The sequence below is a fragment of the Lineus longissimus genome, chromosome 8 (assembly GCF_910592395.1).
Source record: "Lineus longissimus chromosome 8, tnLinLong1.2, whole genome shotgun sequence".
In the NCBI taxonomy this organism is placed as follows: domain Eukaryota; kingdom Metazoa; phylum Nemertea; class Pilidiophora; order Heteronemertea; family Lineidae; genus Lineus; species Lineus longissimus.
This window is the reverse complement of record NC_088315.1, coordinates 8764625-8825572: the sequence shown is the minus strand read 5'-3', so window position 1 is coordinate 8825572 and position 60948 is coordinate 8764625. Positions and strand designations below refer to the sequence as shown.

General features: G+C 42.1%; 4 protein-coding genes across 11 annotated transcripts; 2 read left to right on the top strand and 2 right to left on the bottom strand.

Moving 5' to 3' along the window:
* Positions 1-481: 481 nt before the first annotated feature.
* LOC135492925 (CD151 antigen-like) lies at positions 482-19067 on the bottom strand. Of its 6 annotated transcripts, none has more exons than XM_064779664.1 (8): positions 18953-19067; positions 8783-8941; positions 8067-8258; positions 7443-7517; positions 5070-5174; positions 4211-4372; positions 3930-4013; positions 482-3290 (listed from the first exon to the last, which is right to left on the bottom strand). In XM_064779664.1, exons 2-8 carry the CDS (start codon positions 8888-8890, stop codon positions 3138-3140), a joined length of 879 nt encoding a protein of 292 aa, XP_064635734.1. In that variant the 5' UTR covers positions 8891-8941; positions 18953-19067; the 3' UTR covers positions 482-3137. The 6 variants fall into 6 exon arrangements, with proteins under 6 accessions (XP_064635734.1, XP_064635739.1, XP_064635738.1 ...); XM_064779669.1 differs by lacking the exon at positions 18953-19067 and adding an exon at positions 16429-16610; XM_064779668.1 differs by lacking the exon at positions 18953-19067 and adding an exon at positions 15152-15234.
* A 70-nt stretch (positions 19068-19137) lies between these two features.
* On the top strand, positions 19138-28842 carry LOC135492923 (protein arginine N-methyltransferase 1-like). 2 transcript variants are annotated; one of them, XM_064779661.1, is made up of 9 exons: positions 19138-19171; positions 20792-20914; positions 21484-21639; positions 22231-22294; positions 22514-22662; positions 23132-23335; positions 24091-24241; positions 25266-25387; positions 26019-28842. In XM_064779661.1, exons 1-9 carry the CDS (start codon positions 19154-19156, stop codon positions 26100-26102), a joined length of 1071 nt encoding a protein of 356 aa, XP_064635731.1. In that variant the 5' UTR covers positions 19138-19153; the 3' UTR covers positions 26103-28842. The 2 variants fall into 2 exon arrangements, with proteins under 2 accessions (XP_064635731.1, XP_064635732.1); XM_064779662.1 differs by lacking the exon at positions 25266-25387 and adding an exon at positions 24851-24972.
* Positions 28843-30162: 1320 nt separating this feature from the next.
* LOC135492144 (MAM and LDL-receptor class A domain-containing protein 2-like) lies at positions 30163-55296 on the bottom strand. 2 transcript variants are annotated; one of them, XM_064778353.1, is made up of 23 exons: positions 55158-55296; positions 52970-54361; positions 51718-51870; positions 50763-51244; positions 49750-50019; positions 49053-49235; positions 48611-48704; positions 43012-43167; positions 42481-42591; positions 41757-42092; positions 41392-41520; positions 39804-39935; positions 38600-38799; positions 37934-38132; positions 37511-37678; positions 36457-36642; positions 36167-36280; positions 35562-35643; positions 32635-35098; positions 32240-32387; positions 31582-31675; positions 31415-31481; positions 30163-30970 (listed from the first exon to the last, which is right to left on the bottom strand). In XM_064778353.1, exons 1-23 carry the CDS (start codon positions 55264-55266, stop codon positions 30866-30868), a joined length of 7374 nt encoding a protein of 2457 aa, XP_064634423.1. In that variant the 5' UTR covers positions 55267-55296; the 3' UTR covers positions 30163-30865. The 2 variants fall into 2 exon arrangements, with proteins under 2 accessions (XP_064634423.1, XP_064634424.1); XM_064778354.1 differs by having other exon boundaries at positions 38600-38778.
* Positions 55297-56920: 1624 nt separating this feature from the next.
* On the top strand, positions 56921-59841 carry LOC135492362 (uncharacterized). Its single transcript, XM_064778792.1, has one exon. The coding sequence runs from the start codon at positions 57068-57070 to the stop codon at positions 58457-58459; it is 1392 nt and encodes a 463-aa protein (XP_064634862.1). The 5' UTR covers positions 56921-57067; the 3' UTR covers positions 58460-59841.
* The last annotated feature ends 1107 nt before the right edge of the window (positions 59842-60948 follow it).

Sequence of the window (60948 nt, the reverse complement as noted above, 5' to 3'; positions counted from 1 at the left end):
GATTCAAGGCCTAAGGCACCATGTTGAAATTCCTTCTGCAGGGTTCAGGTTTGATTAATTCCTTAGAAATTGTGGATTACTCAAGATTTCTTCCTCTCCTTTTTCCCAGAGAACCTCTACGATACTTCCAAAAAGCTGGCCTTTAACGGATTCAAGGCCTTAGGCACCATGTTGAAATTCCTTCTGCAGGGGTTCAGGTTTGATTAATTCCTTAGAAATTGTGGATTACTCAAGATTTCTTATCTCCTTTTTCCCCAGCGCTTGCTCTGCACTTTGTGGTGTTATTCTTTAGGGGTATTTGTCCACCAAGACGGACGGGATGAGCTTTTTTACGTGCCACTACAGTTAGGCACCAATTGGGTTTATTGACCTCTGATTTGGTCTTTGGCCAGGATTACACAAGATGAGACAGTTTGTACCCATCAGGCAAATTTTCTGAGTCGAATCTTTTGTCCGTGAGATCACAATAAACACAAAAAAATTCTGTCTGTTACGTCTCTTTTATTACAAAATCTATATATACAAAACGTGGATTACAACTTGCATTATCAAGTGTCCCTAGAAAACCGCTACGATGAATAAAATGTGGAAGCCTAGTCGTCAACCACACAATAAATAAAACTACATGTTTTGGTCGTTAATTGTCAACTGACGAAAACTCTACGTCAGTTTGATCAACAAGCTATCAGTTAGGCAACTTCTGCTCCCGAGAGATTCAAACTATCTTCTGGTAGAGAGATCAGGTGAATGTTAAATCTTTTTCACGGGATGATCATAAAATTGATTACATACACCACCTGGGGTCGGGAAAACACACCATCTTTACAAGATGTGTTCATGGTGACAAGGGCTCCAGAGGCAATGTCCCCGTCTAAGACAGTGAGGCCTATTGTAAAGATAGTTCATTTTCTCAACCCCATGTGGTGTAGGCATATCAGGAAAATTGGGTATTTTATATCATCAATCACTTTACGACATCAACAATTTGAAAATGTATCAAAATTTGAATGATTTAAAAAAATTACATTACAATGTTTAAGTACAGACACAACACTGTGCTCTATCTATTGGAAGAATGAAAAATCGTCTCTCAAAAACCTGATTGTCAGAAATTTTGTATAGATGTGGCCAGCTTTAGGTGCGTGATGTATACAGAGGTGGATTCCTTTATAAAAAGTCATGGGAATTTTAAACGATTTTGCCAAGAAGGGGAAGCCCCAGCCCCTCCTCTCTGGCTAGGCCCACCGCTAATGTATAAAGGTCAGTCCTGAAGTCTTCAACCACGAGGAAAAGTAGTTTGATAGATGTCCTCTGCTGTATTTTGCCACAATAGTGATCACGGTTTGGAAACCAAGGAACTTTTCAATACTAAGCATCTCTAAGAAGATTTCACATTTCATTTTAACTTTTCGGAGAAATTATTTACAGACTATAATAGCTCATTAAGTGAAAGACGCTGTCTAGAGAAAAAGCAGCAGGCGCTAAATGCATATTAAAATTGGACGAATTTAAGCTTAGAATAACTTAGTTAGGCAATTAAGAAATATTTGTGACCAATGCAAATGAAAAAACTTTCATAGTATTCCTAAACTGCGCTAAGAGAGGTTTCACTGGATATGATCAAGTTACCACTTTTGTTGACAAGTTACAATGAATAACTGGAAGAGCTTGGATTAAAAGTATACATCGTATGATGCCGTCTCGGTAGTTGAATTCCTTAATAGTGATTGTGTTTTCTTGGTGTAAAGAATGGACATTTGGCGTACTTCTAAAGCAGAATTCATACTCCGATGGAAAAGCACGATCGTCGTCAAAATGTCAACACCGATGCAAGGCACAAGGTTTGCATCTGACACTTCTCATTTGGTGAAATATTCTAAGTGGTTAAACAATTACGGTCTTTTTTCTAAATGTTAATCAAAGCTGACCATATTATGCATGTTCTGGGCCCATCCATGAAATCGACAGAACAATCAGGTCTCACAATGAGGACTTAAGGAAAGGAGCATCCCGGTTAACCCCTTTGCTGTGGATGACGTACATACTACGTCACGTCACATCTCTTCATCACGTGCGGTTGACGTACATAGTACGTCATAACCAACTATAATTTTAATCCATCATCGATTGGGCGCAGCCTCTCCAATCATACCATACAACACTCTGAAAACATCAGTTTGATTTAAACACTATAGATTGCAACACTTTTGAATGATATTTGCCTGTTCAGATAAAAGTTAGCGCCATTCAACATAGCTATCCACTGAAAAATGGCTGCCGCAGTAAAAGGTTTAACAGTATTTGATGGTTCTTTTATGCTCTAACTGGATGGTCCCATACCGGTGTGACAGCGGATATAGTCCCCCTGGAGTCATAGTCCGGTAGCATTGTATTTGACCAATTAAGCAGCATGATCTATTGTACCAAAACATTTAGCAATGTGGGCTATTGTTACACGGACCATCAGCCCTAGGACTACTATCCCCGCCACACCGGGTTTAGTTTATGAATACATAGTATTTGTTATTCTTACAAAGCATCCTGCATCCATTATAAAAAGTGTACCGTGAGCCCAATTCCAATCTTTTCAAACTTGTGCATACTTGGAAACAATTAAAATTAACAAAATAAAATTGATTTCTTCTTGAAATGTCATCCTGACAACTTTTCCTCAACTTGAGTTGGCCCACATACATGTGAATAATTGGTTCTAAATAGAATACCAGAGTGGTACACACCACTGACTGTCTAGAGTGAACACAATAACAAGATAAAAGTCACAACTACAGTTTTAGTAGTAACTATAGTTTTAGTCACATGTGAAGGTTGAGTCATAACTTCTATTTAGTCACAGCTAGTTTTAGTCACAACTATAGTTTTAGTCACATAAGAAGTTTAAGTCACGACTACAATTCAAGTCATAACTATAGTTTAAGTCACAACTTATTTTTTAGTCACAACTATAGTTTTAGTCACAACTATAGTTTTAGTCACAGCTATAGTTTTAGTCACAACTATAGTTTTAGTAATAACTATAGTTCCAGGCACAACAGACTATAGTTTAAGTCACATGTGAAGTTCAACTCACAACTTTAGTCACAGCTATAGTTTTGTCACAGGTAAAGTTTTCGTCAGAACTAATTATAATTCGAATTTGAATTCCTGAATTCGTATTGATATTTGTAAACGTTCCTGTACGGCTGATTCGCTGGATCATCCTTTGCGCATTTTTTATATTCCCAGATCTTGAGCTGCCGAGCCAGGCAACACGCGAAGATGATACCAATTATCTGAAAGTGGACAGAACAGAAATGAACAAGATGAAGCCACGTTAAGAGAGTTATGTTAAAGAGTAAGTCAATTACACCTGCACTCAAGAACTCCTCTTCATTAATGTAACCACAGTCAGCATAAATGACCCAGAAACTTCTAAGCAGATGTCAGGTCGCATGTGGCTACTATGGACCTATATTTGGCTGCCCATTTCTGCCCAGGTTCAATGCTGAAATTCAAATTTTGCAAGCATTTACGCAATTCGAAATTTAAAAATTCAAGTTTTTTCAAACGAACGACGTAGGCCTTTGAAAATTGACTAATGGCAATGGACTTACTCATAGGAGCATTTCTAGAAGGCCACCATGTAAACAGACTTACAAATGGACCTTGGCCCGCTATCATAAAACTTGTGAAATGTCAATGCCACTTTATTAGTTATAACTTCCTTTTCTACTCTACTTTAATAATCACACAGGAAATGAACACTATCCTGGATTGGGCTTTTCCTGGTGGGGAGATTCATATTTCAACACAAGACCTTTTAGTCCGAAGTCCTGCATTCTAATCAGTACACCACCATGCTTTCCAATTTAATGGAACTAACTAAAATTTTAAGAAAATGCGACTTAAGCCATATGCACTTTATTTCTTACCTGTAAACAGCACATGCCTAATCCAATGCACCCAATGAGGAAGAGATGGTCCTTAATGTGACCTTCTAATTTGTCGATGCAGCCCTGAAATCAACACAGAAATCTGAATATTGGGATCTGAATACGTTTAACACCTTGGGTGCCCAGGGGTTTTTGGTAAATATCTCCAAGGTGACATTGACACCACGTCAAAATGGTACAACAGGCAAGTGAACTCCTACAGAGGAGTAAAGGAACGGTCATCATTTCCACGAAGCAGAAACAAAATTTCAAATTCTTACCTCGTATTGTATATTCGAAGGATGGGTCCTCACCGCACAGCGATCTGACGGCGTTTTACAACAGGAGTCGGGAACCTTCCGACCAAACTTATTAAGAGATTCATCTTTCATCCATTTACTTCCCCGCCAGTCCCTAAAGGAGGTCGTGCCACAACATTTAAACTGAAACACAGAAGAGATTTTGTTGGTTCAGGGTGTGGAGGGTTAAGAATTAAAGCTGGACAGGTCAAATATACATTCCCCAGTAAAGCCCAGCACTCAGGAATGTTGGGTACATGTATGTGAATTTGGGTCTTCTGCTGAATCTATCCATTACCCCCCCCCCCCCGTGAACAACTCAAATGTGAGGCATTCGCTGGCAATGGCACCATAGGGTACACTCTGAGTGAAAGTGTCCATAGATCAGTATATAAAATGTCCCGATGGTAACGCCCAAACAAGACTCAATTACCGTCCTACTCACTGTGTTTCTAAGGTTTTCATCTAAAACATGCAGGGAGTGGCGAGGTCTGGTGATTTAGGCCACGTACTCATAATCCGAAGATCGTGGGTTCCATTCCCAGCCAAGACTGCTCGCTTTGGATTTTGAGAAAATCCATCCGCCCTACTTTCCTCACCTCACCCAGGTGTGATGGGTACCAGTTTAACCAGGGGGGGGGGGGGAATCTGCGATGGACTTACATCCCATCCAGGGGGAGTTATACTCGTAAGTCGCTTAGTGCTATAGAAACGGGGATAAGCTCCAGCTCCAGTAATTGGCTCGGGCCTGTTGGCCCAGCAGACTTAACCATCTAAAACATGATAGTGAAACAAGTCATGCCCGGTAGGCCTACATGCGTCCGAACAGTGAGACACTTACCTCTGTTTGTAATGAGTCGACTGAGTTGGTGATGACTCCAGTAGGGTCCATGTTATAATTAGTAAGAATCGTGTTGTTATATGTCCGGATGATCTCCCCGTGAAGCTGCAATTAAAGGGTAACTCGTGTCAAATTTCACCATATAATGTTTTAGCTGTTTTTGACAAATGACTACGTAACTTTTTCATAAATCGGTAAGGTTTTCGAATCGAAATGCACATTTTCTAGAAATTGATGGTTTAATCCCGCCCGGACGGCTCGCTTCGATGCCGTTTTCTTTGATGACGTCACAACATGAACATTTTTGCAGTCGCGGTGGTTTACATTCAGCGATTTTATAATAAATCTAATCAAAAATGGAAAATTTGAGCTTTACATTTGTGATCAACAATCAAAAACGGACGTATTTCTGCAAAGTTGTAAATCACATCATAGTATCACTTTAAATAGATGATAACATTAACAATCAAAGTATGAATTTAAGTCTATATGATGACAACCACTTTCCACTGCAAAGTACTTCATTATTTAAAAGGCATTGGAGTTTCAACTCAATCTTTGTCGACATTATCATTATCATTATAAAACATTTCTATAGCGCCCTATTCATAAAAGCAATGCTCTAAGGCGCTTTACATTCAAAACATTCATTCATCACAGACATGACATACGAAATATAAAAACACAGCTCCGAAAGTTAAGAAATACAATAATGTTGTCTAAAAAGATGTGTCTTTAAACGACCCTTAAAAGATTGAACAGTTGGTGACCCTCTGATCGTTGCCGGCAGTGCATTCCACAGACCAGGAGCAACTTGTCCCAATGACCTCGAGCCGTATCTTTTAGTGCGAGTCCTTGGCACAGACAAGAGGCCCTGGCCCGCGGAACGCAACTGCAGGTTTGGCACATGCTTTACAATAAGATCATCGAAATACTCTGGTGCTAAGATTGAAGTCAACATGAAGCTAAATTTGGAGAGATACCGCTATTCAAGATTCTGAGCAAATCTCAGCAGCCATCATCTCATCTGAGTTTTTGAATGCCACAAAATTCCCAGCATAAGCTTGGAAGACTCAAGTGCGCCATCCACGCAAAACAGGTTAAGCTAAAAATCGCCTGAACGTTTAACATACAGGTATGGTTCCTGACGTCTCAATCTCGGGAGATATACCGTTAATCAAGATTCCATTCAAGTCTAAACAACCATCATCTTACATTCAGGTAAAGATACGATAAGAGAGAGCAGTTATACGAGTTTAATTCCACAGGTGGAAAACATTGCAAGATTTAAAGCGGTTTTCCTTTTTGCTTCTGTGCAACCAATCTGTGCCAAATAACGTACAAGTCAGATTTTAACCAGCACGGTATTCAATTCGACTCCTGTGCAACCAGATATTTACCACATAACATGACTAGATTTAAAGCAGCATTGCACTCAATTTGAGTTCAGTGCAACCAGATTTTTACACTTAAGAGACAGCATGTGGTAATTGTTACCCTTGTGCAATTGATTTTCATTACTAAATGATATTTTAAGTATTTTCTCTAGTTGCGGTGTGAATGCTAGGCAATTGTTTTTAAACATCCTAACTTGCATATAACCTTTATTTTCATATTTGACATGCACTGCCGTTAAAAGGAAAACACGTAAATTCAGCAAGGGTAAGGTGCATGTAAGCAGCTTTAAACTGCTCATTTGTGATAAGGATTCTTCAACATTACCAACTTTCAAACCTTAGAACTTTTAGAGTTGGGATGAAAAGAAATCTAAATTCTGCAAGTAAATCTAAAGATGGAATTTAAACTTTAAACAAGGTGCTCTCTCATTTGAAAAACTGGTAAAGTTTAAAACTAGACAGTCACAGGTGGAATACATCATGAAATTCCAACACTATACACTGTATACCAAAACTAATTTAACTCGATGGATGTCAGACAGAATGGTTCACGTAGACATAGGGAGAGAATTTATTGAAATTGGGTGCATGAAAGAAACCAAACGTATAATTTACAGGTTGAAGCTATATTTTGAAATTCAGGTGAGTCTGAACACCGAAGTATCTTGAAGATGACGAGTTTCAGTTTAGAAGAAGTAGGCGTATTTTAAAGGTTAGAGGTGATATTTTAGACTAGTTGCAGTGCGCTGAAGATCATTGAGCCTATTCTCTGAGATTTGATACCAAACTACAACAAAAGCCTTAAAGGCCAACAGCGTGCGTGAGATGTTGTTGCTCTGCGATTGAAGGGGGGCCCACACCTCATGTGCCACTCTCCAAAATCTGCTTTGTGGGCTAGTGACTCTATCTCTGGCCTTGGAGGAGGCCACTGCCTAGCCTTCACAACTAGACCACACCATCTTGTAGACTTACTTACTGTTGCTGAGTATATGAAAGCGAGCGTTCCGGCGACGGCCTCGAGTAGGAAGATTATCATGAGGAAGAACGCATACTGAAAGAGAAACAGACAGAATATGCAAATTATACGAGAACAGGTAAAATGTGTCATTTATAATAATAATAATAATAATAATAATACGAGTCTTATATATAGCGCATTATCCAACCATTTACTGGCCGCTCAAAGCGCTTGATAGGCCTCTTTAAAAAGCAAATGTTTGAGTTGTCCCTTGAAAGATAACAGAGAGCTGCAGTTCCTAACAGTTGAAGGAAGTTTGTTCCACAGCTGAGGGGCTCCAATTGAAAATGCTCTACCACCGACTGACATGACATTGGCCTTTGGGCTAGACAGAAGAACGGCCGATGAAGAGCGCAGAGTTCGAGAAACGGTATGAACGGTGAGAAGTTCTGAAAGGTATTGGGGAGCGATCACAAGTCATTTCGAAAGAGGAGGCTACATATGATTCACGATATCACTTCTCTCCTTCATGTCACGCCATGACATGTTCCGAAGCTTCGAACTTGCTTCTGACGATGAGAATCAAGTCTATTGCTTTGGTACAGATGTCTCTCTATCACTACTTTGAACTGGTATACTTACAACCATGAGTAAAACTCTCTTCTCCTTCAAAGCACCGACAAACCCAATAATTCCTAAGACGAACACGGCACATCCCGTCCCGATGAGCACGTAGGTCGTAGCTGTGAATGTGGCAGTGGCGAGGAGACCGACGTAATGACTCTTGGCCAGTAGAGTCCATATTCCTACACCTAATAGTGCCGCTCCGGAGAGCTGGAAAAACGATTGACATAGGGAATGAGAAATGATGCTGAATGAAATGAAGAGAGTCGGACGTAGATTTATCTTTATTAGTTTTACCAGGGACATGCTATGGAGACAAATGGAAACAATGCCCCAAGTCCCCTTGCTTATAGCTAAGGGACTGGTGTGACTTGTGAGGCTAAGAATTACCCCGCTACGCAATTGCTTTGGGTCAGCACGATTAAGGATTTAACTTGCACTGACCAAGACAGAGTCGCTAATATATCCAAAAGTGGTGCCAAACTGCAGTGGCACACAACAAGAGTTCAATAGACCTACCATAGCACAGAAGAACCTCCCTATTAAGTAAACCCTAGGGGCTAAGAATTGCTGTTCTAATGAAGGAGTTTCCTCATTACAGAGGTCAAATTAGATGTAACTGATCATTTTCTTGCTGAATGGAAATGATCAATTTGGGGCAATTTTCTATGTCTTTCTCCAGAGGGTGTCCTGCTAACTGAGGACCCCACAAAGGGAGGTGCCACCGTACTTACCAAGAAAATGACATTGAAGATAACGATGACGCTTTTTAGGAAGAAGATGCCACAGCATCCGTCGTCTCTCGTCTTCTCCTTCTCTTTAGGTTCGGTCGAATTCACCATTTTGTTTTCGTCATAAACTGCGCATCTAATCTGTGGGTGTGGAAATCAAATCTGAAAACAGAAACCGAGGAGAGATGAGAGAATGTGGCAGTGTAAAAGACAGGACAGACTAGAGTATACTGGCTTACGGCGGGCTTGACTGAAAGACCGACCGTCTCTTTGCCCGACGTGGGTCACCTTTTGCCAACTGAAAAAAAACCAGTCGTACAATTTTCAGTACAAGGATGCTCCACACACATCGACAGGAGTAACCCCTCCGTACCAAGATCTGAATCATATCAAAACAACGACTACATCTAGGTCTATGGTCACAGTGAAGCTATCTGTTTGAATTCATGAACTGGTATGGTCTTTTCACAGAATTAGTGAAGGAATGCAGCTATTTAATCCATATCACCCATGTTAAGCATCCAGCATCAATCCAGCTACATGTGTTCCTACCATAAGCTACTAAATAGCTTATAGTACCTTTATATCCCGAAAGAGTTTGACAATATCAGTTTTGGAGACAGCCACACCTGCCCCCTAATACGACAGACTACTCATTGTATTTCAAAACGGGAAGTGGGGCAATCCCTGATAGGGGGCCAGGACATCCCAAGTTCTTTGAGGAAATTTTCCATCTGTGTCATTGTCATCATCAGCATGTCACTGCTGGCATCATTGATTGAACTGCCAAGGGGGGTATCCAGACAACTAGCCTGTAGCATGTATTAAAGGTACAGCCGTTCGAGTTCATTGTATTTACTCGTGGCTCAGGAAAATACACAATGCTGTAATATGGTTATTTCACATCCAAATTAGTTAAAAGTTGGAAGGTGCTTCTACTGAAAACTTCATGTACATTTACACATGGGCTTTCTGAAATAAAAGCATTTATTAGTCTTTATTTATATCATCAAAAACATATTTGAAGTAATATGTTTTTGTTATCAACCTTTGTGATGATATGAAGATAAAAACAAACCTCAAAACGACCTGCAAGTATCACTTCATGTCCCAACATAAACTTCCATCACAAAAGCTCCATAAAACTGTCTCACTATTTGTTTAACACGCATAATTAACCAGAACAAGGTCTTTACCTGTGTTTACCTTTGAAATTTGGCATGTAAGGTGTGTTAATGGAAGAAAGGCCCCTGCCACTCGACCCTTTGTAAGACCTGAAGGACCTGTCCTTATTTAGCCTACTCGTTTTGTATGATAAGTGGGCCAATGTGTGATTAAGACTTTTCCTTCAACGTCAAAGGAATGCTAGGAAAGGCAGCGAGTGAGGGGGTGGTTCCTGATGTCATACACCCAAAAATGGCCGATAAGTGACCCCTGCACTCTTACAAATAAAGCGGGTTTTTGAGCATCAGGGTTTTTCAGCCAATGAAATGAAATAACAAAACCCCTGAACCTTTTTGAGCTTGTAAAAAACCTTAAAGGGTTTTTTATTTGACCCCGTATTGGCAAAAATTATACCAAAATGTCCCTCACCCCTTGCTAGTTAGGCTAACCACTGTGATAATACAAATATTACCCATTTACACATTGCTTTAACCCATGTGTACCCAGGTTTATACCATACGAGAGTGAAGATTTTATCAACTAAACTTCAAGACGAGTTTTCCGTCCTTTACAATAATAAATAACTTAATACTGATAGAAAATTTAGGAGAAATAAATACATTACATAATGGGAGATGGAAGGAAAGCCTAAACTTACAAATTAGAGATGCAACGTCCTCTTTTGTATTATGTTTACCACTCCATTTTATTGCAAAGCATAAGGATCCCCTGAACTAAACTGTGAACAATATTGGAAGTACTAAAGTGTCCTATATACTTTTGCGCGATTGAATAAGCCTTTGTATAAACATAATGCATGTGTAAGGACACACAAAGCATGACTAAATAATATTTCACGCAAAGGCTAAACCTCTTAGATTCTTTGGTTGAAGGAACTTAAATGAGAAAAAAACCAAGAAACCTCTTTGTTCGGTCTAAATTTGAAGGACTACTCAAAAATTAAGGTACGATTAAGTGTATTGCTCAAGGACACTGAGACAAAATCAGAATGCATTTGCTTCTATAGTACTACATCGTAGATGTGGAAATGGTGTTCCCCTAAACTTCAAATTGAATGTCGGTTATTAGGCGTCCAACACTCAATCCAAGGATTATGGTCAAACCTCGCTTCGGTAACCATTTACAATCTGAACTCGAGCGAGTGCAGTGATAGTTTTAGCATCATGATACCCCAGAGTGCCTCAGCACCAACATAAAAAATGCCAGTCATTTTAAAGCGCTAATAGTGACCCTTGTCAGTGAAAAGTGCGATACAAGAGCTCCCATAATGCAGAATATATGAAAGCCCATAATGCAGAATATATGAAAGCCCATAATGCACAATATATGAAAGCCCATAATGCACGAGAAGACAAGTGACAAATTTATTTGTGACACCCAGTACATGCAGGCACGAACTCCAACAATGTTGTTAAATAACGTCATGCACTAATGAATCGCGATTATGATTTCGAGACGTGTAGGTTGACATTTCTAAACATGTTCACCGGAGGGGTGACGATTCAACAACGCATGACATCTTCATTGATATTCGAGTCACCTTCTCGGGTCTACACGACAAGAATCGTACTTGAGATTTCAAAATCACTTGAACATGAAACATGAATAACATCATCATGCTTTTGCCTGTAGGCCATACATGTCTGTTATGAATGGATTGGGGGTTAACCCCCTCTCCTGGTCCTGCCCGCATTATGGGTGATATAAATAGTAGAGCTGACACAAAATTTCCACTTCTTCAGAATAAAGCATTGATCTGTTGCGTGAATTTATGCACAAGATCATCGCAACCGTGAATGGATCGAAACATGCATTCTGCTACATTGCAACGACAATACATGCGCTAGTTATTAAATATTCCCTTTGAGTGAAATTGATTTTGGTACATAACTGTTGTCTAAGTGCCATAAGATTAAGAGAGATGAGATCAGAGCACCACTATCTCAAACTCCCTGACAGTTATGTAGCTAAAATGAGAAATTGGTTTCAAGCAAGATTATGGCCCGGCTAGACTTAAAACATTTTGATCCGAGTAATGTTGGGAGTGGTGGGATCAAAGGAGGACCTCCTGGGACCATCATTTGAGGATAGTTGAAGTTTCCCCAAAATTGCAATAGATTTCTGTACCAGGAAAGAGTAGGTGTGAAGACAAGGCCAAGGGGAGGGGATTGCGGTCTATCTCGGTTTGACAGTATGATGTCAGAATGTCAGAACCAGGGGAGCAGCTAGAGGGGATAGGGGGGAGGGCAAAGAATAATGTTTTTTGACCGTGATTTTGCCTGACAAATTTCGATGAGAGTCATAATGCCCCCCCCCCCCCCGCCGAGAGCCTTTTGCCCTCCAAGACCAAAAAGCTACCTATGGGCCTGAGAACCGTCCCCAGGTTCACACTCCAATTCTAAAAGCAATGATAAATAAATGAAAAATTTACTAGTACCTGGTTCAAGAAAGGCATCAACTTGATAGAAATAATTCTAAGTATAGAGAAGAAATTATGATCTTACCAGGCTTTCGAGATTGAGTCTTGAGATGATAAAAGATAATCCCCATAGGCATTTAAAGTTTCTGCATTCTGGTCTGCAACAGTCCGAATGAACCGATAACTGCATCCGTTCTCCTTGAGAACTTTATCGAACTGAAGTGGTGCTCTAAATACGTTACAGAGAAAAATAACCCTGGCTGTCTGCCAGTCTTGATCTTTGAAAGATCTGAGTGTGTTATGATATATTGTGTGTCTACAGATTAGGTGATCATTCAGAAAGAAATGGGACACATACAAGGTGTTCTGAAAAAAATTATCTATTTTCGCCACTTGTAGAGGATCGGGTCGGCAAACTCACGAAGACTGTGATTTGTTTCAAGCCTACCAGAGGTCAACATGGCCTAGGGGTAGATCCAGGAGAAAGAGGGGAGGGGGTGCACTGCATTTCTCATCGAAATTCCTGGTGTGTTAACAAATTTCATGGTCAATTTCAAAGATTTTTCATGAATAAGGGGGCTTGCGTCCGGTGCGCTCCGCTCCTGTGATCCTAGCCTGCGGCTGGAGAACAAAATGTCCAGAAGGATTTGTGGGAAACGGAGGAAGACCTGAAGGCCACAGCCCAATTCGTGACACCCGCTGACGTAAAAATATGATGCTGTCATTAAATGCTAAGAAGAAGGAGCGGGCAATTAGTATCTAAAGGGTTAAAGCATATGTTTGATGAAACTCATAAAACTTGGTGGTGCATGATGGAATTCAGCTACACAGGGTCATTGGCTTTCGGATGGTGACGGCAGACCCAATTCCCATTATTTTTTGTTCACTTTATCTAAATAGAAAACAAAACAAGGTCAACGTTTGTCATTTTTTTGTGCCTTGATCGAAATATTTGTGTTTATAACAAATGCGTTATCGTCCAGATACCAAAGTTCATGAAAAAAACCCATTCCTTAACTGGCAACATGGTGCTAGATCATTTTATCATTAGTTGATCTTTGATGCTCCATAAAATTACGTTTCCACACTTTCTGTCCCATGGGGTCACTTGCACAGAAAGTCGACAAGTGACTCAGTTTTGGATGATAAAGTAGAAATAAATGCCTCATACATCTTAACTCTTCAAGATTGATGGCTTCAGAGTCAACACACACATTTTCTAGGATTGACAATAATTTTTTAACTACAGTGGAACCTCCCTTAGCGGACACCTCTCTATTAAGGACAGTAGTTTCGGTCCCAAATTGGTTGTTTCCATTGAAATCGACCTCTCTAATCAGGACACCTCTCTATTAAGGACAGCATTTGTCAGTCCAGAGGGTGTCCTTAATAGAGAGGTTCTACTGTATATACTTCTTTCCACACACTACAACAACTACTTATAGATGTGTGCCAGTGTAAGCCTTCACTGCTGCTGCCACCTGCATGTAGTTTATAGTATTAGCATTACCAGTGGGCCACATGTAAACACTCGGCATAAACAAACCCAACCTTTAAAAGCAGGCAGACAGAAATCAATGGGAAACAGGCTAAAAGTTTTACTAAGAACTTGTGCTTGCAGCCGAAGATAACTTTTTCTTCACTGTGAAAGTAATCATTTGAGGAAATAATTGCAGAATTTGCCCCCGGTGGTTGTTTCTTCTGGCAGGCGGAAAGATCCATCCAATTTGTTTCAGAGAGCTTGGCCAGGTAGAAATAAACACAAACTAACTGCTCAGGTAAAAATAGCCCAGAGACCATGGCATACCTCTTCAGAATTAACCGCGGTATGTGGCGGATTTTACAACTTGCTTACTCCGGGTACGGTAGCCATACACCACAAATCATTATCAAGGATGTAACTACATGTATGAATGGTTTTTTCCTTCCTTCCTTCCGTCAGTCATTTATTTTTTGCTATAACGTGGCGCATGCCTGAAAATAGCAAAGATCCGGCACAGAAAACTTGCATGTCGAGTATAAAATCATCAGCGAAATGACTAAAAACCACATCATTCCGGATGTGACTTTCTGTTGCATGAGCCAGGCCACTGATCATGAATATAAAAGGCGTGAATTTGATGTTTAAGCCTTCTACAGTCGGTTGTCTGTTAAAATCGAACGAACAATAGAAAAAACAAGAGGCCCAAGGGCCCGGTACTCAGCTGAAATGCATGGGTCAATGTGAACAACATGAGTACCTTGATTGACACCAGCTCTTCTACAAGCTCATTAGCTGAGCTAAAAATCGTAATGACCAAGAACCTCGGCAAAACTAACAAGAATGTGCATGTAAACTATAGGGGGTTAACAAATTCGCTTATCTAAACTATTACATTATATGCATCAGTGGATGTAAGCACTCACAATCATAAATAATACTGATAGACGTGTCAATAAACCTGAAACAAAATCCATAATGTCTATCAAATCTCAAGTACGGCATTGGTCATAACTTGATAAGGCCACTTCTAATGGTGAGACGCCAGTCTAGAAATGCAATCAATAACGGACTAGGGGTTTCCCGCTCTGAACTTCCAGAGATATTCCTCTGGAGTGCACAGGACCAAGTCCTTGAGGGTCGAGACAAGAGTTTCCCTTCGATTATAAAAAGCTGTTGGCCCAATCCACCGCCTTCACTTGATTTCTAGATAATAAAACAAAAATCCTGAAATGAAAGCTTCCTGAGAGAGAATAATGATAGGAGAGAAAATCCTGTTCAACTTTACCTCCAAGGATTCCCGCAACGAATACTTCTGTCTATCCTGAAAAAATCCTGATCGAAATCTAGCCTTGGAATTTACAACCTTTCAACAGGTTTGATGGTTTCAGGAAAGATCAGGCAATCACCAGAGCAAGTTAGGCTACCCAGGTGATCTAGTTTTGTAACTCTACCTTTCCTAAAACATAATACACAATTTCTCCAATAAAATCATCATCATCATCACGAGTTCGCATAATTGGCCTAATCTTCGCTCGCCCTTCCTCTAAACAAAATCGTAAAACGTTGTATGGATCCATGCTTCACCACAGATGGGTAGGCCGAAGGGATAGGGTGATGAACTATATGGCCAATAATGTTATTTCATGTTTTAACCGTCTGCAATCAACACTCCGGGATGAGATGCCAAGCAATGTTTTCCCAACGTGTAGCTATTGATTTGAATGCGACAGACATGCAGTGCTTTACCTTTAATACAACTATTTTTTTTCTTCACAAGGCCAAAAAAAATCGCAAGAATCTTGTATTTATTTTTTCAGCAGATCAAGTTCATGTAGTACCATTAAAAAAACTGCTTTGGCGGAAGACCAGAAAATACCAACTGTAAACATTTTATCTTATCGGATATTTTCTGTGTTACAGGATTACTTACCTGGTGGGGTTTTACTAAAATAGAAACTACGCATGTTTTTTTTGACCGGAAAGAAAACCGCACTATAGGTAAAAAATAATCTGTTGAACGATTTCAGCGAATGTATGCCAACCCTTCCAGTAGTTTAAAACTGTATGGTAGGAAATTAGTTGGAGATTCGACTTCAAAATGTGCTAGTTTTACATTACCAGAACTTTATTTAAATGGGAAATGGGTTAGAGCTGGTTTCTGCCAATTACTGACAGGGAAGCATGGTTTTTTTACCGGAAGCATAGGTCGAAATGCAGGTGAATGTTTTACGCTGATTGATTTTAGATGTTTGCTAACCTTTTCCACCAACCTTTCAGATGTTTATGGTCGGAAATTGCAGTAGAACCTCTCTATCAAGGACAGCCTTGGGACTGGCTAAGTGCTGTCCTTTATAGAGAAATCTGAACCCTTCGAGAGTTAAAGTCACTACACGCACCCAAGATTATTATATTAGCAGCTGAGTATGCCAAGCTGACCCTTCGTGACGACTGTGAACAAGGCCAAGTCCATATGTGTATAGCTCCCCTTCACAAGAGCGGGAGTTCACAGATACGACAAAACTTCAGGTGTCCTGCGTTATACTAAACATGAAAGAAGCTTACCTTGGACCTTTGACTACTGTATTCCATTTACAAGTTGATGACAGCTTGATAGACAATCATTAACTGATCCACTTCAAAAAGGTTAGAATTAAACTAAATCGTTTTAAATCCGACGATGTCCCAGAACAAAATCGGCGAGACTCTGGGTGATATGATTACAAACTACAATACATGCTTTTACAGAAAATTTCAAGTAATTTTACACTTGGTCCTTCTCTGCAAAACTGAAGTAAAAGCATGACAAGTCTTATACTCATATCACCAACTGTCATGACTGTATGTCCTCAGTGTGAACATCAAATACAGCACTAGCGAGATTCTCGTCAACACTCGAGACTGTCCTGTATGACAAAAGATTCTGTTCAGTAGCAGGGAAGTGTATGACTGGAGCAGGGAACATTTTGTTTCAACATCGTCACAGCACATGACCATTTCTCATAACACTACATGAAGTCCGATATCTGATAACTGCAACATTTACATCAGCAGAAGGCAGACCAATAAATATGATTATCAAAGAGAGTTATTAGGACCCTTAATCGCCCCGGGGTCAACCAAACTCTGCAGGACACTGCTCAACAAAGGCCGCCCATTAATGTTCAGATGGCAATGATATTTATGATCAATTGTTCTCTAGGAAAGGTCCCATCTGGGAACCCTCCGATAAGGTCAGATTACTACTGGACATTTTAACCCTTTTCAATGGACAACTACCTAAAATTGTCCGGTTTGACAGGAACACACAAGAGCCAACTCGGTATCACTTTTTAAAGAATATTCGCACCAATTTACCAACTTTCTTTCAAAAATCTCAAAATAACTTTAACACGATGTCTACAACGTTATTTTATTGGAAGTAACACAATTTTTCCAACAATATTGAAAATCTTTCCCCTTTCCCAGGACAGGCCAGCACGGCAAGTTGGAAAGCCCTCCTGATTCTCAGCAAGCTGGGAAATGATACTCCAAGGTGTTATTGTTACATGACAATAAGCAAGCAAAGAAAAAGACAACACAAAATACGGTATGGTATATGAAAAGTTGTTTGATACGTCAACACAAACTATCACAAATTTAATGGCATTGTACTCCACACCACAAAACGTTTAAATGAACATAACGAGAGTATAATTAGCCCATTGATTGTTTCTGTTATGTGATCTATGCCATGGCCCATTAGTGAGGGTAAACAATCAATTACATCAATTCGTATTGCATATAATGATGGGGTATTGTTCATGCCGGCAGTTAACTCTTTACTTTCAACACCATCCCAAGTAGATACTAGTACATTCGTGACATGAATTTTGTGCAATGATCACCTCCTCTTACTGCATAGTCTCTTTACATTTTATCTCTCAAGCCTTCAACTGGGCTGCACGCAGGCTGTGGGTCTTCAAAATGGGGCGTTTGAGGGAGGGGTGTGTGTGTGTGTGACACTGCCGCAAAAGTTTTTGCACTTCGAAGATGTGAATTTCTGTAAAATGCAATATCACGCCTTCAATTAGATTCATGTACACCATGCAAGTTAGTAAATAAATCACACCGATGACGATAGTGCCATCAAGTGCTCCATGACTCAACTCACTTGATCCTATTTCAATATTCACAAGACATTAAGTACTCCCAAGTATCATGAAATTTAATGCACTTGATATCATGTAGTACATATGTCACAGAGTACCAACGAATCCACTAACATGTATTTCACGTATCTTATGTATAAAATCATTCAGTTCTCGGAGCAAAGCGATTGTTGGATTTCTAAGTTTGACAGAGAAGGAATATAATGTAGAGTGGTACAATTATACTCTGTGTGCATTAATTTGTACTGCAGGTCCTTTTTACACTGTGGAGGCTATAATTGTAGGCTATAATTGTACCACTTTACCTTATAAAGACAGACAGCAGTGGTGTCCATGAACTTTTCTTGAAGAGGAGTGGATAAGTTGCTCATTCATTTTTTATAGCAGTTTTCCACTTTTGTTCTATAGCGTGGCTTGCAATTGTGTCGAGATACCAGAACACAGAACAGTACGGGTACTTGAAGGGCCAGAAGAGGTGTGCCTATTGTCAATTATTGATTTTATTTTAAAATGAACTGGTACAGTTTCAGTAAGTGTTGCACAATGACCCTACTGGAGACTTCTACTAGACCTACATGTATAGAGCTTATTTGCAAGTTCATTGTTTTTACTCTTACTAAGACTTTAAAGAGGGACTAAAGGCAGGAGCAGAGGGGCTAGTTTGGCCATCTTCAGGTGACTTATATACACTGTTTGACTGTAAGGGCCCTGGGTCATGTCAGATTCCGCACTATTCCTCTTAACCAGCGAGAATCATTTCGATTTGCTGTGAGATTTGAGAGAACGCCATTGGCAACTTTGTGTAACCTTATCTTGCCTGCGTAGCTGCTGCCTGTATCGTCCCTTTAATAGCATATTATTAGTTTTCATGCCTCTTCTTCTACATCAACCTGAAAAAAAGTACATAAAAAATATTGATAGATAAAACATAAACTTACAATTTACACTTGATTTCAAGTTCTACCTGTCGATATGTAACTCATAATAATCAGTTTAACGGTTTAGAAGAAAATCGCGAAATTTGACAGCCAATTCCTCAAAAAATCTTCCAAATCTGCCACTGCCTGTGCAATACGTCACCGCCTTTAGAACAGCCCAGTATTCATGACGTAGTCCACAACCATGTGTTATTTTCGAAAATGGCTGACAGAATGGAGGTAAATTTCGTCTTTGTTTGCGAGAGAAAAAATCAATTTATGACAAAATAAAAGGGACGATTTTTAAGATCGTCAGTTATGTTGAACTGTATATGTTTGAGGAATGGAACGAGTAATAGTTTGCCTCCTTAGCGGGCGTTTTAGCCTATGAAAATTGTTGCCGAAAAGAGTGCCGAAATGCGCAGTTCAATCGTCGTGGTTTCTGCATGCATCCCACGTGCATTTTGCATAGGTTTTCGTGTGTACGGTCTGTGCCGGTAGGATTGCATGGTATTGACGTGTGTATCCGAGTACATTTTCTCGAGTAGTAGTCCAACTAGGTAACCACTGCTTGGAGGTAATATCAGCAGTAAGCATGGTAAGTATGTAATATCGACACATTTTAATGAGAATTAACGTGATGACGTAAATGGTGCAGAACAGGCGATACAAATACAATAGGCCTATCGCTACTTTAGACTAGGCCTACTGGAACAATCAATGCGCCATTTTGGCCATTTATAATTTTATTTAGTTATTTTGGCTTCATTACATTTGACAGACACATCATATTTTAGCTTGAAGTAAGTATGAAATAAGACTTGGGCCTATTTCTTACGCCGTTATTTGAAGAAATAACCTTCTATTAATCTATAGGCCTTTTGATTGCATGATTTTGGGGATACCCTGCCTGTATTTTCTGGTCCCAATTTGGGGACAAGTATTCGCATGACACAGTCTTTTTATCATCATGTTATTGTTATCCATGCATTCCTGGGATCATTTCAAGGCTGGACATGTACTTAGTGATGGTCTGTTATTGAAATAAAAAAAGGAAAGGAAAAAAGGTGTTTCTTCTTCTGTCCCTTTTATTTTCATTCAACAGCAGTGCGAGTCTTATTCTTGATCACATGCTATTAAGTAATCCAATAAAAGTTTGTCTCTTGATTTACTTCTGGCAGCATAGTTTGGGTGCGTAACGTTTATTAGGGCGTCTTTTGACTTTGGGCGCCGATGACAATATCCATCATGTTTTATAAGATGATGTCTCCCACATATGGCCCTCCTTGAATTTTTATGTGTGCTGCACTGCACATATTGTGTTATAAAAATTGCTGCACTGAAATCTCGCTGGCATTGAACTGATAGAGCCGTGTTTTGAGCATAGCTAATCAGGGTTCTCCACTGTGTTTTTTAGGGCGTCTTTTGACTTCGGGCGCTTTTAACAGTATCCATCATGTTTTATAAGATGGTGTCTCCCACATATGGCCCGCCTTGAAATTTTATGTGTGCTGCACTGCACAAATTGTGTTATAAAAATTGCCTGCATTGAAATCTCGTCGCCATTGAACTGATAGAGCCATGTTTTGAACATAGCTAATCAGGGTTCTCAACTGTTTTTTGTCCAGGCGCAGCACCTGTAGAGATTCATTTTCCCCACATAAGCACCCCAGCAAAAAGGTTAGCTCCTTGACGAGTTTGTAATGGTTTTACTGTTGGAGCACCCGGACAGATTCTGCTGCGAACCTGTACAGAACTGAAGTGAATTCTCAATTGTGACAAAATATGGCAACAGCAACCGGCCCAAAAAAAAAGTGTTGCGGAGAACACTGCTAATGCTGATAATTGATTGCTTTTCAGACCACACCAACCAGCACAATGGAAAATGGCACCGCCAGTGCGAATGCGGCCGGCGTCCCAGTGGATGAGATGACATCAAAAGACTACTATTTTGATTCATATGCACACTTTGGCATTCACGAGGTAATTTCTCGTAGTGTTTCATATTGGTCTAATACTGATCACAGGGTTTCCGCCAGGATTAAATTTGAGGGGGAGCAAAAAAATGACCCCTCCTGAGACGTTTTTTGGCCCTAAAACCTCTACAATTGGCTCCCAAATGCTCTTATTTTACATATCAAATCATGAAAATTGCTCATTTGAGAGTAAAACAAACTAGTGCTCAAAATTAAGGGGGGATATCCCCCCATTGAAATATTTTAGGGGGTGATAAATCCCCCCATCCCCCCTCTGGCAGAAACCCTGGATCATATAAATATTAAGCTAACGATTTTGTTGAGTCGGAGACCTATTAGGCTATGTATATGGTTGAGTGGTGAAGTGGTGAGCAGGGCCTTCTGGCTACACTTGTGTCCAATCGAGATTAGAACATGGCCATCTTTCTATCATAGATTTACAAGTCTTTTCAAAGAGACAGAGGATAAGTGTGTTCAGTTAAAAGAGCAATCAATGTGTCGAATTCATCCTTAAGGCCAAATTTAGTTTTCATGTTGAAACATCTTGTAATTTCATTGGGTGGATTTTTGCTTCAGGAAATGTTGAAAGATGAAGTGCGGACGTTGACGTATCGTAATTCGATGTATCACAACAAACACTTGTTCAAGGGAAAGGTGGTGCTAGATGTTGGATGCGGGACCGGTATCTTGTCGATGTTTGCTGCCAAGGCTGGAGCTAAGAGGGTTATTGGGGTAGGTAGCTGATGGGAACAAATCCTGTTCACTTTCCTTGGTTTGAATTGAAATGTCAAGAGTAATGTTAGGAGACCTAGGGCTTGAGCTAAACTTTCATTATAGGGAGCCAAACGAAAGCACTGACAAAATCACTTTGAGTTCTGTAACAGTTGGTCGTCAACTGCCTGGTTCAAGTTTTGATTCCTTTAAGATTTTGGAGATCTCGGGACCTTGGTTCCAGACCTTGATTGCTGAGAATGCTTTCGTGCAGGGCAATCCCTCACAGTTGTAACATCGATAAGACAATACTGTTTGATTTGATGGAAGCGTGGCATAATATCGACAGTGAGCAAACGGAATTGTTGTTGAATAAGGTATATCGATTGGAATCTATGAAAAGCCGATGATGATTTTCTGCCTTGCACCACTCTTACACCTCCATGGTGATAAGGCTGTCCACCAAACACTTCTGAGGCATGTTTTCCAACTTCTAAGTTTATAGTGATTGAATTTAACCACTTCTGTGTTCTATTGTAGCTCCAAGCCTCGTCAAAATCAAAGCAATCTGTTTAAGAAACTGATTAAACCTTGTGGTCTTTTCTTTTCTAGATTGAGATGTCAAGTATAGTTGAGCATGCAGAGAAGATCATCGCTTCAAATAACTTGTCTGAAGGTAAGGACATTCCCTCTCTAGTAAATCCCTTGATGGACAACGCGGCTAAGGTGTGCAGGTTGTTTTTGAAGGTATGGCATGCCAAACTTTGAAGGGTCAAAAGCAGCCATTGTGACCTGAACTTGGCTTGGAAGGTTCTGTCACAAAATACTCACTGTGACAACAGTAATGAAAAGCAGTGCTGTTCCACTATCCTAACTCTTCCATGTTACTTTTCAGTGATAACGGTAGTGAAAGGCAAAGTGGAGGAAGTGTCCTTACCCGACGGCATCGAAAAAGTTGATATTATCATCAGCGAGTGGATGGGCTACTGCTTGTTTTACGAATCCATGCTGAACACAGTCTTGTATGCTAGAGATAAGTGGCTGGTAGGTTGTTGTTTCTGCAATATATTTCCCAGGGCATTTAGAAATCATAATGTCTTAGATGACTTAAAGCTCCTGGCAAATGAGTGATTTGGTTGCTGCTACATACAACAAGTATGTCTCCTTTGTCAAGCTGGTCAATTTCTCGGCATTTGGTGCTTTCCATTTGCCGAAGACTGCTATTTTTCCATACAATTGGCTTAGCCTAGCCATCGGAGAATTGACATTTTTCAAGTGCTTTTCAATACTGAAAGGCCAATGATGATTTTCTGCCTTGCACCACTCTTACACCTCCATGGTGATAAGGCTGTCCACCAAACACTTCTGAGGCCTTTCATGTTTTTTCCGATAGAATGTTTATAGGGTTTTACAGTGAAATGATTACTCCTCTTAGACATGTTAAAGTACCTGCTGTGACAAGGCTTTGAACAATCTGAAGACAAATTTTCAAAATCTTCATCCTTCCTTCCAGGCCTCTGATGGTCTCATCTTCCCCGACCGAGCCACCCTGTTCGTCACCGCCATTGAGGACCGCCAGTACAAGGACGAGAAGATCAACTGGTGGGATAACGTCTACGGGTTTGATATGAGTTGTATCCGAGGTGTCGCCATTACAGAACCACTCGTTGACATTGTCGATCCGAAGCAAGTCGTATCAAATTCGTGTCTGGTGAAAGTAAGTCCTTGTTGTACCTGAACCACTGTTCTTGATACCAAATAGAAATTTTAGGGCAGGGAACAGGAGTTGTATATTTTGTAAAGTTTTGCTCACCGTCAGAATGATAAGGCATTGTTTTCTGAGTCCCGTCTTACAAATGAGGATAGCGTGAATGAAAGCACTTGGGCCTACTCCCATTTTGCAAATGATGATAGTGTGACTGAAAGTACTTAGGCCTTCTCCCATCATACAATGATAATAGCGTAAATTAAAGCACTTTCTCCCATCTTACAAATGAAGATAGCACGATAGCGAGAATGAAAGCTTTTGCGCTAGGTTTCCACTTGCATACCAATGAAAGGCCTGTGATGATTTTCCGCCTTGCACCACTCTTACACCTCCATGATGATAAGGCTGTCCACCAAACACTTCTGAGGCATTTCATAGGTTTAATTCGTTGTCACAATGCAATTTTTGTCAGTTTGGCCTCATCACCAACAACTGCAGAAACCCTGTCAGCATGAACTTTGGCTAGATCATGGGAACAGTCCTTTTAGCAAAAACCATTAGGCTTTTCTCAATGTAACTGCGAAGATGTGGCTATGTGATGCAAAACGAGCTGAAATGTGACTGGATGTCTCATTTGATATCTATAGAAAGGAACTGTACATAGGGTCGTCTGCTCCGATTTCTTCATACTTAGGCTGGTTCCCTGTCATAGACATGGCAAGTTGTCTCAATGATGACGCGTTTAACATTTTCTCATTTTCCAGGAAGTTGACATGTACACCGTGAAACTGGAAGACCTGCACTTCACAGCGCCATTCCATCTACAGTTGCGGAGAAACGACTATGTCCAAGCCCTGGTCACATTCTTCAATATCGAATTCACCAAGTGTCACAAGCGGACAGGTTTCTCGACAGGTGAGTGAACAAGTGTTGATATAATGTGGAACCTAAAACAATACATGAATTCCTTGCATGCTTATGAAAAGCCAATGATGATTTTCCGCCTTGCACCACTCTTACACCGCCATGGTGATAAGGCTGTCCACCAAACACTTCTGAGGCATTTCATATTTGCGTGCTACAAAGTTTACCCGTTGTCGATTTCGTTGCACTGAAAGTGACATCACTGCTCGGCAACATTTTCAGCTGAAGGTTTGCTTGTTCCCTATTGTACGTGAACAACTCATGAGGAGTTTGTGGTTTCGAGGAAAATATTTTTCAAGGGCAGCAAAACAATTTGTTCTACTTGGACTATCTGGTAGCCCACCGGATATTGGCCGATTTGTTCAAGACAAGTTTGTCACAAACGCTGGCTTAATTTGGCATCAAGTCTAATGGACTTAACTGAAGGAGATGACACCTTGGTTTAGTCAGACCAGCATTGTTGACAAACTGGTTTTGAACGACCAGGGCCGGTTATGGAATGTTATATAGTTCTAGTTTATACAGTTAGAAAATACTGTGATTGTGCCCCATATGCCAATTCACTATTTTCAGACTAATAAACCAGGATCCTTTTTTCAGCACCAGACGCCCCCTATACTCACTGGAAACAAACTGTATTCTATTTAGAGGACTCGCTAACCGTAAAAAAGGGCGAAGATATTTATGGTATTTTTAAATGTCAGCCTAATGCAAAGAATAATGTAAGTGTCCACGTGTTGTTGATGTGAGGCTGAAATGATGCGTGGACCTAGACATGGGGACTGTCCTGTTGACATGGTGCAGTTCAGTGAATACATCACTGATATCGTCTATGAAATGTGGCTTGTCGCGAACGGCTGGGCCGTCTTCGTGATATGATTACATCATCTATTCAGTTTGCACCCGTCGGCCACTGCCTAGGTCCACGCACACCCCAGCCTGTTTGCCAGCCCATGTCTCCCTGCTTTCATTGCCTCTGAATCTATTGACAATTAGCCTTTGGCCTGTTTTCTAGCCCCTGAGTGTCCATACACACATTGGAAACAGACCGTCTTCTACTTAGAAAACTCATTAACTGTGAAGAAGGGAGAGGAACTATTTGGAAATTTCCACTGTAAACCAAACAAAAAGAACAATGTAAGTAGTATGAAAGGAATCCTCTTCACGTCTGAACCACCCAACTGCACGCAAGCACAATGTGGATTTCCAAACGCAAGATTGTGAGACTTCTTGTCCTGTTGCAAGAAGTTTTGAATCGTGCGTCACAAGTGTAGTCTCGAGAAATGACCAATCATGAGGCAGTATCGTGTGGCATTAGTCAGTTATGGTTTAATATTTTGGGTTAAAGATGGTATGATGAAAATCTCTCTGGATGGATGCTGATACAAAATCTTTTTGGGAGTGCATTCTCTTATTTCAGAATTCCTCCTAGCTTGAAAGGCTAGTAGCAGTATTAAGTTAAATACTTTTAGTATAACAAAGGGGTTGACTGTAAGCTTTATGTTTATGACTTCAGATCAAGCTTAACGAAAGTTTTAATTGCAGTAAATTATGAGACAGTAATGGCTTTTGCAGCTGTAATAGGGGTTGACAATATTCAAGTATCATTTTCAGTCTCCTGTAATAGATTACATTGTACTAGACATTCCAATCTGACAATAAATTGAAATTTATTATCCGTGAGCTTGACTTGATTCAAAAAATGATTTGGGGTAGCCTTATCCATTGTTCATCTGAGCTGTTATTGATACGACTTTGTCTATTTCAGCGGGATCTTGACTTTACGATCGACATTGATTTCCGTGGTGAGCTGTCTGAGGCAGTGGAGACGACCAGTTACAAGATGCGTTAAGTCCAACCGAGAGAAAAAAGTAACCAGTTTCTGACGCCCTTGGAGAACTGATGGAGCAGAAGACAAGAAGTTGGTTGATTTGGGAACATCATTTGGGTTCAGTATCCGAATCCTCTTGTATAGATTTACGATTTTAAAACTTGTGGTCATTCTGGTCACTTTCAATCTGTGACTTGTTAGCAGGCAAAACCACTTTCCTAGGCCGATTTTACCAGTGGCCATTTCAGCCGAAACTGAATTCTATTTGTTAGCTGCTAGTCTCCTAAATCATGATGGGTGGCATGAAAAGTGCCAATTTTGATTAAGCCTTTGAAAATGTGGAGCTCAGGGTGCTTTCAGTATGTTCAAATGTGCTTTTGATGCCATTCTGAACAAAAAAGTGGCTGAAACTGGTCAGAGATCAGGAAAAATATGCATTGTTCATCAGGTTTTTATCATATTTGGGGATGAGCCGGACTTACGAAGCTGTCTTCAGTTCTCCAAAGGTGAATCTAGACCCTGTGCCTAGGCCTGTAGTGAAACATTTTAATGGTATTTGCCGCTGTTTCTTTAAGTTAAATTAAGTGCAAGCTTTGAGTGTTGACGAAGATGCACTTGGGGTAGGGGGATGTCGGAGTGTTAAAAAACACACTTGGGGTATGGGTAGGGGAATGTCCAGGTTTCAATTATAAGGAGAGACTATTGGAGGGAATTGTGTACAAGTGGCCATCCATGTGTTTTGGTATCGGGTCTCCAAATCGAAGAAATTGTTTACGTCATGCCCAAGATCATCATGGTAGGTCATTTATTACCCAGTACTTTTAAGGCCACACCAGTTTAATCCATTGGATAGCAGGCCCGATTGCTTGTCTTTTTTCCCAATGTGGATGATATTTCTTTTTCACAACAGCCAACAACCAGAACCAAAAAACACAAACAAGAATGAAATATATAGAAAAATTGTGTTGCTTGTGTTCCATTTGTCACATCTAGATGTACCATAATTAGTTCGTAATAATTGAAGTTTGACCGTGTAAACAGAATTCCAAGTGTGCTGAGGTGATGTTGTTTGCAAAAGGTTTTGTATTGATTGCGAGGTTTAAATTTTTCCCCTTCTTCCAATGAAGAAAAAATTGCCTCCTCCCCTGCTATTTATCAAGGTATTAAGTTGGTGTGGCCTGATGTTTAGATGCATTTATCTTTGCCCTGTTGTTTTTGTTGTGCCTAAATTCTTCTTGATTTTAAACGACTGCTGCTATATTTCTGAGGGACTGACTTCCTGCTGCCAATAAATCGCAATAGGATGAGATTAGGCATGACATTTGCTCTTGATATTTTACTATGGGGAATACTGAAGATCTAGTGGATTGGTCACTGAACTACTAGAATCTCAGAAAAATGCAGCTTTTGTTACAAAAACATTTCCCCTTGATAAGGACCTCTGACTTCCGAGGCTTCATTTACGCCATCTGTCATGAAATTGATAGTGAAGTTGAGATTTCCCAAACTATAAACTATAAACACAGCGAATGCCTACAATGAACAACATTTAAGAGAAGCAGGCTGTTTGTTTGTGCCTCTGTTCTGGAATCTTAGCCTGACTGGTATTTGTGAACCGTTGGCGTCTTGTTGGATTTTAAAAACTGACATTTTGGTAGGGAGGGTATTGCCTTGGTTTTGAAGACAAGCCAGAACAGTTTGAACCATTACCCATTGGCATTTTGCGAGAGTCTTATTGGTACAAAACATGCTGAAGGGTCGTTCCGTGTCAAAAACGGGCTGAAGTGATGAACCCAAAACAAGTGGAGTTCATCAGGTTATCGATTTGTGAGTTGTGTTTTGTTTGAAGATCGTCCTCGTCTCGTTGTTTTTGGTCACAGAATTTGCCGCAAGTTTCTTTTATATATTTACAGATGAATTGGGGTTGGCTGGGGATACACGTTAACATTTTCTTTAGTTTGGAAGCTGGGATTATTATGAATATTGTACATGTCCGCTTTTGTTTGTTTGGAAGCTAAAAGGGATGTTTCAAAAATCCTTACCTTTAAATTTGTACATGTCAGCTTTTGTGCTGTGTTGGTGTGGTTCAACGTCGGTCGGCTGACTCGAGAACGAAACATCAAAACATCTCTTTTTTCGAAAATCCGTTCTCCAGCTGAATAGTGTAAACTGTACCTTTTGGCAATCGTCACATCCAGAGTGGAGGTGTGATGATATCTTTGGGGAGATATGATTTTGAAGCATGGTATTTATTGATGATATTTTCCTCAAGATGTGCATTAAAATGTCACGCATTTTATTCATTGCTTTTTTGCACCTTTTTTGTTACCGTGTCTTGGTTATAGATGGCGCTTCTTGGAAAAACTTGATCATGTGATAATTCAGTGGAGGTTTTTCCAAGTTTTGTAGTCGAGCTTTCTCAGTGCAGCAACTTTTAAATGCCTGCTAAACAGGCTATCATTTTCCTTCCAAGACTGGCGATGACATTTCATTTGTAACACCCTGTATATTGATGTTGTTTTCTGTCTCAAATCTTCCCTGGTTCAACCCCAAATCTCTGGTGACCATCTTCAACGTTTGCATTTTGAGGGACGGCACGCTTTGTCTGACATGGCAAATTTTCAGCCATTCTAAAGGCAAAAATGATGAATTTATCAAAAAATGTGTTCAAAAAACGTTTGCTTCGATTCTGTAATGTAAAAATGGTAGAAACTGTTCAAATCTTTTATATATAATAAAAAGATGGATAACGTAATTCTCACTCTCTTTGTCGAATTTTTCTTTTCTGGTTTCTCGGTCATGTTGAGAAACTTGCACCGTTTCTGCACACTTGAAAGTTGAGGGAAGAAATCTTCGGACAATGAAAGGTCGTGAAAATCTCACTCCAGTTGGCGTGGTCTCCTTGATGACAGTTTCTGTGTCACAGTAATTGAATGCCACGCTAGAGTTGCGTGCAGATGGACTTGCTATTCGAAGTGGTTTGTACCATAACATGGGCTACTTGCGATGTTGGTTTTTAGCTCACCTCTTAGCAGAGGTGAGCTTATCCCATACCGTGGCGTCCGTCGTCCGTCGTCGTCGTCGTCGTCGTCGTCGTCGTCGTCGTCGTCGTCGTCGTCGTCGTCGTCGTCGTCCGTCGTCTGTTGGCAGGGCACGTTTCGTAACTGTTAGAGCTATTGAGTTGAAACTTGGTACACATGTACCCTTATGTAATGACACCTGGGAGACCAAGTTTCGGTCCGATTCGTTTCATGGTTTGGCCACCAGGGGGCCAAACGTTAAAAGTGAAAATATGCAATATCTCCCTTAATAGTAGTCGGGAAATTTTGAAAAAAATATGGTAGGTACTTCTAGCAAAGGTGCATCATATATCCTCCGGGTTTTTGATTTGACCTCCTTTTCAAGGTCACAGAGGTCAAATGGTGTAAATTGGCCGTTAGGATGTAACGATGGCACGTTTCTAAACTGCAATGACTATTGATACCAAATTTGGTACACATTTACCCCTTAGTCAGGTGATCTCAGGGACCGAAGTTTGGTCCAATATGATTCACCACTTGACCACCAGGGGGCAAAATCCAAAAACCTTAAAAATGTGATTATTCCTTAACTTCTTGCCCGATTGCCACCAATTTGATATCATGGGTACATCTAACCACCATACAGTATATGTCACACAGGTTTTTAATTTGACCTTCTTGTCAAGGTCACAGAGGTCAAATGGCGTAAATTCGCCGTCGGGCCGTAACTATGGCACGTTTCTTAACTGCAATGACTATTGATCACAAATTAAGTACACATGTACCCTTTGGTCAGGTGATCTCAGGTACCGAAGTTTGGTGCGATCTGATTTGCCATTTGGCCTCCAGGGAGGGGGCCAAATCCTAAATTCTTCAAAATGCCATTATCCCTAGTAATGACTTGCCCGATTGGCACCAATTTTATATCATAGGTACATCTAATTCTAACAACCATTCAATGTGTCACCCGGGTCTTCTTTGATTTGACCTACTTTTCAAGGTCACAGAGGTCGAATGTACTGTAAATTGGCCATTTTGGGGAAATTGTAATTGCTTGGACCTACATCAAACCTAACACTACATGACACAAGACCATGCTCTTTATCCATCTTTCCTCCACATGAGGTGAGCACAATGGCCCTGGCCATTTCATTATTTTGAATGTGTGCTCTGCTCACAAAACTCGTAAGTATGGTTAACTGGCCCAACATACAGTTGCACTAAGAAGTGCAATTATACATGACATTGCATAAGTGTAACGCGGACAGATTATGGTAACATTTCGTAAAATTTCAAAACAATCTGTGTATTTATTTGCATGTTCCAGGGTGGGTCCTTAAGTGTTTCTTTCACCAGTCTTGCAGACTTAAAATTCTTCGTTGTGGGCTTCAGAATTACGTGGACTAAATCAGTGATTTCTGTGATATTTACTTGATTTGATATCGATATGTACAATGAGCATTTTATGGTACAAATAACTTAAGAACATACCAAGATTTGGATTGTCCCATTTTGAGTGTCATATAGTACAAATAACTTAAGATTGTACTACAAGTTTCGGATTGTCGCATTTTGAGTATCATATTGTACAAATAACTTAGGATTATACTAAGATTTGGATTGTCCAATTTCGAGTATCATATGGTAAATTCCAAAATATTTCTGTCCCTCTTAAAATACCTAATTTCTCAAACAATAGACTGACAATCTGAATGAAATTATTTGCCGCCTTGAATTTTTGTACTGTCTGTTTTGTACTGTTTGCTAACGTCTCTGCCCTGTTTCAGCATGTCCATTTGCAACGTTTGAATTGTAGAGAGGGTTAACAATGGTGTAGAGAGGATTCACAATCGAGACGGGCTCGTCGTCCTGTAACGAGATATTGAAGAGGATTACTGTTGTTTGTTAATCTATTTTATTTTCACGAATGCAGTGTCAAACTTGACTTAAGAGGTGTGTACATTTCAACGGTAATGCGTTAACCTTAAAGTTGTGGTAGAAGATGGCAATATTCAGTCGTATGACAAGGGTGAAACGTATGCCAAGGGTGAAACGTATGCCAAGGGTGAAACATGTGCCAAGGGTGAAACGTATGCCTAGGGTGAAACGTATGCCAAGGGTGAAACGTATGCCAAGGGTAAAACGTCTGCCAAGGGTGAAACATGTGCCAAGGGTGAAACGTATGCCAAGGGTGAAACGTATGCAGATTGTGGCTGACCATCAATAATTGTCTTGAATGACTCTTAATGACAGCGCACTCCTCTTCGAGATGGTTCTAGAGAAGTGAGCCTGCAGCTGTTAGTTTCAACCTACCACAAATGATGTGCTTGTGGTCTCTGTCATGTTACGCCTGCTGCTGTAGGCGTCTGAATTCCTGAGCCTGAAATGAACCAGTTAAATCTTAGTATTTGGCCGCAGTGACGTCACCAATGGCGATTTCAAGAATTGATTCGAAGTTGCGAGTGACTGTTCGAACTTACGTGTCTTTTTTCTGTTTTTCCCTCCTGTATATAAAAAATGCTCCCACAGCTATTGCTACGAGTAAAATAAAGGTGATCGGGACAGATATTGCAACTGAAAAAAATGAAGGTGACAGAATAGTTACTTTGTGATTAGACAAAAGTTAGTAGTACGCCATTTGACTTCATTGGGCTACATGTCCATAAGTCGTTAACTTCTGAATATGCGGCCTTCTTTGTCTCCATAGCATATTCCCTGGTATAACCCATGGGGAACGTCCAATAAGCCAGACGGCCACTTGCAAACAGTCCAAGGATACCAGCCTTGGGCTTTATTGCTGCAACTGCATGAATAGTACAGTGGAACCTCCCTTAGTGGTCACCTCTCTATTAAGGACAACCTCTCTATTAAGGATACTAGTTTTGGTCCCAAATTGGTTCTTTCCATTCAATTTGACCTCTAATCAGGACTCCTCTCTATTAAGGACAGCATTTGTCAGTCCCGAGGGTGTCCTTAATAGAGAGGTTCTACTGTATTTGTATATCTGTCTACAGGTAACAGCAATGTCGAATTTATATGTAGATCGTTTTACGCAATTGTTGGAAATTTTCAAAATCAATTACAAATTACAAATTTTTGACAAACGGCGTAGGCCTTTAGGCCTGATCTAACCCTCACCATCAAGTGAACGTTTTCCTGTCTCGGAAGTGACATGTTGATACTCTGGTAGTGGGGTATCGCTATATCTGCATCCAGGAGTGAAGCTTATGTCATCAATGGCGATGTCGCCCTTCCAGCCCTTGCCGACAGTCCCTTCAAAGATCACCTACAGGGAAGTAACGCTTATAATACGACATTTATCAAAGCGATTGGATATTTTGATAGCAGATTTGTAGTGCTCTCTATAGCACTTTATACGTACATACCAAAGCCTATCTGAAAGTGCTCAAACTGTATTTAAAATTAAGTAATAGAACCCTCTTTTTATCGGGGCGGGGGAGCTTACGTTTAGAAACTCGAAAACATGGGACTCTGAAACAGAGAATGTAGACACAGACCCCTACTCAACTAACCTGGAAATCTTGTTTTTCATCCAGAATCACTTCTCCTCTTGCCCAGAAGTTCCCCTTATCTCCTTCCTCTTCCCAAAGCAGCTGCTGTGCCGGGCCAGAACGAAAGTATCTCGCATAAACGGCCAGCCTATCCACCTCCTCACCAAACATATGGTAATAAAAACGCATGTTGCATGATTCGATTTTCCCATTGGTTGCTACAAACACACGGGAAAGAAGCCAAGCCTTATCGTTTTCCTTCCGCGGCGCTGATGTTTCAATATGGAGGTAATGTCCGAGCTTGGAATTCATTGTATGATCGCTATCGGGACCAGTGTCGAATGACGGTGAACTGCCATTGACCCAGGTCCAATCAAAGTCATCGTCAGTCCCATCTCGACCCTGGTTAAAGTGACCCAAGCCATTTTCAAAATTTTGCTGCTTGTAGCCTTCACAAAGATTTTTTTCTTCGTCTTCACCCTTGCCGCAATTGTCCGTCATATCGCATTTGAAATGCGTCTGCAGGCAGACTCTGGTCTTCGGACAATGAAACATGCTATCTTTGTCACAGATGCTTGTTGGTTCGCCAAGCATGCAGTCGAAGAATGTGACGTCGTCAATAGCAACGACACGTCTGCCTCGACCGTCGCCGTAGCAGACGAACTCGAACACAAAAGGTTTGGCCAAGCGTCCGATGCCAACGACTGCTTCATTCCACTTTTCCCCCATGTTCTTTGCCTGTTGCCATATTAACCTCACCTTGTCCATTTCCCCCGCCGCCTGTGAAATAACCGTCAGGCCTAATTTTGTTGTTGTAGAAGAAGTGAGTTTCGTTGTGTTCAAGTAATAAAAGAACTTGACCTTGCACTCGGAAGATGTGGCTTGGATTTGTTGACTTCGTAAGTGGGCGTCTCTGCTTGCTAGGTTCGCAACCGTATTGTCTCTGACGTACATGTAATATCCATTGGGGGTGTCGCGCGTATGGTCTCTTCTTGGAGCCGTGTTCGGCTCTTCTAAGGTTGAGTGTCCGCTGCCCCAGTGCCAGTCGAACTCGTCGGTGTAGGCTTCATACCAACCGCAGGTATTGAACTCAAAGTTACAATCAGTCGGATGCTTTGTAATCGGAGCAACGGTTGATTGTAATTCAGTTTCGGGAGTGGGAGTTGGTCCGTAGTAGGGTGAACAACCTTTGGTGTAGGAAAAGTCATCGAGGGCAATGTCACCGGTGTAACCATTCCCAACAACCCCTTCTAGAATGATGTGAAAGGCTTCATCTGCTGATAACTGGAAATCCATTCGATGCCACATGTTGCCCTGGTTACCCACCCTGGTGTCAATCAAGTATAGTTTAGATGACGTCAACTTTCTGACATAGATATTCAGTGTATTCACGTCGGTCCCATACATGTGGTACCAAAACCTTATCTGGCAAATTCCGTCGGTCTCATTAAAATATTGCCCAATCCTTGCTTTATCATTTAGTGTGGCAGGTTTGGATGTTTCGATGTAAATATAGTGCCCGTCATTTGCAAGAAGGGTGTGGTCTCTTCTCGGGCCAGTGCCTACTGAAGCTGTAGTACCATTCTTGCGAATCCAGTTAATGTCACCGGGAAGTTTCTCCCAGTTGCACCAATCAACTTCAAAATCGCATTGCCTGGTTTCCCGCTTACAAATTACCGGTGTTTCATCGCTCGCGTCGCAGCAGTCGGTCTGGAAATCGCACTGTCTGTCGGGCGGTATGTAATTGCCATCTTTACATTTGAAATATCCAGTTGTGGCCGGGTTCTTTTTATAGTGACAATTCTGCATCCGGATGTCGTCCACGGCGATTCCACCTTTCCAGTTAAAGGCTAGTCGTGCCTCTATGGTGAGTTGAAATTCCTTCAGGCAGACCGGTAGCTCGACCGAAGCTTCTTGCCACTCGTCTACGGCTTTTGGCGTTTTGACCCAAAGGTCTAGAACTTGCCCAGACGAGTTGACTGACAACTTCAAAGAGCCGAAAGAACCGTAGACATGATACCAGAACGATACCTTGCAGGTTAGGCCGCCTAACGTATAAACTGGACTAACCAGCCGTATCTCTTTGCCGTTTAGATTTTCAATCCCCTCAGATATGACGTACATGAAGCCACCGCTCCTTGTACCCAAGGTGTGGTCAAATTTAGGTGCCTTGGGTTCTGAGGACAGTGTCTGTGCCGAGCCTAGCGTCCATTGATAACAGTTATCGCAGTTTCTGCTGTGCCAGTTGCAGGTCTGCCCGCCCTCGAATGCGCAGATGGATGGACAGGCCTCTTCATCAGACAGATCTGGACAGTCAGGTTTAAAATCGCAAAACTGGGATGCCAGGATGCAGGTGCCATCTTTGCACTGTTTATAAGGCCTGGTGCAGTTTATGTTTGTATCTTCTGTTGTTTGGGGTGGTTGTGGTGACGTGACGGGCTTGGACTTGTCATAACAGCGACGTCCAGCATTCGCCAATGAGCAACTGCAAAAGAAAAGAAAATTTATGCGATCTGTTCTGTGAGAATGTAGAAAAAGGCAACTATCAAAAATGGCATTGAAATCCTGCTAATATTCGTCAGACTCTACCATAGATTTGTACTGTAGTATATTGATGACAGATCCAGGTTATCATGACACATGTGGCAAGCCCCTTCATATTCTCGCTCAGAACATCTTACCTCTTGAGATTGGCATTTTGGACTTATTGCAGGAAAATCCTGGCCTTCTTGGGGGCATTTTATTTTTCTCAATTTACACTCATTGATATGGTATTTTTGGAGTGGCGCAGGGGTAATACTGTTGCTAAATTAGAAGGAATGTTGCCTGGTACAAGGTGACTCTGGTTATTAGAAATATAAGTTGGAGATTGGCATCACACCTGGTTTCTGGAGGGACTCATTTCACGGTTTATAAGTACACTGTATTGTGATTGCGTTTCTACCTACTTCAAACACTGTGTTCCCATTCCTTGCGTGTACGAACATGTGGAATTGCCGTAGCAGTATCTAAAGTCGGCCTGACAGAGATCTGAAGAACGATCGGGTAAAGATTTGTAAATGAAGCCTTGTGCAGGGCTGTATTTGAGCTCACAGACACATCATTTTACATGTATGATCATTGTATGTCGAGTACTGGTCACACTATTTACCTTCGTGCACTGTACGGCATTATATTTACCTTCATGCACTGTACGACATTATATTTACCTTCGTGCACTGTACAACATTATGTTGTTGGGCTCAATGAAGAATCCAAAGAATCTGAATCTGGAGACAAGGCTATTGTCGCTCGAGATGTGTACGGGCCAGTCGAGAGAAGTTGACAATGGGAGATCATTTACACAATTAAAAGTTTGATATTATCGGCAGTTCTTCTGCTTATTGGCGGAGAGGGTTCCACATTTGGGGTCGGTGTCACAACTGCCCTTTCACGGAATGTTTTCATCTGAAATCTTGGCACCACTAACTCATGTGCCGGTTCTGAATACAGTGAACTAGCTGGCGTCACTAGATCAGAAATATATTGGTTGGGACTGTTAGGCTGTACATACCTCGATTGCAAAATGCTTCGTCCGACCCATCGATGCATTGGGTATTCGAATCGCAGAGGCAACCACATTCCGTGCCGCTGTGACAGAGCGTAGCACCAACTGGACACTGGTGTTCTGGAAAGAGATGTTCACATGTAAGCAAGGGGTGGCTCCAAGGGTTGGGGACACACCAAACGCACGCCCTACCCCTAATTCATTTGAAATTGAAACTTGTGTTAAAAACTCTTTTCTTTTCAACAAAAGGTTAATCCATTTAAAATATTTCAATTTCAAAGCCAAAAGTAACTTACTGCATCCATATTCGTCGTCACCCGCCGAACAGTCGGGTACCTGGTCACAATAGAGGGCCCCATCGATGCATTTCCCATCTGCACAAGTAAACTTTCCCTTCCCGCAAGTTTGCGGGCCGATGGTGAAGCCTTGCCTGGGATCAGCAGTAGGAGCATTGGTAGAAGTGGTGTGGCCTGTAGAGAAGCCTGGATTAGAAAATCAAATATGTCATTCATTTTTAGAATATTGAATTGAGAGAACGTAAGCAAATATTGCTTATTATTGGCTCTTTGGGGAATATTTTGTTGAGTTGTCCTGTAGGAGGAAACCAGGCAAACCCAGAGAACACCTTTGAAGAAAGAGAGTCACCCGCTCTATCGCATGAGTATACCGGGACTTACATGTACCAGGAATTGAACCTGGGACTTCCAAGGTGATAGACTGCACTACTCTGACAGTACAGCCCAGTTCCGTTCTGGGCAAGAACTGCTCCGAAATAGCATTCGGCGAAGATGACATCGCTGCAGCTGCTGTCCTCTATTTCCCCATCACTGAATTACAGGCAATGTCGGACAAACATGCGGTTTCGTAATGGATTCAGGCTTTCTAACTAGGGCAGTTAGATTCAATCTGGCACATGTCCGAGTGTTGGAAATACTACATAATTGTTCTGAATATTTCTCTCTCTGACTCTATGGTATCATTCATGCTAAAAACAATGCAGGGTCAAAGATAATTGACTTTGAAATAAGCTCAAATGCGTAGAAATAAGTGTCGATGTCCGACTGTCACGTGACTAAAACGTCATCAATATCTTATGCAAATGACCTTGTGAGCTATAAATAGTAACTTCGCGGGATGCTATTCATTCAGAATTTCTTGCAGGAGAACCCACCAATAAAGAATCATTGAAACCTTTCTGTTGATATGATCGCTCGAGGACGTCAAGGACAGATGAGCGATTACATGAGTAATGCCATGGTGTCAGGTTACTTCAAAATATTGGAATTGGCATTTGTCACGTTCTGTGAAGAAAGTCTTGAAGGTTTATGTTGTTCTAAAATTGATGTTCACCTGGAGTAACCTGCGTCGTGGTTGAAAGGCAATCCACCTCGTCGTGTGCGCCACAGTCTTGAGTTCCATCACAGAGCCAGGCCTTAGGCAAGCACGAATTCGTCTCACCGCAGTAAAACATGGGAAAGTCACAGTGCCGTTCACTATTGTTGTAACCTGGTAAATAGGCTGAAATATAAAGGGTTCAGACCATAGGTACCGCCAGCTTGGCTCGAGTTGAAATCCTAAAGAAATTAGAACTCATTCAAAATGAAGTGAATGAAAATTTCAAGAGCGGGAGTCTGTTCTTTGCTTTCCAGAGAACAGCCTCCCATGTTTTAAATGGGCGTTCACTTATTTTCAATTCTAACCCATTGCATTAAGTTTCAGCCGCTGGCGTCGAATTTAGTGAACATTGACCAGTGTTAACTGCGATCTGCTTACCCTGTCTGCACTCGGGAGTAAATGAGACGTCATCCATAGCAATATTTGACCTTGGACCATCGCCTCGGACGGCTTCAAACAGTACCGAGTAGTTCTGGTTGTTGCCAACAGGGATGTTGGCTTTGTGCCATTGGTTTCCTTGGTTACCACTTTTGATCCACATCAGCGACGTTTGGTTGTCCTTGTTCAGGGTGGACACCTGGAAGAGCAATTTTCAAAGCGCCCCCTATACCTGACATGTGAAACTAATTCACCAGAAAAGCTGTGTGGACCTTTCCTTTAAGTGTTTGTGGTGGTTTGATGTTGTGACCAGAAATATCTCTGTCATTTGTTTAAGGTGTCAATATGTGAGGTGTCACACCAAATTGGGTTGGAAGTCACCTGGTCTAACTTTGGGCGATCACTAATAATATAAAAGTATGTCAGTTTTGATTCACTTTCGGATTCTGACTGTCCAGGTGTAGTCTATCAATTTTCCTTTGAGAGGATGTCACAAAAACTGCTTTAAAATGTAGCATTGATTATATTCTTGCGAAACTGACTGGCAGAATACTTCAATATTGATAAATGATAGGGTCAAATTAACTCTAGAATCATCAAATATGTGTCCTAGGTCCATCTTATCATTGTACCAGACAAATTGTGACCTTGACCTGTATTCCTTACCTTCAGTGTGCCCATATTATCCTTTTCACCAATCACGCCAGCCTTTGGGTCGTACATCCTGTACGAGAATCTCATGTAGCAGTCGGGCTGAGAGGCTGGGAACACCTGGGTGGTGAGAGACGCTATGTCGCCTGGTTTGGCATCTCGCTCGGTCTCAAAGTCCGTCACCGCAAAGAAACCTGTCGGAGGGACGAGGTTGACTGGTAAAAAATGAAATAATAGGCACATAGTGACATGGGTCTTGTAGGACCAGTCAAGAAGAAACCTTTTGCAAAATGCACCATTGCCTATCCTCAGCATATTTTGTCTCCCTGAGCATGTGTTTAAAGTTCATTTCCACACAATCGCAGAGTTCTGCAAAGGGTTTTCTCAAGGTAGGGTGGTTTACCCTTCATATTCAAGAAGTTTCGCCAGTGTGTTGAACAAGGTAGGGTGGCAAGCAGTTTCAGGTAGTGAGGTCCTTAAGAAACTCGTTTCAAAATCTAGAGCAAGGTAGGGTGGCTGCTTCCATGGTTGGGCGGTGAGCTGCCAAGATAACAAGGTAGGGTGGCAAGCAATTTCATGTAGTGAGGTCCTTAAGAAACTTGTTTCAAAATCTAGAGGAAGGTAGGGTGGCTGCTTCCATGGTTGGGCAGTGAGCTGCCAAGATAACAAGGTAGGGTGGCAAGCAATTTCTGGTAGTGAGGTCCTTAAGAAACTTGTTTCAAATCTAGAGCAAGGTAGGGGGGCTGCTTCCATGGTTGGGCAGTGAGCTGCCAAGATAACAAGGTAGGGTGGCAAGCAATTTCAGGTAGCGAGGCCCTTAAGAAACACGTTTCAAAATCTAGAGCAAGGTTAGGTAGGGTGGCTGCTTCCATGGTTGGGCGGTGAGCTGCCTAGATAACAAGGTAGGGTGGCAAGCAATTTCAGGTAGCGAGGCCCTTAAGAAACTCGTTTCAAAATCTAGAGCAAGGTTAGGTAGGTTGGCTGCTTCCATGGTTGGGCGGTGAGCTGCCAAGATAACAAGGTAGGGTGGCAAGCAATTTCAGGTAGCGAGGCCCTTAAGAAACTCGTTTCAAAATCTAGAGCAAGGTTAGGTAGGGTGGCTGCTTCCATGGTTGGTAATGGTATGCTGCCAAGATAGGGTGGGACACTCTGACAAATGACCTTGTGAGAACACTGAATCGAATTTTATAATCCTTTAGCTGTTCACACCAGTACTTACTGTTGACTCTTTTCGCTGATCTCTTGGCGTACCCACTGAAACTTTCCATACTCTCTCTCACCCATTCGCCCGAGTTCTTCCACTGACACCAATCCATCTTGTGCTCAAAATCACAATCCCCTTCACGGAGCACTAAAAAGAAAACAGAAAAAAACTCAACATGCTCAATAAAACCTGTCTTTTTAGCTCACCTCTTAGTAGTCTTAGCAGAGGTGAGCTTATCCCATACCGTGGCGTCCGTCGTCCGTCGTCGTCGTCGTCGTCCGTCGTCGTCTGTCGTCCGTTAGCAGGGCACGTTTCGTAACTGTTAGAGCTATTGAGTTGAAACTTGTTACACATGTACCCTTATGTAATGACACCTTGGAGACCAAGTTTCGGTCCGATTCGTTTCATGGTTTGGCAACCAGGGGGCCAAACGTTAAAAGTGAAAATATGCAATATCTCTCTTAATAGTAGTCGGGAAATTTTGAAAAAAATATGGTAGGTACTTCTAGCAAAGGTGCATCATATATCCTCCGGGTTTTTGATTTGACCTCCTTTTCAAGGTCACAGAGGTCAAATGTTGTAAATTGGCCGTTAGGATGTAACGATGGCACGTTTCTAAACTGCAATGACTATTGATACCAAATTCAGTACAAATTTACCCCTTAGTCAGGTGATCTCAGGGACCGAAGTTTAGTCCAATATGATTCACCACTTGACCACCAGGGGCAAAATCCAAAAACCTTAAAAATGTGATTATTCCTTAACTTCTTGCCCGATTGCCACCAATTTGATATCATGGGTACATCTAACCACCATACAGTATATGTCACACATGTTTTTAATTTGACCTTCTTGTCAAGGTCACAGAGGTCAAATGGCGTAAATTTGCCGTCAGGCCGTAACTATGGCCTGTTTCTTAACTGCAATGACTATTGATCACAAATTAAGTACACATGTACCCCTTGGTCAGGTGATCTCAGGTACCGAAGTTTGGTGCGATCTGATTTGCCGTTTGGCCTCCAGGGAGGGGGCAAATCCTAAATTCTTCAAAATGCCTTTATTCCTAGTAATGACTTGCCCGATTGGCACCAATTTTATATCATAGGTACATCTAATTCTAACAACCATTCAATGTGTCACCCGGGTCTTCTTTGATTTGACCTACTTTTCAAGGTCACAGAGGTCGAATGTACTGTAAGTTGGCCATTTTGGGGAAATTGTAATTGCTTGGACCTACATCAAACCTAACACTACATGACACAATACCATGCTCTTTATCCATCTTTCCTCCACATGAGGTGAGCACAATGGCCCTGGCCATTTCATTTAAAAACGTCATGCATACTTCTAGCCAACTTGATCAGTTATTGGTCCTGTTGGTCTTTAGGTATTTCATATTGTGCAAGTGACGTCATACACTGCATAAAAGGTACATATCACACATAGATTGAAAAATCCTACCAGTTTTTAGTTAATGACATTCAGAGTGGGGCAGTAAAATTAATACCATACATATTTATCACCTACACCTCTTTTCTAAACAATAGTGGTTGTAGAAATTTCGAGGTAATGACCTTACTTATTTCAGCTTTGAATAACCTACCACAAATGCCTCTATCTTCATCTGATTGGTCAACACAATCGGGTGTCTTGTCACAGACGTAGCGATTCTCCACACAGCTGGAGTTATCTCGACAGAGGAAAAAGCCTTCACCGCATTCAGACGTGGACGCTGAAATTAAGATGAGATGTCATAAAGAATCTCTAGCTTTTTTATTTAGAGCGCCAAATTTTGTTTGGACTTGAATTTTTACAGTAAGAGAGGACTGACATTGTTTTGGCAATCACAGACAAATTAAATGCTGGACGTTACTGTAAATTCAGCTAGGAACAGTCACAACTTTCTGCTTACTCATAATGGAATATGATGGTCACAACGGCTCCTGACCATGTTAATAGTATTCTTACCTTTTGCACAGTCTTTAAACTGAATGTCATCAACGCTGGCACTAGTCTTTGGCTCCCCTGCTTCGATTAACACCCTAAAATCTCTAGTCACATGACCTCCGACGTCTGCTGATGCCTCCAGCCAATCAGACGTGGCATTCTCCGGAGCGGACCAAACGGTCGTGACGTGACCATACGTGTCTTTAACTTTAATTTGTAGCGCTCCGGCATGATGGGGTTCCGAAAGTTGGTACCGAAATTTAAATGAACAGGAATGGCTAGCTGTAGTGTAGAGAGGGCTCTCCAGGATAGCCTTGGTGGTTGTTTGACTGCTGAACAAGACCCTCAGGTAGGATCCTGGAATGAGAGGGAGATGGTTTAAAGTCCTCCTTTTCCGGCCTTCTACAGTCCAAGTCACAATTGACATCCTTCCTGCTTCAAATGACGCACAAGTGACGCGGTTATCTCTCTTTGTTTCGCATGTGAAACCTACGCGCTGGCGTGCCACTGACGCACAAATGATGCCAATTAAGAGATGTCGCTTGTCATTCGGAGTGCAGTTGTGACTTTGTCACAATACACACTGAAACATACAGTGATTGCTGGTATTCGAGGCACACCACTCTGGAGGGTGGTTCAAATAGGCGCATGGAGAATCGAGGGTAGTTTTAAAAACATCTTGGGTTTTAACCCTCCCTGTTTGATTGAAGAAGAAGATTGAAGATTGAAGAAGAAGAATATTCACCTGTCTGGTTGCTGTTTAGTTCATGTTTGTTACGCATCCAGTGTGCGGTAGTTGCTCCAGTGAACTGAGTCTTCCAACCACACGTGCTACTCTGGAAATTACACCTCGAACCTAAAGGAGAACAAATCATTAATTGCTTTCGGAGTTCATTCCAAATTTTGAAAGTTGAACTTGAATTTGAAAATTTCTCATTTTAAACGTGCAATGAATATGAATTTCAACAATGCTGTAGACAGGTATACAATACTATGACTACCAAGTTTCAGCAAATTTGCATGGGAGCAAGGGGTTGGTTGTAATTATGTCACTAATGACTAACTTTCCAGGCAGTATCTTTGGCATAGAAAATCTATCCTGTAGATGCCGACATTTTCTCGACAGTTCCTGGTCAGAATAAGGTTGGTAATGAAATCATGATGGACGACAAGAGCTAACGATTAATTTGAGGTACGAAATCAATCAGAGAACAAGAGAATTGAGAACTAAGACTCTCTCTTCTTCTGAAGAACCTGAACAGAAATATAATCTTACCGCATCCCATCTCATCTGTGCCATCGTCGCAATCAGAGATGAAGTCACATCGCTGCCTGGCACGGTAGCACTCGCCACTGTTGCACTGGTGGAGGCCCAGGTCTGTGCAGTTGTTTTGGAGGGGCTTTGGACCATCCGGTTGTCCAGGGAGAACATCTGGAATATATATATTAAAAATCTATCGGAGATAGTCGCTGTGGATAGAATCTGCCTCAAGGCACTATTTTCATAACTTTTCGCAATTCAGATAGATCAAGGCAGTGAAATCCTAGCTGCGCTCAACATGTTACAGCAAAAAATTATCAATCAAAACACCCTGATGAATCCATAACCAGCAAGTGGAGGGAATTTTGTGACATATTGATAACCAGCTGGCAGAGGCTGAAGGCGCCGTGCGAGTCACTAACCAGCTGGTGGAGGCTGAATGTATTGAGGGAATCATTAGCCTGCTGGTAGGGGCAGAGTGATCTGAGGGAATCGATAATCAGCTCCTTGAGGCTGATTGGATTGAGGGAATCAATAACCAGCTGGTAAAGGCTGCATTAAAGGAAACCTATCACAAAACGCTTTTAGAAATAGGGGAGTTTTGAACGGCCCGGTAAAACCCAAGGCGGGAATAAGCTTCCATCGATAAATCTTAGCAGCTTTGAATTCCCCTCAGCATGGAGGTATAAATAAGATTTATACCTCCATGCCCTCAGGTAGCTGATTATGTGAGCTGGGAATCTGGGTAACATTGCATAACGTTGGGGCCAGTCAATGAACTGCATAGGAGGTAAGTCGACGTCGACGTCGAAATAAAGATTTTGTTCCACGACTGGATCTCTTTAACCAGTAAGCTGCATTAACATTTGACATGGGTAAGCGGCTGGAAGAGTCGAACATTTCACGCAAATAGCATTCCGCGAAGTTACTATTTATAGCTCACAAGGTCATTTGCATAAGATATTGATGACGTTTTAGTCACGTGACAGTCGGACATCGACACTTATTTCTACGCATTTGAGCTTATTTCAAATTAGTCAATTATCTTTGACCCTGCGCATTGTTTTTAGCATGAATGATACCATAGAGTCAGAGAAAGAAATATTCAAAACAATTTTGTAGTATTTCCAACACTCGGACATATGCCAGATTGAATCTAACTGCCCTAGTTAGAAAGCCTGAATCCATTACGAAACCGCATGTTTGTCCGACATTGCCTGTAATTGAGCGATGGGGAAATAGAGGGCAGCAGCTGCAGTGACGTCATCTTCGCGGAATCTATACTATAATGCGCGTTGTGGCCGCTAAATAGGAGGCGATTTTTGTTTCAAAATTGGGCCTCGAAAATGCGTCGAATTCTTGCAACTTTTGGTTTCGTAGGTGTGGATCATAAGTAAGAGTGTCACTGAGGGTGTCATACGTCGAATATCTTGGTGGTTTTGGAATAAATAAGAACTTTTCAGAGAGCACGTCGACTGGAGAGCTCCGCTCATTCTCAAAAGCATACACAAACTTCACGCATATTCTCCCTGCCACATCAGTATTAGCTTCCAGCACGTATGTAGTACTATACAACCTGGTCCATGGTGCAGGGTATTAGCAGGGAGATTAATGAACCTGTTCTATTTTAGTTCTATTCGAGAAACACTGACCTGAGTGATAAGGCAAATTCTGCAGAGTGGCCTACCGGAACATGCAGTCAGGGTATCAATAAACAGTTATGCCAGGATGGACAAAATATGTACAGTGGCCAGCGCTTGCTCTTTGTTTTATTCTTTACTGACTGATGTTGTCAGTTTGAATTGCGTTCTGCATCTCTCCATGCGCCTGGCTTTGGTCCGACAGTGGCATTGGGTACGGGAGTGGGTAGGTGATATGCCTAATATGTGAGGGTCTTATTTGGAACAGGACCTGCTGTCACTGGTCTCAATGCATTGTGCAAAATAGCGTACTCCAATCAATCTATTGGGGGTTGCATGTAGATAGCATCAGCAATAAGTCCCTAAATGCAGTTAATTTCGTGTTTAACCTTTAATAAAACTTCAGTAACGTTAGAAATTTAATGTAGCTCAATCATCGTGCCCATTTAACTAATGTATATTACATTTCAACTTTGCCCGCTCCATGGGTATATGCTAGTGCTATTGAATGCCACTGAAAGTAAACCCGCTGGCGGAGAACACATGCATGCTGTAGGATTCAAATCACGACTGGCCTGCCCCGCCAGCTGGAAGACTAAAAATCCGGTAATTTCACATCTGAACGATATGGGCACATCCGGACGCAGTGAATCGACCTCGTCCCTCCACCAGGCGAGAGGATGTTTAGGATGACTATGGACAGCCTAGGGTATCGGTAGGGCCGGTGAGTCTATAACTGGCTTTCTTTTGCGCCAAAATATTGCTATACCGGTTTAACATCTCGACAAAAAAGCGTCCATAGGACGTAATGACGGTAATCTACTGGTGGAAGCGCAAAAAAACCCACGGGATTTGAATTGATGGAAGCGCATTCATGTTTCACATGTTCTAGCTGGAAGAAAACGCCCGGGGTAAATCAAATAGCCTCTATCACCGATTGCTGTCTTGCGTAAAAACAGTGGCGGTCTACAATTATCTCATCTTTCTGGTCTGTGTATCGGGTAACACCGGTGGTTTAAAACTAATCGCCATGCCCGGGGTTATTAAGACTCTTGCAGTCTATTTCGTCACCCTGAGCGTCTTTCCTCCATGTTGAGGGACGAGGCCGGTCCACTGCCTCCGTAGTGTAGAGGTAATGAAAGTTGTTGTAATATGGAGGTGTCTAGTTATCGGAATTCTCATACTCAGAACACCAGTATCGCCAGTTCATGATTGTAATTTGCGTATTTCTCGCTGAACAGATCGTTGACAAAATCTCTCGTTCGAAAACCCCGGAAAACGCGCAGTGATTAAAATTCAAAACGCGCTGTGTTGGAGTCGAGCCCACACTTGGCATATTTCTTTCTCCTTATTACTTCCACATGTGCTTCTTCATTACACTCCGGAACTGGTCGAACCGGTGCGGCCGGTCTTTTTTCGCGTTGCTGACTTTTCTTTCATGATAGGCTACATAGGTTGATTAACTACAATCTCCAGTTCTGATGCTGCAGCTCGATTTCGTGAATTTCAAAAACAAATTCCGTGCGCCCACGTTGAAAAATAAACGATCGAGATGGATCTTGATAACCATAGTAATCGAACCGACACAAAATGGCCGACCACCGAAACAAAATGGCTGACCGCCGGAAACTATCTGTTGGAAACAGGCAGATACCCGGAGTTGGAGGTCGTACTGCGGGTAATGAAGGTGTGGGCACCGGCTGCTGTCGCTGTCATCGGGATCTTTGGCAACTTGACCTCCATCATGGTTACGACGAGGAAGGAGTACAGACAGTTTAGTACCTCACTCTATATGACTGCATTAGCAGTCCATGACGCAATTCATCTCTTCGCCTACTTATTGGTGTTGGTTCTCTTGACGAACCGTGGTTTGGCCATCAGGCACGACTTCCAAATCATTTTGACTTATACTCAAAAGTAAGTAGTAGGGTACACCGTGCATTGTTGAAGTGCAACAAGGCCAACTTCTGGAATTGAAAGTCGGGAGAGATCTTAGTGTTTCTTGGTTTTTGTTACATGCGTTGAGAAATTCATGACTGCATTACGTAAATGTATTTCATATTCTTCTTCTTCTATTCCTCCTCCGCCGTCTCCCTCTTCCCTACGTCTTCGTCTTCGTCGCCTTCATACTCCTTCAATTCTTCGTATTGCCATCTTTGCATTCGATGGCTATTCAGTCAAATAGACAGTCCGGTCTTATTTCCCCGGTATCCTCTAGGCAGTATAGACTGAGGTGAGATAAAGTCATGTAGAATATAAACAGGAGTCTGTTCCTTTGTATACAAGGGCAGTCTGATGTAACCGCTATGGCTCGATGTGATGGAAAGCTGCGTACGAGATAATGTCCATTCCGGAGCTGAAAGATGATACTGCTCTTTATCCAATCCGGTCGTGGACATAGTCTCTTCGGGCACAGTGTCTCCCTGCTGCCCTGTGTGATATCACATCCACCACATTTTACTGACCGGCTGCAGTGGCTGTTGGTCGTGTGCTGGTGTTTTCCACGAAAGAATCTTGTGAAATTTGAGACTATATCTTTGGGGAAACTAGCACGCGAAAAACTCCAATACGGGAAAGGGGTTTTTCAACGGGATTCCGCAGGCAGCATTTATTATGCGGTTATTTAGTCTATTCGATTTTTCCTTTTCAGGACAGTCGCCTACATTTTATATTCGAGTGGGTTATCGTCAAGACTTGTCCTTACCGCCATGACACTTGATCGCGCATGTGCAGTTTTATTTCCGCTACTGACAAAGACACTTTGTACCCCAAAGCGCGCAACTAAAGTTATCATTGCCCTGACAGTGATACCAGGAATTTTAAACACTCATATGTTTTTAACCTACAACACAATCTTGGTTGGGACCGACTTTGTCATGCTTTTACTCAGCTTCAAAGAACACCCTTTGTTAGAATCCATCATTGTCGGCTACTACCACACAATGGCGAGTATTATACCATTCTCAGTAATTCTAGTATCGAATATCTTGATCATCATTGGCGTCAGACGCGCTGAATCGAACAGGAACAAGATGGTGAAACACGAAACAGACAACTCACAAAGCCGGTATCTTACAAGAATGTTAGTTTTGGTGTCTGTCACGTTTCTAATTCTTTGCGCGCCGTTTTCCTTGTACGACATCCTGTTCACCATTCCCGCGGTTACTGCCGCTTATGACTTCAGCAACATCTATTGGATGTACCGGATGAATATCATCATCTGGACAATGGCTACGCTCGCTGAGATAAACAGTGCAGTCAACTTTTACTTGTACATCTTAGGTGGCGGCTCCAAGTTTCGGAACGACGCCAAGAATGTCTTCACCAGATGCTGTAAGACGTCGTAATCGGAGCCGGCGGCCAGCATCTATTCCCAGGGGTCACTGCGCTCTCCCATTTCCGGTGCGCAGTCACTTTGAATTTCTAATCAAGTAATCCCGGATGTAGAGGTTGAGTTGGCGGCACACCATCGCTTCGGGTGGTACTAGGGTACCAAACGTTTAGTGACGAGTTGTCTGCACAAAACACACTTGAAACTCTCCGGCCGAGGCGCCATTCCGTCGTAGGCCTATCCTGTACAGCACGTGAAACTCGATCACGCCGTCTGTATCTCAATCGAAAAATCGAGACCGCTGCTTCCATAACGTGGCCCTGTGCAAATCAATGCTACATTGCCATCTCGACGTATCTGGCTTATAATCCTATGACGGGGCAGCATGCAGGCAAAATTATGTGGGGCGAGCAATGCGAGAACAAAATTATTTTAGAAAGCAATGTAACCTTAGAAAGATCATGGTCGCGGGAATTCGGTAGAAATCATCTGGTCTTCAATAACTACCGTAATGTTTAGTGCTTCTGAGCATTTTGATTACCTCTGATAATACAACCGTGGAATAGAAAAACAATACAATGGTAGAATTGCATCAACAAGGTGCTCCTGACCAAAACTACTTCATCCGCCAAAGGTGACTTACTTTCATTGGCCCATTCACAGCCTGGTGTCATGGATAGCGAGTCCAACGCAATATCCCCAACGAAACCGCTTCCAACCACACCCTCCAATATAACCTGCAGCCGGGAAGAAAGGAAGAATATCAAAATGTCATACCAAAACCACAGTGGTCGTAACAAGGTTAGTCTAGACCGCCGCGAACATTTTATTGAGCATAAGGGTCTTCTCATGACTTGTCAAGGTCACTGGTCAAGGTGAAAGGTGACTGAGCTAAAGTCAAGGTCACTGCTTTCTGCATGATTTGGTCACTTACGTCATCGAAAGTTGTTGCAGTAGTATTGGATCAGGCCTTTCCTTTAGCTATTTTCATTGCATCCACAGCGTTTCTTCTGTATACTTTTTTTATTTACATTGTATAATGAACAGGGAGTTATCAAGGTCACTAAATTTTCCTGTTTCGTCACCTGGAAATTCTGTTTGGTGATGTTTTCTGGCTGCGTCAGGTCGACCTCTCCCCTCAGCCAGTACCTCCCCTGGTCACCTCTGTGCGTCTTCAGGGTCACTGTTCCGTTATCAAAGAACGAATAGCGCCTTACGATGTTCAGGGAGCCAATCTGCGCGCCCTTCATGTGGTACCAATACCGCAGCTGAAGTGAAAGTAGTCGGTAAGGTTTTTTTCCGAGCGGTCCTGAACAAGACACATACATGTATCTGTATGCAAGATTGTGACGGTAGTAAATGAACAGCTTCAAAGCTTGTCACTCTACCTTCGAACGCCAACCTGGCAAGAACGAAAAGGCTCGGCCTTCGGAAGGTTGGTTTGCGAAGTTGGGTACCAAGTGGAGATACAGCCAAGAGCCACACACCTGGCCAAATTCTGATGAAACAGCACTTGAAGGTATATCGCCCATCGTTGAGTAAACGGAAGGGAACGTGTATGGGAATGACTGATGGTCTAGAAGATAGGTACAGCATGTACTGTAGAGGTACCTCTGAGGCACCTACCCCAAGGCTGACGAGATATTAGGTAGACGGATATATCACCCTCACTTGAGTAAAAAGAAGGGAACGTGCATGGAGAATGATGGTTTGAAAGCTACATTTAGCGACGTGTTGCAGTTGCATCTAATTAGGTAGTAATAATATGCTCATTTACATTACCTTGCAATCCTTCAACCCTCCCTTGATGACTCTGGATGCCAACCGCACCGTCTCACCCTGCACAACCTGAGGCCCCGACGCCTCCAAGTAGATGTAGAATCCTTCCTTGGAGTGCTCGGACTGGTCATACTCCGGCCCGGTTTGAAGGGATGCAGTGCCATGTTTGTTGAGTCGCCAGAAATAGTCGCCCGTTTCGTCGTGGGTCCAGGAGTCGCACATGCCGTGCTCGAAGTCACAGCGAGCTTTGTAGAACGTGTTGCATTGTTTTTCCTGAAATAAGTGATGAACCGCTGGGTCTTACTATAGTAAAAAGGTAGGAGTAATTCGATCGTTGAAACAACGAATTTGTAAAAAAAGGAAATGAAGGGAAAAAATTTCGTGGATACACGGGGAGTCGAACCCGTGACCACCAGAGCGAAAGTCCAGCATTCTAACCGTCGAACCACAGAAGTTTTTTATGTTAGGGTGGAGATTTTATTTGTGTCTAATAGCCAGGCTATGGCAATTTGAACTCAGTGTGAAATAGTGCGACATTTTTATTTCACAAAAGCTTCAGATCGCCAATCTTTTGTGGGATTGCCACTTTGATGGAGGACCTGCCAGCAATAAAGTATACAATGTATTTGCTAGAATGCCCTTTCCTCGAGATAAGAACCTTGAGCATATAAAGCAAGTCACTTATATTTGCAGATCTCGAATTATCGCAAATTCCATGTGTACGGTGATATCATTGTGCAAGCGAGTATTTCTGCGTTTGTAGTTGTTCATTCAAGATGGCCGCAGTGGCAGCCATCTTTCATTCAGATTCCATCACTTTATTCCGGCATTGAGGCTTCGGGTTCGGCTGCACGTGACTCATTGCTAAGAAATTCAAGATGGCCGATAGCAGTTGACGCCCACTGTACCCGCTCGTACAAAAATAGCTATCATCGCAGTTTGTCATCGCGCCGGCTCCCCACACCAGACATAGAGGAAACGAAGCGATGAGCGAATGAAAAAATGATTTTGCTTACGTTTTCATCAGAAGAATCACCACAATCGTTTGCGTAGTCGCATTTCTTTTCTCTACTGATACAGTATCCGTTACTGCATGTAAACTCATCCTCAAGACATTGTCTGCTCATCGCTGGTGGCTGACAGTCAATAAAATACACGTCATCAATTGCTATCCCAGTGTCCCAGCTCAAGCCACGCCTTGTTTGAATAATGACCCGGATGTTTTCTTGTGATCCGATTGGAACGATTTCCTGGTTCCAGCTCGGACTTTCGTTGTGTGTTATGACGGAGACCTCGTGGACTTCTGTTGGCGTTTGGCACATGATTGCTATTGAGCCTCCTCCGTTGAAGCCTGACATGCGGTACCAAAACCCCAGGCGACATTGTGGGCCAGTTCTTGAGATGGTGGCTGTGAAGTTTGACGTATCCGTGTAAGTGCCTGGTTTTGCGTCGGCAAGGACGTAGTATCCCTTGGAAGACAGCGAAGTGTGGTCATTATCTAGGGTTTTAAAGGAAAACGATTAAGTCAGTATTGCAGTAGGCCCACATGTTTCCAGAACTGATATCAATATCTCATTGGTAGCAAACACATGTATTAGTCGGAGATGACTGCTGATACAGTTAAACAACATCAACTATTCTACATACATATAGCAAAAACGTATTACTTGGAGTATACCTTTTTTGATGTAGCGCAGGTCTCTTTGTAGCCACACTGCATCGAGGCATTTCACTCGAAGCACACTAGTCTTTATACTCCGTTATTTGGAAATATGCGAGGGCGGAGTCGTATTTTGAGAACCTCTTTGCGAGTTCTTTGTAGAGCGCACTTACTGCTGCTTTCTTACATCGTCGTTCGACAAGGTGGTGAAAATGAATGACGGCATGTGAACACAATTCCGCAAAGATCGAAGATATATTTTGCAATCTTTAAATTCGAAGTTCGGTTTGTTAAAGCTCCGATTGACTCACCCGGGCGGTTTTCACCACTGCCTTGTGCGACTTCCCATCTATAGAGGGCGCTCGGCGACACTACGTCACTAGTCTGATCAACCTCAATCTTCCAACCACAGAGCTGGTCTGCCATATCGAGGTTGTCGTCCTCGAATGTGCAATATTGCTTGGCTTAAGTAAAGAACAGGATAAAAGGTTCGGTTTTTGAAAACGCACTGTTCTATACAAAGTGGTTCCTTCATCTTATTTTTCGCGGGAGCAGCTTCGAGAAAGCGCCACACGTAATCTTGTTGGCTCTAACTTTGAATAACAAAATGTGCCGGAAGGAGTTTTAGCACACGATTCGTATGTTAGAAGACTTGAATTGAAAAGAAGGCATCAGTGTGCATTATTGATTAGGAAGTGACTATTTGGCTAGCCCGGCTTACCAAACAGCGACTTTTTCTTGTCCTGAATGGAGAGCCGAACTCATTAATATTTGTAGTTTTCGAAGAGCTCATTATCATTCAATACAGGAGTTAAAGCGAAGGACCTTAGCCATTTTACATAATCACATACTCGTGTATACACCTCTCCATCGATTTTTGACAAGGAGTTTTGTAAAAGAAAATGAATCGAAAGCGAGCAATCGGCCATTGTTAATTATACGCATATTAATTCAAATATGACGCCATTGCTCTCCGATTGGCTAATGTGTTGTAAAGTCTCCAGCTCGCCAAACAGGGTAGATATTTTACCTGTTTGGCAAGCCCGGCTGGCCGAACAGGGTGGCTTTTTAGTGCTGTTTGACAAGCGGCTCTCCAAACAGGACAAAAAAGATACCTGTTCGGCGAGCGGCTTGCCAAATAGACCCGGCCTATTGATTAACATGTTCTGCCAGGTGTTTTATGTTGCAGGGATTATACTTGTACAACTTTAGGCCTACCTGATGATGGAGGAGGCCGTGGCATCGGTGGCCAGATGAAAAAACGGAACTTGTCCGTTAGCAAAAAGAGGTGAACCTTTATGGAGAAGGTGGTGGCACAGTTTTGTGTCATATCAGAGGAGTAAAAACAATGAAAGATGTATAAGGATGATGAGATGAAACGAATATAGGGCCAGGTGGGTAAAAACATGTCCGCGAGTAAACAAATGGGAACATATATGGAGTAGGTGGTGGCATAGTTTTATGTCAGATGAGAAAAAGGAAGGGAACGTGTATGGAGAAGCTGGCGGCAGGAATTTCAACATCTCGATACCCCCTTTCAGCTAGAAATGAAAATAGACTTACGACAATCATTCTCATCTGAAGCATCTTTGCAATCTTCCCTGAAGTCGCACATCTGCTGTTTTCCGATGCATTCTCTGGTCGTGACGCATTCAAACTGGCTGTCAGAGCAGTTGCTTGGTTGTTTAGTTGTCACGGGGGGCGCCGTGGTGGTCACTATATCGGCGAGGGGAAGGGTCGGATCATTGCTGAACTTGCACCCAGGGGTGAAACTTACGTCATCAATGGCGATATCGCCAAGCCAACTGACCCCGACCTGTCCTTCAAAGATGACTTGAAAGTCTGTAGATGGCAGGGTGAGGTCAATATCTCCTGAGGGTAGCCATGTATCCACCTCCGGTTCACCCTTGCTCCAAATCTCTTCAGGCTCGCTGTTCCTGTGCGTGCGTATTTTGACGCTGAGCTTCTCCGCATGTTGCCCGTACATGTGGTAAAAGAAACGCAGACGACAATTGGTGCTGTTTGCCGAAAATGGCCGCATCAGGAGCCACGCACGCTCTCTGTAACGCCGACGTGACGCCTCGGTATACATGTAGTGGCCACCAGCAGTACCTTTGGTGTGGTCCCGTGATGGCCCAGTCAGGAGCGATGTTGTTGGCCCACTCTGCAACGACCAGTCAAAATCGTCCTCAATCGTGTCATTACCCTGTACGAAGTCTGTGTGACTCTCGAAATCGTATTTGTGGTACGTGTTACATATCTCCATATCCTCGTCACTGCCGTCGCCGCAGTCGTGAGTGACGTCACATAACTTTGAACCGGAGATGCACAGCCCGTTCTGGCATAAGTAATCCTGGCACGACCCCGGGTTGGGGTACAGCGGCGGTTCTTGGAGAACGCAGTCGAAGAAGGTTACGTCATCAACAGCAGCAGTTCCGTCAAACCCGTTGGGAATGTCCGTGAGGAGAAAAGCCAAACTGAACAACTTTTCTCTCCCCCCACCAACCCCTACTGTAACTTCTTGCCAGGACTCCTTGTAAGGCAAGTACTTGCTACTCCAAAGTTTCGTCACAGGGCTGTCATCCTCGATACCATATTTGGCATAAATGTTCAAATGTCCTGGTGAATTCCCAGTCAAGTAGTAGAAGAACTTTAATTTACATTCTGAGTAGTTTGATTTGAACGTGTTGCTGTATAGTTGCGCTTTGAGCGCAGTGGCCGACCAAGCATAGTCTTTTACGAACATGTAGCCGCCAAATGAATTGTTTCGAGTCCTGTCATTCAAAGGCGCCATATATCGGATGTCATTGGTGGTGCTCCCAGAGCCCAGTGTCCACTTAAAATCGTCCCCGCCATTATCATCGTGCCAGCCACACGTCCCTGTTTCGAAAGTGCAGTCTGTCGGAGGGTTGTATGTCCGCACTACACTGCTTGGCTGGGCCAATCCGCCCACCACTGCAATACAGACAAAATGAAATTTGGGAAGTGACTTTTATCAAAAATATCAATTCGCCCTAAAAAATAGCATGAGATTTGACTGATGAACGCAACAAAATGGGTGGGGACAGGATACCTGTTATCATGGCTTTTCTTATCGAATGCTGGACTGTTTATTCAAGGCCGGTGTAGAAGTAGAAAAAGTCCCCAAAAAAGAAGTGTCCGGCCCTATTGCATTCTGACGGATTATCATGGGCATAAGCTTCTATAGAGGCCATGGCCATCAACAGTCTAGAGATTATAGCGAAAAATAACACCCTTTGTTCACCCGAACATTCTATTTTGGGACATTTCAAACTTATACACCGGGAAATTAAAAACAAGAATAATGGTCGAACTAGACAAATACAGTCTATAACCAAAATGACACATGCACGCATGATCAACTAACTGGGCGCTATCAAGGACATCGCATTCTGCGATATTGTAGGATATCTAAAAACAACAGTTTGGCTATTTAATTGCAATATGATACCTCAACTGCATATACATGTACACATCAGTACATTTTAATCTACATTTGATTATAATGACAGCCTTGAGTGAGTGTTGATAAATATCAAAATTTAGGTGACTACGGGAGTGTGTCGGAGATATAAATGATGAAATCAATACATTTGCACAAGTGTGCTGTGTGTGTCATCATTGTCAATTGTGCTGGAAATCGTTCCGATAGAAAAGAATGTATACGCTATACATGTATAAACGCGTCATTTTGTTTTTTATGAAAAAAAGTACTTTACTTTGTACCTACCGAGCAAAAAGGACAGACTCGCTACGAATATCTTCTCTGTTGTCATGGTTCTTGTTACACTCGCGTCATAACGCATCAAGGACAGGTGGCTTTTCGTCTTCCTGCGCATGAGAGTCTATATACATCAGCCATATTATACCTGTCGGCGATATGAGTCCACATAAGATAAGGTATAGTTCTGTGCCACTGTGTCAACAGTGTTTTGCCCATCCCGACGCTCATGCGTTTGCGTCACCACTATCCCGTGAGTGATTTAGCGATCTCAAAACATTGCGGGTCAAGATGTATTGTGCCAAGAGAGAAGTGAGATGGCCAATCAGCTGAGACGACGGCTTGAGTGATAATTTGTAGATAATTTCTTTGGCAATTCTCTGTGTTTGATATTAAAATGTTAGAGGAAGTCAGAGATTTTCTGACGGTCGACATCAATGTGGTTTTACTCTTTAGAAGAATATCTTATACTTCTCTGTATAACCGACGGCCACCGGCATGCTGCTCTTTAAACGGACCCTGAAGCACCCCATCCCGAGGAAATCAGGGGTAAGATGTTCGCTTCTCCGGCCCTGCACTCAAACAGTGCCGGAGAAGCGAACTTTAACCACCGATTCCCTCAGGATGAAAGTACCCCGCAAATGAGAGATTTAAATCGCTGCGACCTTAAATCGTTGCAACCTTTGCGATCATGATCGCATGCGACGACTAAAATCGCTCGTCTGCGGTGGTGTCTGTAACAAGAATCGGTGATCACAACGACCTTCGACCAATATCAAATCCATAGACCGTGGCCAAAAAAGAGCTTAGTTTTTTTATCATTCAATTTCAATTTCAATTTATTCTGTGTCAATACTATTTTATCTACAGAGGTGACGCAAATGCAAATAAACATGAATAAAACGTACACAGATGAAATGAGGTTCATGTTCGTTCATGTTTTAAACATACCTTACACGCACCAATTGCATACATAATTTCTTGGTTTGGAAATAAGCGCATCGCTTGATAAAGAATACAAAAAAAATTGTTTCAAAAATAAACTCCATTGAACGAAATAATGCAAGTGTGTTCATAATTGTTTGAAAAAATGAGATGTTTTCAAATATATATATTTTTGAATGATCAATTTCCCACATCGCGCCTCATAAGTGATAGACCTTTGACAAATAGGCGAAGAGTCTGCACAACATTAGGTCGATAAACAAAAGGTCTGGCAAAAATGTTACAACCCTTTCGCCAGATGCGCATAGGGTTTAATTGGATCAGCACAAAGTTATTCATGTTGAGTTGGTGATGGAGATGAGTAGTCATGGCTGTTATCTTCGTATGAAATTGCACAATTGTATACAATCATACGAATGGCAGATGTTTTCGAGAGTTAACGCAATTTCATGTAGGCAGAGTTGTCAACCCTCCATTGCATTCTATCAGCAACTCGTGTCCAAACCACATTGTATCAGCCCCCGCCTACCAATCGATGTCTAATTATGTAAGGCTTCACCATCCCAACCAATACACCAATGAAAACAATCATACTAACTGATCATATTGCTACCAAGGCACCTCAAGTACAAATGCGTCACACCATGTCCCATAGCACATTTATGTATTTCGGTTGATAGCAGTAGCAATCGCAGACACTGAAGATTTCGTTAAATCGTGAACTTTATAGAAATTTCTTTTTTTTTTCGCCTAGACAAGAATATAGATTATAAAAATATGTTTGTACACTGTATATGTATTGGTTCGGAACGATTAAAACACCTGGCTCTCATTTGCATCCATAGTTGAAAAAGCAATTTTGCAGGCAGCGTCGAGGTTCTAATCTATTGCTAGTATACGCAGTGTATCAGCTGGCTTAACATCATCCTCTAACCTTCCTCTGAGAATCGTTTACCAATCTGTTCGCAGAAAAAATGGCAGCTGTAGATGATGGACCTATTTCGCCTGCGATGAAATGCTTCATCCGGACACGAGGGTTGCTCTCTGCCGTTGCCTCGGCCTTCCTTTTTGCTGCCAAGATGATCTTCATGACGAATATAGAAGGCATCACGGTTTTGGAAAATTTGACCTTTCATATGGGATCGCTACTCCTCGTCACGACGATTTGGATCTTGTCTACCAAGACGCAACCTCACATGAAGTTAACTTGGTTGTGGTTGGGATTTTTAGCCATGTATCTTTCGGGAATAGCATTCTTAACCGCCGCGGTCAATATGAATTACGGAGACGCCTCGGCAATTTATTTTAGCTCGCCAATTCTTGTTGGGATCTTTGCTTGCCTATTCTTGAAGGAGCCCTGCGGACCCGTCTTGGTTATGTGTACACTGCTCATGACCGCGGGAATGATAATGGTCATTCGACCACAGACCATCTTCGCCGACGCAGAGTCACAGTGCCTGAACTGTTCACATATAACTACTAATTTTCATATTCACAAATCAGAGTGCGCTAATTCCTGTGGTGCCAAGGAAGTTGAAGATGTTACTTCTGCCAACAACCAAACGGACACTTCTGCGATTAACCAATCGGAATGCTTCAAGTATTGTGAGGTCAATCGTAACAACCACTCATCGCTTTCGAATGAAACTGTTTCTAACCAACCAGACTGCTGGAACTGGTGCACGCAAAAACGCAATCAATCACAAGAAGAAAGCAACGCACGATTAAACAAAACTCGTGCTGGTCAGAAATTTCGGAAAGTACCAGTAAAGTGGTCGATTTCAAACCTCATGCGTCCTCATGCCTTATCCCGCTCCTGGGCATGCATTCTTGCGGTCTCTGGGACGATTTTCAGTTCGATATCCATAGTAGTGGTTCGAGCATACAGTAGTTTAGATACGGCGGCAATTTCCTTCAATTTCTCGATCATAGGATTAGTATTGTCCATTGTTCTTAACTCGGCTATTGGTGGATGGACTCTGCCGCAAGATCTCGGGACATGGGGGCTGGTCTTTGGCATGTCCATATCGGCAGCTCTCGCCTACACACTTAACTTCATCGCTCTTAACTATGAATCCGCCGCTGTCGTCAGCATTTGCAAGACGTCGGAAATCGCCTTCGCCTTCCTAATGGAATATCTCATCGATGGAAAGGTGCCGAAAACCATGAGTATCGTTGGTGCGATCATTATAATAGCTGTCGCTGTCTTCAGGGGAATAAGTAACCTTTTCAATATGGAGATATACTGCCCGTCACAAGGCAGATGCTGGAAAGATGAAGACATGGAGAGGGCAACATTGTTGAAAGAACGGTGCCCTCTTGCTGGTGAAAATCATTCGGATACTAAGGACGGGGGAAGCAAGTAATGCATATGTTTTTCACCATGAAGTGTAGCCACTCGAAATAGGCTCCGATCCGCTCGGCCCGTCCCGATCGTAGTGGGAGGGGGCGGGCCGGTCAACCTGAAGTGGGCCTCATGGTAAAAATGTCATACACGTGTCGGGGAGTCCAGGCATGCGCATGTTTGTGCTCTCAATTGTGTAGGCTAATACCATTGACCACACGGGGACTAGTCCCAGACTATTTTATTTTCGTTATCCACGACATTGTTTTGTCTTGGCGGCATCTTTGCTTCGGAATGAACTGATGATTTCTGTATGTTGTACATTCTACATATATCCGACATAAGAGTTGCCGATTTATTCACGATCAATTACACAATTTCATCGTTACTCACTTCTATGCAAATCGACGCCGGACTCTGTAAATGCGTATTTCCGTGTATATCGATATAAATGAATTGATTAACGTTTTCATAAAAACATATTTCACCTTCATCATTTTTATTTCCAATTGGACACGTGCATATGGCGTTTGCAACGCAGTCGTTATCCAAGCCATCATATCGACTTTGAATGAGACTTTGTTGATCCGATACCTAAAGGAAAACGCCGTTCGTAATTACTGGTGGTCCAGGAAAATATAATTGTAGTCATACTCAATGCAGTATTCCAGTTTGTACGCCCGGTCTCAATTTTATTACAGAGACCCGCCAGCCTGGTCCTGTTCGCAACCCCGGTTCGCAACTCGATATATGGTGCTATACATTCGTGCAGTGAACGTGTAATTAAACTGTTTTCCATAAACGCGCTTTTCCTTACACTTCTAATACGTCTAACCGAATGTGTCACTGTCACCAATGTACCAAGGAGCCACGCTCAAATTTGTCCTCCGATCTTTTTAGTAGCATTCACAGATGTAATGACCCCTGCCTGACGTAGGCGCGTCGTCCACCATATAGCTCTTGAGCAACCACAACCTCATACCATAACCCTGCTCGCCCTTGACACCGTTGGGTTCACCTTTCGCCCAAAAAATAGTCTTGTTGTCCACTTTAATTCCAGTCCCGTCCCACCGGAAGTCGAAGGCAGCGCCATGGCGGTTGATGCCGCCTATCCACCAGTTTTGCGGTATATCTGAAATTTAACGATGCAAACCGGTGTAGAAGTAGAAAATGTCTCACTGGAAAAAGTGTCCGGCCTATTGTATTTTCATCGATTATGGTATATGGTTCCTTTGAAGCCATTATTGTCAATAGCGCAGAGGTTAAAGCGCATGATAGAATTCTTTGTTTAACGGACATTCTATCCATGGACATTTCAAACACTTGAACCGGTTTGATTCTAGGGCAACAGTTGTTGATGTGAAAGTAACTCTAGTCCCCCGCTGGCCATAGGCCTATCCTCCATGTCACATTCAGGCCACTTTGACATTGAGTTTAGTTTGATTGTTCAAAACTCCCCAATTTTTATAAGCGTTTCGTGATAGGTTTCCTTAACGGCAATATTTATTAGAGGTGTGTTTCTGTTTTGTAATGTTTATTTTCGTGTTGTTTTGGTTTAATAGATTTAAAAAAAATTTTTTTTCAACAAATCAATCCTGCATCTTACGTCTCATTCACTTTTAACAATAAATGTTTATTGGGCTTTAAAAAAATCATTTTGGGGTTCTTCAACCAACACAAATATGCAACCTGTGGCGGCTTGACCGGCTTTTGGTCGGTAAGGGATCTATCGATGAAATATTATGAACACTTAGTGGCTGGCTTGTATTGGGGGGGTTTTCTTGGGTCTTTTGGGTGAAAATTGCTGAAATACTCCAGGGAAATACCGGGAAACACATAAAATGTTCTAGGATCGAGAAAGGGATACAGCCACCTACTGTATTTTCCACTTTTCTTGATGCTGATTAGATACTGATAGACCCTGATGTATTCATATTTGGTGTCCATCTCTGCAAGGCGTCCTTTATACGAGATGCACTTGGCCCTCGCGCTGCCCCAGGTCTGATATGGGCTGATCATGAACCGATAGCGACGCTGCACCCCCATTTTGTCCGTAAGGCGGATTTTGTAAGTTGATGGACATGCTGAAATTGAATGATTGTAACTCATGTATAAGTACTCTGGTGTCAATGGATGTTCAAATTAACTGGATCCTGGACAATGGATTTTGCTTGCTGGATTCTTCATTTTTAGTCATCGGACTGCACCGCCTGGATATTTCGATCTCGTCCCCAGGCAATGAGATTCGATTGACTGGGCAGCCACACCGAAACGTGGGGCCAGTATTGCTACTACTATAATTCAATTGCCTCATTCTGAGCAGTTTTCGCTCTGAAAACTGGGGGATTCAATTTCAGATTATGGAGATGGGCTATTGTCACTCTATCTCTATGATGATTTTTAAAATATCCAATAAACCTGTTCACTGTAGTTCCAACCCGACCGTGGATAAGGCCATGTTTGTCATTGCCTGGGGATAATATTGCAAAATCCAGGCGGTGCAATCCAATG

Excerpts from the sequence above, each read along its gene's own strand:
- LOC135492923 (XM_064779661.1), top strand. Across the intron at positions 23,336-24,090 it reads CAAATTCGTGTCTGGTGAAA|GAAGTTGACATGTACACCGT; the intron begins GTAAGTCCTTGT and ends CTCATTTTCCAG. Across the intron at positions 25,388-26,018 it reads AACCAAACAAAAAGAACAAT|CGGGATCTTGACTTTACGAT; the intron begins GTAAGTAGTATG and ends TGTCTATTTCAG.
- LOC135492925 (XM_064779664.1), bottom strand. The coding sequence starts at position 8,890 with ATGGTGAATTCGACCGAACCTAAAGAGAAGGAGAAGACGAGAGACGAC. Across the intron at positions 4,014-4,210 it reads CTTCGAATATACAATACGAG|GGCTGCATCGACAAATTAGA; the intron begins GTAAGAATTTGA and ends TGTTGATTTCAG. Across the intron at positions 3,291-3,929 it reads TAGGCATGTGCTGTTTACAG|ATAATTGGTATCATCTTCGC; the intron begins GTAAGAAATAAA and ends GTCCACTTTCAG.
- LOC135492144 (XM_064778353.1), bottom strand. The coding sequence starts at position 55,266 with ATGCGCAGGAAGACGAAAAGCCACCTGTCCTTGATGCGTTATGACGCG. Across the intron at positions 41,521-41,756 it reads GTTTAAAGACTGTGCAAAAG|CGTCCACGTCTGAATGCGGT; the intron begins GTAAGAATACTA and ends TCTTAATTTCAG. Across the intron at positions 38,133-38,599 it reads ATAATATGGGCACACTGAAG|GTGTCCACCCTGAACAAGGA; the intron begins GTAAGGAATACA and ends TTGCTCTTCCAG.
- LOC135492362 (XM_064778792.1), top strand. The coding sequence starts at position 57,068 with ATGGCAGCTGTAGATGATGGACCTATTTCGCCTGCGATGAAATGCTTC.